Source organism: Rutidosis leptorrhynchoides, chromosome 2 (assembly GCF_046630445.1).
Source record: "Rutidosis leptorrhynchoides isolate AG116_Rl617_1_P2 chromosome 2, CSIRO_AGI_Rlap_v1, whole genome shotgun sequence".
Taxonomy (NCBI): Eukaryota; Viridiplantae; Streptophyta; class Magnoliopsida; order Asterales; family Asteraceae; genus Rutidosis; species Rutidosis leptorrhynchoides.
In genome coordinates, this window is record NC_092334.1 from 649,597,735 (window position 1) to 649,669,823 (window position 72,089).

General features: G+C 33.3%; 2 protein-coding genes and 1 non-coding gene across 3 annotated transcripts; 2 read left to right on the plus strand and 1 right to left on the minus strand.

Moving 5' to 3' along the window:
• The first annotated feature begins 25,311 nt into the window (after positions 1 to 25,311).
• LOC139890151 (lysine histidine transporter-like 8) lies at positions 25,312 to 44,284 on the plus strand. The gene is made up of 8 exons (XM_071873048.1): positions 25,312 to 25,526; positions 37,492 to 37,770; positions 37,891 to 38,053; positions 40,550 to 40,815; positions 41,260 to 41,393; positions 41,546 to 41,979; positions 43,575 to 43,706; positions 43,796 to 44,284. Exons 1-8 carry the CDS (start codon positions 25,312 to 25,314, stop codon positions 44,282 to 44,284), a joined length of 2,112 nt encoding a protein of 703 aa, XP_071729149.1.
• Positions 44,285 to 48,175: 3,891 nt separating this feature from the next.
• LOC139890152 (uncharacterized) lies at positions 48,176 to 50,176 on the plus strand. The gene is made up of 2 exons (XM_071873049.1): positions 48,176 to 48,873; positions 49,225 to 50,176. The coding sequence occupies exons 1-2, from the start codon at positions 48,176 to 48,178 to the stop codon at positions 50,174 to 50,176; spliced, it is 1,650 nt and encodes a 549-aa protein (XP_071729150.1).
• A 15,466-nt stretch (positions 50,177 to 65,642) lies between these two features.
• On the minus strand, positions 65,643 to 65,749 carry LOC139895244 (small nucleolar RNA R71). The gene has a single exon (XR_011775705.1). It is a non-coding gene; the product is annotated as a small nucleolar RNA R71 (small nucleolar RNA).
• Positions 65,750 to 72,089: the final 6,340 nt, after the last annotated feature.

A 72,089-nucleotide genomic window follows, 5' to 3' on the forward strand; every position in this document is an offset into this window, starting at 1 on the left:
AAGTGGGGGAGAGTTGTAAGACCCAAATATTTATTGTACGTAATGTATTTATGGTGTACGATGCGTGTAAAGAGTGTACGTGTTGCTTGCTCGAACGCCGAAGGAAACTGGACGTTGTCTGAAGTGATAAGGTGTGTACGTATCTTTTCAACCCCAAATAAAGTTTGTGTTGATGTTTCAAAGCCTTACCATTGGAAAGGAAATATTATTACGTTTCCAACGATATTTGATTCATCGAAAACGGAGCTACGGTCAAAAAGTTATGGCCAAAACAAGTTTCTGAAAACTGACCTGCAGGTTGGAGCGGCGCTCCACCATTTGGCGCGGCGCGCCGATTGCTGCTGATTTAATTTTCAGCCTTTTTAAAAGGTTTAAATGAGGGGTACTTTGGTCTTTTCATTTAAGGTCGGTTTAGGGTCACCAAAACTGATCTAGAACTCCATTGGAGCTCATTTCTCACCCACACAAACACTCTCATCCATACCTAGAGAGAGAGGAAGAGTTCTAGAGTGAGAGAGCTTGAATTGGAGAAGAAGGACTTGGATTCTCACCAAAGCTCGGGTTTTAAAGTTGTTCTACTCATCAACGGCATCATTTTGGTGGTATTGGTAAGTTCAAACTCCGAATTTCATTTGTTAGATTTGATATTCAAGTTAGGGTTTGAGATTGTTAGTTGTAAAACCCATTTGGTTGATGAAGAGGGTTTATGGAAACTTGCTATTTTGATATTTGGCGGGTTTTGGGTTGGTTAATGATTTAACCATGTTTAAGACTTGTAAATGGTGTATAATCACTAGTGTTAGTGATTATTGGTGTTTTGGAAACTATTAGGGTTCTTATGGTTGACTAATTTTGACTAGAGTCAAAATTAGGGTTTGTTGATGATTATGACTCAATTGCCGATTTAATAAGGTTTATAAAGTTAAAATGGATTAAGTTGAAGCATAGAACCGAGTTAAATATGTTTTGGTGTCAAAACATGCTAATGGCGTGATATTGACTTCTTATGGTTCAAATTAGGGTTTAAGTGTCATTTTGGACAAGATAGGTGTTTAACACCTATGATTGGGTTTGATTGGCATACTAGGATCATTCTCACTTGTGTTAGTGATTATTGGTTAGTTTGGGCGCGATTTGTGCTTGAAAGTGCATTTGGGTCGAAATTGCACTAGTTGTCAATTTGGGTTGATTTGTATATCCACCCTAATTGTGTTACTTGTTATGTGATAAATGGATTAGGTACATTCCATCGGTGATTGCGGATTATTCGGTAGCATTCTTCAAGGCGACAAGGTGAGTGTTAATATCCTATATGCATATGTATGTGTAGGATGGGTGCGGGTCGGGTGAAGGGGTTCTCGCTTATAGAACTCGCTTCTCGTATAGGTGGAATTGTTAGACTAGTGTATAGGTCCAATTGGCACAGTTGTGTGTTTTGGTTGACCACTTTGGCGAGGTGCACACTTTTTGTGTACGTTATCACATGGGCGTGTGAGGTGGACTTATATAACCCCAATGACGAAGGGTTAATATAGTGAGTGGAATAATTATATGTGTAGGTATATAATGTATCTATTTGTTGTGGCGTGAAATGTGTAGTGTCGAGGTGCTAAGACACCACGTTTCACGTAATGAGTGAAGCATCGAGGTGTTAAGATGCCACTCGGGGTGAAGCATCGAGGTGTTAAGATGCCACCTAGGGGTGTAGTGTCGAGGTGTTAAGACACCACTCCGTAAAATAATGAGTGAAGCATCGAGGTGTTAAGATGCCACTCGGGGTGAAGTGCCGAGGTGTTAAGGTGCCACCCTAGGGGTTAGTGATACGAGGTGTTAAGTTCCCTAACGGATGTTATGAACACCGATGGCGTTTTCACGAGCGCCATTCCCTTGTGCTATTGGTTAACCATGGTTATTATGTTGTAAGCGTAAGCAAATTATGTGATTCGAGATATATATATATATATATATATATATATATATATATATATATATATATATATATATATATATATATATATATATATATATATATATATATATTGTATACATATAATGTTGTATTGTCGTGATGTAGCTAATCCTCCGGGTGTAGCTTATTGGCATTGTTCACATCGTTGTTGGTGAACTTATATTTTGTTGATGTATCTTTAGCTCGTTGCTTAGTGATCTTACGGTATGCTTAGACTAGCTTGCCTTTATGCTTGGATGCTCCGGTATGCGGTATTTAGTTTTGTGTGGCGTGTCCATTTTATGCATATATATGTATGTAGTATATTCTCACTCACTAAGCGTTAGCTTACCCTCTCGTTGTTTACCTTTTTATAGATTTGCATGGGTGCGGTGGCTCGGGTAAGCGTGGGACTAGTGGACTCGCGTAGTTGCTTTAGAAGGCTTGCTTTTGGATTGATTAGGATTGGGTAGCGTATCCCCAATCGCCATGCTCGGTTTTATTTTGTGTTACGAATCATGTGATTGAGAACTTGTATTTTCGTATGAAAGTCGTAAAAAGGCCGATGTGGGCCCGGCCTCGTAAAACTTATTTTATGAATGGAACGTGTTAGTTTTTCATATATGAATAGGTTGTGAAAAGCGTTTTGTCTAAATACGTCGGGAAGTGGTCAAACATTTTCGCATTTCATGACTTTTTGGACAGGCCAGTTTGGCGCGCCGCGCCATATGCTGTTCCAGCAAAAAAAAAATTATTCTGCGTTATTGGTTGGTTAACGGGTTGGGTTGTTACACATGGACCGTGAGGTTAAGACTTTGAAGCACAATAAGATTCCAATTGTCCGAGTCCGATGGAATGCCAAACTGGGACCTGAGTTTACCTGGGAATGAGAGGATCAAATGATGCAGAAGTATCCTCACCTTTTCCCGACTCCAACACCTGCCTCACCTTAAATTTCGGGACAAAATTTCCATTAACAGGTGGGTAATGTAACGACCCGACTTTTTCGACTTGTTTTTGTGCCTTGTGACTTTTGCGAAACTGCGTATTTGTGCGTACTGTGCTACTTTATACTCTGGAATCTTTATACACATGGCTACTTTCATTTATGTGTTAAAACGTGCCTTTAAGTACATAGGATGCTTAACTTGATCACCGGAAGCCTTTATGACCGTTAGTGTCACTTGACGTTACGAACAAAATGCGTACTGCGTACACGTCTAACTTTTGTCGTAATCGGAATATTATGACTACGAAATCTTAATTATTATTTCATAATAATAATTACTTGGGTTTTTGGATGATTAATTACGCGTAGTAATTTACTTATGCTTACTAGTTAGTCTTGTTGGACTTTCTACCTTGTTGGGCCTTAGCCCACCCTACACTAGTTAGTGGACTCTTTAATTAGCCCAATTATTAATAGCTAGTGACCCATTAATATGTAAGACAAATGCCCATTTATTAGAGGGAACATGCTAGCATTTTTGTCAAGTATTATCCTTAATGTTGCATGGAATTCTAACATAAGCACCAACTTTAGACAACCATTAACCAAAAAGCAAAAGTTGGTCTCCCTTGTCCCCCCATGAAAATCACGGCCAAACCCCCCTCCCCTCACCTCATTCACCTATAAATACAAGCCTTATTCCATCCATTTTACACTTGCTTTCATTTGTAATTCACACACACTTACTCACTCTCTAATTCTTTCTCTAGTTCTTTCTCTCTCTAAAAAGTGTAAGTATTGATTTTTCTTCCTCTTCTTCTTCCTCTCTCTCTCACGAATTCATCATCATCATCATCATGGGTCTAGCTTTTTAGCTTTGATCTTGATTACATCTTGTAGATTCAAACTTGGATTTGAATCTTTCAAGAACATGAAAGATTCAAGCTTTCTAGCTTTGAATCTTCACCTACTTTGTAGATCTATATCTTTTAACTTTAATCTTGTTATTTTGTTATAAAGATTCAAACTTGTGTTTGTAATCTTCATGTAACTTAAAGATCCAAGCTTTATGCTTCAAGATCTTCAAGAATAACCAAGATGCAAGCTTTCTAGCTTGAATCTTCATATCTTTTGTTGGATCTAAGTTTCCTAACTTATGATCTCATTATCTTGTTATAAAGATCTAAACTTGTGTTTATGGTCTTCATATAACTTAAAGATCTAAGCTTTATGCTTCAAGTTCTTCAAGAACACTAAAGGTTCAAGCTTTCTAGCTTTGTGACCTTATAACTTATGTGAAAAGGATCCAAGCTCTCTAGCTTAGGGTTCCATCACTTTATTTGACTTAGATTATGTTCATACTTGCTTGATTGAAGTAAAGTTTGTAGCTTTAGTTGTAAATGTAACTTGTAATTCTGTTAAGACTAAGGATATGATGTAACCTTGGTTCATCATCCATCTAAGACTCTTAAATGAGTTGTTTTCTTACTTTGTCTTAACATATTGTGTGTTGATGGTAGAATCTTGGTCAAGGTGATTCTAACCCATCAACGAGTGTACAAGTATCAAGGATGAGAACCGTGATGAGCATCAAGCACTAAAAACCCCACCGGAGCACCATGCTTACTGTTTTCGGGATCTGATCAGACCACCTGGGCTATTGGAAAGTTAATTTTCAGTTAGTTCGGTTCGATTATATGATTTTTCGTTTAGACCTCGTTTTAATCCGAGTTACGGTTTAGGATTTATGGCCTTCCGAAAGTCACTACGCCGTTGTAACGTTGTGCTGAAATTTCTGACCTTCTCGCACTTAAACTGTCTCCACGGTCAAACGAAGACTAGTTAGGTTCTGAAAATTGGTCAGCTGTTTGGGGACTCATATACGGAGCCATAGCCACTGACTACGCGTCTTTTCGTTTTGTATAGAGGTCGTAGCAGCTGACCGAAGTCAGCCTATTGTTTTGATCTCTATTCTTGTCAAACTTACTTAGCTTTTATTATGGTTAATGATGATGATGATGACACTTAAACTTAATTTATTCACTTTTAAGCCTTTTTGGGCCAACATACTGACCTAGTAACCTTTGACTTATGTTGACGACCTTTCATACCGACTTACTACTTGCATACTTTCATTATCGACTTTACCGCTCTTATCACTGTGAGTTATAGCATCCCTTTTTACTTTAATTATTTTGGGACTGAGAATACATGCGCTTTTTAAGTTTTACATACTAGGCACGAGTACTTAAACTTTATATATGTGTGGGTTATACAACGGCATAAACTTTCCCCTTAGCTCGGTAACGTTTAGTCATTGGTTTTTGAACCGGTGAACGCGAATCTTAGATATGGATCCATAGGGTTTGACATCCCCACTCGGGCTAGTCGCGCTAGCATTTAACGGGTGTTTAATACTTCGTAAACATACGCACTCGCCAAGTGTACTTTTAGGGGGTTATAAACGTTAAGTTAGTTACCAAGTGCCTACGGTCAAACATATACTTTTCATACTGTTTTGGAACACTGAAATCTCGTGGCCTATCTTACATTACTGTTACAACTTAAACTATAGCTCACCAACATTATTGTTGACGTTTTTAAGCATGTTTTTCTCAGGTGTTTAGAGGTTTGTTGCTTCCACTGTTTAGACTTGATGTCTTGGTGTTTAAACTTGCTGTTAAGGACCTGCTGTGCTAGAATTCCGCTGCATTACTTAGAGATGTCTCAATCATGGAACTTTTCTTTTGCATTCGTAGTTTATGTTATTTTCAAATAATGACTTTGTAACGACCTTTGTATCACGTTATCTTTTGTAAACGCTATCTTTTATGAATGCAAAACTGGTTTTCAAACAGCATATAGTATTTGACCGTGTAAAGATCCTGTTGATGACGAATCGTACACGATGGTTTTGTACGGGGCGTCACAACTATATCATCAGATTAAACAAAGCGTTTATCATATAAAAACGAGGTCTTTACCGTTACAAATGTTAACATTCCCTAGATGTATCCTACTCCTAGTACAATCTTTGACGTTCGCCTTTAAGTGCATTTCCTGCTAGAGGTGAGAAGGCCTCGAAAGTATCCATCTTTTTAGTGAGTAAAAACTATAGGGATAAACTAATCATTGTAGGAGAAGTGAGTGTGAATTGGGAAGTGTTGAAATGGGAAACAAGTGAGCCTATTTATAGAGTTTTTCTGATGTGGGTGAGCCGTTTGAATTAGGCGCCTGGGGTGATCCACCCGATTTGACTTCTAATTTGGCTTGTTCTCAGGATCATAACTTGGTTTTCCGAGGTCATGAGTTGATTTTCACCGTTTTAGGTTTAGATTATTCATTTTATGTCCATTTTCTTCGATTCTTCGTGCACTATTTTCATAATCACTTGATCTAATAAATAAGCAAATAAATACGTAAATCTTCGATAAAGTTAATTAATTAATTATTTTAGCGGTCAATATTGGGGGTAAAAAACGTGACATTTGGACGATATCTAGCAGAGAATCTGTCTCATTAATACAAAAATTTATATGTGAGATATAATAAATTTACCTTATAAACCACTACTGCACAAATGAGAATATGAACCCCCAAAAGAAACGTTTTATAGAGAAACATGGAAAAACATGTTCCTAAAGTGAATGAGAAACGATTTTAAAAAAGAAGGAAACTAGGAACCGATTTTGCCAAGATATCGATCTCTATGTGGACTTTAGAAACCTCTTTTGACCAAAAAACGGTTCCAAGGTTTAGAAACCTCCCTTTACGTTAAACCGTTTTCCTTAATATAAATTCGAATTTTTTCTAGAGGACGGGAGATGATGAAAAATGTAAAAGATTCTCATATTTATCGATTATGCATAATGCTTACATTGGCTTAATTCTAATTTTTTATTGTCTTTATGCAGTTAGTGTGAGCAAAGTTGAATTATTGTTCGAGTTATACAAGGGCATAATTCGTCTTGTGATTGACGATGGCCTAATCAACAAGGTATTCCATTATTACACATTCATCCATGAGTTAACTAATTTAAGTTTATTACAGTTTATTGATATCTTGTTGTTTTGTTATCTACAAACTATAACACATGAATGTAGTATTCAGTTTGTTAGTTGACAAAATTAAACGGATAGTCCTTGTGATTTGAAAAAAAAAAGAAATAGATAGTCATAACTTGATTTTTTCAACATTTTTAGTCCTTTACTTTGCACTTTCTTCAGGGATAGTCCAAAAACTTACATGCTTTATTTTTTTCCGTTAAGTCATGTCATATAGTTGACACATGAGGGTAAAATCGTAATAGTCCACTCACTCCCATCTTTTTATCCAGATCGGAACTAGTTCATTTCAAACCCTAAAATCAACATTCTAAAACCAAATCATGACATATATACATTCAAGATATAATTCATAAATCACACACATTCTAAAATCAAGCAGCAGATTAACTACAAATAAATTGTTAGCTTTTTTGCAACATATACATCTTCAACATCAACTTCCACCATCTCTGTCGCTTTCCACCCTCCAACACCTTTGCAATCAACCGGCACCAAAATCAACCACCATTTTTAGGCTGAATACAAACATAGTGACTCTAAAATCGTTCAGATTGTGCAAAGAAGAAAAGGAATAGAGTGACAAAAAGCTTAGAAATTCGTAAATCGAAAGCCACCGACGGCAGCGATCGATGGTGGTGGTTGTAAAAGACAGTCGATGATGGTGAGTTTGAATTGATGATGAAGAAGCACAAATAAACTTATCCAACACAACCACTAATTTCTCATCTTGTTCATCACCTACAAATGGTAACCAAAAACCCTAATCTTGAATCTAAAAGCATTCTGGTGTTTTGATGGAAAATCGAAGACGAAGAATATGTAAACACACCTGCAAATTCGTGACTGTGTTGCTGCTACTGTTGTGTCATCGATGGTGGTGGTGAAAGTAGAAACGGTATCGACGGTAGCGACGATGGAAACGTAGGTGGTGACAGCAGCGGCTAAAATCTATATATTTGTACCAAGAAGCAGATGACGTTTTGGGTTGTGTTTATGTGAGGATGAGAGAGATGTAAATAACTGGAAAAAATTGATTTGAAAAAGAGGCGGCTAAAGAAGAATTCTAAGGTGAGTTTTAACTAGGTTATATAGATGAATCATTTTTGCATTCGATATAGTTTCTTTTAGTTTTGCTTCTATCATGTATTACGAGTTTTTGCTTGATTGCTAATGGAATGGAATTGATTTCGTTGTTGTTTCTTATTAATTTACACTTGAGCATCTTTATCTGCGCTTAACCTCTGGTTTTGAAGTGGGTTTTAATGATTTATGGAAGCAAAACTTTAACTTGTTTATCCGTGTTGTGTATGTATAAAAATAAAAATAAATGCAGATGAAGAAGATAAGGATGAAGATGAAGAAATGGAGATGAAGTTAATGAACAAATGTGCATGGATAGTCCAAACTTGTATAACATGACAAAAATACCATTGTGTGCATGGCACATGCCTAAGTTAACGGAATCAATTTAACGTCAGTGAGCAAATTGAATATCCGTGAAGAAAGTGCATAGTAAAGGAATAAAAATGTTTAAAAAAAATCAAGTATGAACTATCTGTGTATTCTTTTGCAAACCATGAGGAACATCCGTGTAATTTTATCTTGTTAGTTTGTTAATCTTTAAGCTAAAATAGACTACTATATTTTTTTATGCATTATTGTACATTAAATATTCCTAGTTCCTTTGTATATGTAGGAATAATTTCAACTTGCTTTCTTTGATACCTGAAAGAAAGATAACATATTTGCAAACAGTGTATGTTTTACATAAAAAAATATGTAAAACACTATATTTATATTTGCAAACAGGGTGGGTATGTTTTACATAAAATAGACTACTACATTTTTTATGCATTATTGCACATTAAATTTTTCATTGATAGTTGGAGTAAATACTAAAAAAAATCTTATTTTTTAATAAAAAATATTTTTAGTGTAAATTTTTTATTTTTTATTTCAAAATTCAGCTGGAGCGAATGTCCCGCCATGTCTTACATACGATTAATCCTCCCCTGATGGTGCATAACCATGCAAAAGATTAATGTGATGTAACTTGTTTGTTAAATGAATTTTGTGATTTGATTAGGAGATCCTTTAAAAAATTTCGGATCATGTTCGATTATTCACTTTGTATATGTTTAAAGACGCATTTGTTTCTTAAATAACTTTTTTTTTTTATAAAATACAATATGTACTCCCTATATAATGAGCACGTAACGGCTTTAAAGTTCTATACAAATATTAATTAGTCGTTACCACTATTGACAATCTTCCGCGACAGTGCTAATTTTGGCCACATTTGGAGCCGCGCACTTGGGTGTTCAGTTCCATGTTATTATTAATCATTTTAAATTTTAATGGACTCTAGCTCGACTGTGCTTTTGCTTGAAGAGAGCACAAAAAAACAATATAATTAGCCTTTTGATGAAATATATATATTACTGTATGTTTTTCCTCTCCAATATAAGATGCAAGTGGAAGGTTTGATATTACTCTATCCGTTTCATAATAAGTGTCATGTTTTGACTTTTTAAAATTTTTCTTTATCAATTTTAACTTTAAATATAATTGTTCGTGTTATATGATATTTGAAGAAAAATTATATGAGTGAAATGGATTTTAAATGTACTTTTTATTGGTATAAGTTTTATCAACTATTATATAACACAAGTAAATATATTTGAAGTCAAAGTTGCGAAAAAAAAAGACTTTGAAAAGTCAAAACATGACACTAAATATATCATTAAAACATTACCCATGATGCATTTTATCATTTATTTCTTCCGGTGTTTATCCGTCAAAATAATAACATTCATCACAAAGTGGCTTTTTAAATGTTTATATTTTCACGTGATCAAATATTTAAAAAACAAATTTAAAATAAAAATAAAAAAAACTTACTTCTCCCGAAAAAAATTCTCTTGATGATGACTATATATATATATATATGTGTGTGTGTTTTTTTTTTTTTTTTTTTTTTTTGTGTTATGTCTTTCTTTTTATTTTTAGTTTTAATTTAATTTAATTTAATTTAATAGTTCCATGGGGAAAAAAAAAAAAAAAAAAAAAAAAGAGCAGCCGATGGGGTCAGTCAAAGACAAACTTTATAGGCGATGCAACCCTTTTATATATGTGATGTAATTTAATATAAAGTCGATTTAATCTTTTAAAACCATAAAAACTAAAATTAACATAACATGCGGATCTAGAAAAAAGGTCAAGTATTAAGGGTACGTAGATATCCACTAATTTGCGGTATAAAGGGTAGCTATCCTTCTCGTATATAAATTCCTAATTTCGTCCCTAACGAATTTTGTAATTAGATCTAGCTAGTTAATTTGCGAAAAATATAATTGATGCCTAAAATTACACGTACACTAGCTAGTTAAATACTGTCCTGAAAATAGAATTAACATTAACATAATCATTTAAAACCGTCATACTTTATTGTTATAAGTTTTCCTATATTAATGTTCTACTAGCTTTTAAACCCGCGAGACTCAGAATGTTTTAAAAAAAAGATAGAGTAATAACTTTTATTAATTAATACAAAATGATGAAATATATCACGTATAAATCTTAATTAATGTATGAACTAATTTTTAGTTAGCATATCATATACAAAATCACATTTTCTTTGCAACATTCTGTCTTCGTGTTCGATTGATCACAGGAGTGTAGATAAATGGAAGTGGTCCAAGACATCTAATGGGATTTTTAAAGTCAGTGTCCTTGCCTCAGAAATTGATGAACATATTCTTACTTCAAATCCTTCGACCCAATGTACGCTTCGGAATAATCTAGTCCCAAAGAAAGTCGAGATTTTTGTGTGGCGTGCATTAAGGAAAAGGTTACCGGTAAGAATAGAACTTGACAAACGGGGCTTGGATCTTAATAGTGTACGGTGCCCGCTGTGTGACGATGGAATGGAAACGGTTGAGCACACTTTCATCTTTTGTAAACAAACTTTAGATATTTGGGATAGAGTATTTAAATGGTGGAATATTGGCCCCTTCTCAAGCTTCTCGCTCCAAGAAATTTTCGAAGGTAAGGGTCCAACAACTTCATCGAGTCTCGGCTTGAAAATATGGCAAGCCGTGGAATGGACCTGCGCTAACTTGATTTGGGAAAACCGAAACCATATGGCGTTTCAAGGAAAAGGTTGGAACGGTCCTATGGCGCTTAACGAGATTCAACTCAAATCGTTCGAGTGGATAGCAAATAGATCGAAAGGAAAAATGTTCGAGTGGCACAAGTGGTTGCACAATCCAAGCGACTATTTTCATACAATCTAGGTTCTTCTCGTGTTGCGGATGCATCCTTTGCATCTCTAGTTCATAGCAATCTCCTGTTATATGTATAGTTCGTGCTTTTTAGTCTAGGTTTCCTTCGTGTTTTTGTTCCTCTCCTTGTTGCTGCATAGATGCTGCTATGTAAAATGTATCTTGGTTTGGTTCTTTAATAAAAGCTTGTTTTTCAAAAAAAAAAAAAAAAAAAAAAAAAAACAATCTGTAAAACCTTAGACTCTTATTCATATTTTATATTTTAATTTTCTTAATATATATATATATATATATATATATATATATATATATATATATATATATATATATATATATATATAGTGTATAATTTATATATTATGATGCTCAATTAAAATTCTACTTTCAAATTTTAAAAATAAAGTATATGAGTTGTAATCCTTAAATCCAATAATTTGTTTGAAATTTAACGGACCGGAAAGAGCGCGACATGTGGCGCGACAATCACATGTGATAGAAAAAAAAATTTAAATTTTTTTTTTTGAAATTTTTTTTTTTAAAAAATTTAACATTTCAAATCCAATCACATGTGATTGTAAAACCCAATCATATGTGATTGTAAAACACAATCACATGTGATTCTGCATGTCAAATCCAATCACATGTGATTGGAAAGAAAAAATTCAAATTTTTTTTTACAAAAATTTTTTTCAACCGGAAACAGACTTTAATTCGGTGATTTGATCAAGTTTGTCATCGTTTCGTGATCATATCTTCAAACTTTTCAGACTTTAATTTCGGTGATTTAATCAAGTTTTGATCAAAAACTTGGTGTTTAAAGGTTTTAGCACAAATTTACTGAAATTTGTCATTTTTACTAAAAAAAATTTCAATCACATGTAATTGGGTTTTACAATCACATGTCATTGGCATACAGAATCACATGTGATTAACTGCATGTCAAATTCAATCACATGTGATTAAAAAAAAATTTAAAAAAGATTTATATATATATATATATATATATATATATATATATATATATATATATATATATATATATATATATATATATATATATATATATATAGGGGCAGGATCATTGGGGAAGTAACCAATCGGGGGGAAGCGGGGGAAGCAAAAAAAAATCATTTTTTTGAAAAAAAATTTCCCGGCATCAAGATCACACAAAAATATGAACATTTAGAATAGACACTTCGTGATGAATGTTATTATTTAGGCGGGAAAATGATCGACGAAAATAACATTCAAGATAATATTGTTCGTGAAGAATATAAACGTTTTTTTTTTTCATGTTTTGTGAAGTAAAATTTAGCCCGATTTAGAGTTTAGGGTTTAGGGTTTAGGATTTAGGGTTTTGGGTTTATTCCATAAACCCAAAACACCAAACCCTAAACCCTAAACTCTAAACCGTTCGTTTTAAAAACTCAATCTAAATCCTAAATCTAAACCCTCAATCTAAACCCTAAACCCTAAATTTCTAAACCCTAATATCTAAACCCTATAAACCCTAATATCTAAACCCCAATAGCTAAAACCTCAAAATACGCTCGAAAAACACGATAATTGTTATATATTACTTCTTCGAGCGTTTTCCCGCCAAAATAAAAACATTTATCACAAAGTGTCTCTACTAAATGTTCATATTTTCATCTCATCTATAATGTTCGTGAACAAAGTTTTTTCAAAAAACGAAAAGAAAAAAAAAAGTTTTTGCTTCCCCCCGAATCGTTACTTCCCTCTTGATCCTACCACTATATATATATATATATATATATATATATATATATATATATATATATATACCAAACCCTAAACTCTAAACCGTTCGTGTTAAAAACTCAATCTAAATCCTAAATCTAAACCCTCAATCTAAACCCTAAACCCTAAATTTCTAAACCCTAATATCTAAACCCTATAAACCCTAATATCTAAACCCTAATATATAAACCCCAATAGCTAAAACCTCAAAATACGCTCGAAAAACACGATAATTGTTATATATTACTTCTTCGAGCGTTTTCCCGCCAAAATAAAAACATTTATCACAAAGTGTCTCTACTAAATGTTCATATTTTCATCTCATCTATAATGTTCGTGAACAAAGTTTTTTCAAAAAATGAAAAGAAAAAAAAAGTTTTTGCTTCCCCCCGAATGGTTACTTCCCTCTTGATCCTACCACTATATATATATATATATATATATATATATATATATATATATATATATATATATATATATATATATATATATATATATATATATATATATATATATATATATATATATATAAACCCTAAACCCTAAACCCTAAACTCTAAATCGTTCGTGTTAAAAACTCAATCTAAATCCTAAATCTAAACCCTCAATCTAAACCCTAAATTTCTAAACCCTAATATCTAAATGTAACGACCCGTCAAAATCGCTATTGACGCGGCACGTTAATCATTGATTCCACAGTGAGGTTTTGACCTCTATATGATACGTTTTGATAAAATATTGCATTCATTAAAATAAGTGACTTTCTAAACATAGAAAGTTATAAACATGTAGGCGAGTGCTTAGGTATAAGCAAAACCCCGAAATACATAAGTCTTTAATTTACAGGTTGACATCACAGTCCAATTATTTATTACACAACGCAGTTTTATTTTGAATGCAATAAACTTTGTACAAAGCATGAGAGACTCCATGCAGGCAACAAGCACATCACAGCGGAAGCATTCTAAGGACCTGAGAATAAAACATGCTAAAAAGTCAACACGAATGTTGGTGAGTTATAGGTTTAATTGCTCGAGTCATAAACATATATAAAGATAGACCACAAGATTTCATCAAAAGTTTATCAATAGATTCTACGTAACAGAGCACCCTGGTAACTAAACTTAACACTATAGTGATAATTACCCCATTCGTTTTAATACACGCAAACCAACGTGTCTTAAACTCAAATAACATACGTCCGTTAAAAGGCTAGTGCTCTAGCTCGGACGGGGATGTCAAGCCCTATGGATCCACATACAATTATTCGCGCCCACCAGTCCATATCCTATGTACTGGCAGCTACTAGTTACCAAAGCTAAGGAATTTTCGGTTTAACTCAGTGTAGAATTTAGTATGTACTTGTGTCTTATCGCGTTTAAAATAAATTGCATATATTCTCAGCCCAAAAATATTTAAAGTATTTAAAAAGGGAGACTATAAACTCACAGTTCAATATTGAGACTCAATATTGTAGGCAAATTGCGTAGACGTAATGATGGTAGACGACTGTATGGTTGGCCTTGGATTCAAGAACAATACCCCGAACAATACTCAATATTTCCTTAGCTTAAAGTGGTTTAAAACCCGAATTAAAACACCCTCGAATATACCTTATTATTATTAAACTTAAATTTAAAATTATAATTATAATTTAAATATAAATTTTTATTACTGAAGAAAAAAATATGTGATAATTCGTCGAGCAAAACAGGCGTATTTATATTACTTTTCCGTTTACTGTAGCTCATGCGATCGCATGAGTTTTCGGTGTTTTTGCCATGCGATCGCATGGCCGCCTTTTCTGTTTTTGTTTGCTAGTTCGTCGACATCAAATAGTGTACTGTAGCAAATAGTGTTTTACTGTAGCAAATAGTGTTTTACTGTAGTAAATAGTGTTCACTGTAGCAAATAGTGTTTACTGTAGCAAATAGTGTTTTACTGTAGCAAATAGGGTTTTACTGTAGAAAAGTCGTTTTTACTTGTACATATATATATACATACATATAATTGTTCATGAATCGTCGAGAGTAATCAAAGGTAATTGTATATATGAAACAGTTCTAAAATTTTGAAACTCAATCTAACAGACTTTGTTTAGCGTGTTAAAATAATAAATCGTATAGAGAATTGGTTTAAATAAGTCAAAAATTTTCGGGTCATCACACTAAACCCTATAAACCCTAATATCTAAACCCTAATATCTAAACCCCAATAGCTAAAACCTCAAAATACGTTCGAAAAACACGATAATTGTTATATATTACTTCTTCGAGCGTTTTTCCGCCAAAATAAAAACATTTATCACAAAGTGTCTCTACTAAATGTTCATATTTTCATCTCATCTATAATGTTCGTGAACAAAGTTTTTTCAAAAAACGAAAAGAAAAAAAAAAGTTTTTGCTTCCCCCCGCTTCCCCCCAAATGGTTACTTCCCTCTTGATCCTACCACTATATATATATATATATATATATATATATATATATATATATATATATATATATATATATATATATATATATATATATATATATATATATATATATATATAAATTTTTGTTTTCAATCACATGTGATTATTTCGCCACGTGTCGCATTCTTATTGGCATAGACGGATCTTGAACGATTTTAGTGGGAGGGTCAAAATTATTTCAAAATTTTATATAAGAAAGATTCTAAAATCTTCGAGGGGCTATTATTTAAAATATTTATATTTTAGATCTCAGAAAATAAAATTTATACTAAGAGAACAAATTTTTGAAGGGGCCACTGCCCACCCCTGCCACCCCAAAGATCCGTCCCTGCTGATTGGTCTCTTGGATCTCAACTTAAAAGTTGGTTTCATTTGAATATTCCTCTAAAGTATATACATAATGTAGTACTATAGTGTGAAGGGTGTTTATTCCTAAATATAAATAAACAATGATAGTAAGTTTTCAAAAAAAAAAAAAAAAGAAAAAAAACAATTACATTCAAGATAAAGTTGAAAATGTGGTACCTCATACACACACACACACACACACGTAATTTTAAAATATCTATATATCTATATAAAAAAGAGTGTGTTGAAATATTATTTATATAAGTTAATTTTGTAGAAATATGAGGAGATGTATTATTTAAAATAAAAATATGAATATGAATGAATATATATTCAATTAATTTAAATATTTAAAATTGATTGGTCAATTGAATATCAATTTTAAAATTGAAGCTCGAAAACCCACTTCTTATATATAATAAAAAAAAATCATTGGAAAGATTTTGTCGGTTGAATTAGAATTAGAATTAGAACTAAAAAAACATTCTAAACAACATCGATGGATGTTGTTTACTTTCTTTTCGGTCCACTAAGAGAGAATGATGAGTCGGAAAAGGGTTGTCTACTTTGCATCTGTTTTCATTTGCCTCTTATTCTGCAAGGGTGTTTGATTCCATGTCTCCAGAAAACAGACTAATTTTCAGATTAAGTGACAAAGAAAAAATAATTTTACTTACTGAATTAAGAGCTGTATTACACAGACCATTAAGTGATAAGTAAGCATGCCCAAAGAGTATGATTAGCAAATGATATTCGCTAATGTAACTTATGGTTCACATTGCTCAAAATTAGCTTTTAGCTTTTACCTTTTGGTTGGTAGCTTGTAGCTTTTAGCTTTTAACTTTTAGATGGTAGCTGGTAGCGGGTAGCTATTAGCTTTTTAGATAAATTTTGGTGTTTGATAAAATAGCTGAATCTGTTAAATAAAGAGTAAACCGACAAAAAGGTAGAAGCTAAAAGTTAAACGCTTGTTCTAGTAGCTTTTAATTTTTTTCCTCTGTCAAAAAACTTTAAGCTCCTTTAATCAAACACAATTTTTTTTATTAAATATGAGTTTTTTTTCTTTATAAAAGCTTAAAGCTTTAAATGCTCTGCGTCAAATATGCCCTAGATCTTTACCAGTGAATATCGTTATTAATGGTGTCATACGTTTGTGACATTGTACAACAATATTTCCTCCACTCCCATGAAATTTCATCAACGATATTACGAGAAGTATCTCCATGCAATGTTAAGTTACTCCATGAAATTTCATCAACGACATTACGAGAAGTGTCTCCAAGCAATGTTATGTTATCGGGAGATGCTACATCTTACTTTTTTTTTTTATTTTATACTTCATCTGTCCCAATTTAAATAGTCATGCTTTGACTTTTCCTCTCCACTTTGACTTTAAGTAAATATTTGCGTTATATAACACTTGATGAAATTTATATGAATAAACTGAGTTTTATATGTGCTTTCATTTGGTATAATTTTATCAAGTATTATATAATATAAAAAAGTTATTTAAAGTCAAAGTAAAAAAGAAAAGTCAAAGCAAGACTATTAAATTGAGACGAATGAAGTAATAGATATGAGAATGAGAATATGAGATATTAAAACTAATATCAATAATGTATTATTTTAATTCATTATGGCACTCTTTGAACACTATTACACTCTACAATTTTCAATATAATTCTTTACGAGAGACACTGTCATTAAATCTGTTGTCACCACTCTCACAATTCATAAGTAAACCCATGGTATCACAATAATAATAAATATATTCGTGTATATTAAAGCATTTGTGAAAGAATATTCATGTTATTGATATGTCAACAAATCAACTTAAAGTTTAGGGGTTGTTTGGTAACATTCTAATACTTGGATGGCCAAAAAGTGAAGAACTGATTATTCTGCTTAAATTTATGTTATTTATGTTATTGCTATATAAAGTGTATTTGATGTTCATAATTAGTCACTTAATTCTTTCAATATTGTAAGCAATTAGTTTCATGAAGTAATAATAAAAAATTTATGTTATTGCTATATAACGTGTATTTGATGTTCATAATTAGTCACTTAATTCTTTCAATATTGTAAGCAATTAGTTTCATGAAGTAATAATAACAAACAAGCGTTCATAATCTTTTCTTTTTCTTATGTGTAATTAATTTCTACATATGGTATCAGAGCCTAGTTTAGGGTTCATCGAAGTAAAATGAGGGTAATTCTTCAGTTATCGATTGAAGGTGAAATTGATTAGATAATCGTGACTGGATCGAAGTTTGATCTTAAAAATTTTGATGGCAAGAACCACTCTGGGTTATGGAGGTTAAATAGGAGAACATTTCCTATGCACCAAGGAGTTGCAGGTGCATCAACAGATTGTTTATTGAAATTGAAATTGGCCAAATTAAGAAATTTAATTGATTCTGATTTCATCGATTACTCAACAAAATACGGTAAGCTAGCTAATGATTGAAGCTGAATTCTATCTATCATGTGAACCAAATTAGTTGTAACTGTTGGAAAATTTGGTTGAAAAAGTGTGTTCCACCAATGTTTGGACATAAATTAATATATAATAAAGTGATACTGTATATATTAATGATTATTTAGTGGGTTTTGTCGCTACTAATGAGAGCTTTAAAATGAACTAAAGCGTGTCCAAAACGGGTTAATGGTTAATGAGATATTGCGTCTCAAAGTTACTAGTTTAAGTGCAAAGTAGAAGCTTTTTGAAATAAAATGGATCTTGTCCCACATAGGAGTCGGAAAGAACTTTTATGTAGTATATAAGTGGATGGATATAAGCTATGTCAAGATCTTATGACATATTTTACTGTCTTACAATGTCACGACCCTACTTTTTCCGTTATCTTTTACTGTTTATTATTTAACGTTCGTTAATCGTTATCCGTGCCACGTCATTTCTATGATCTATATTATTATTTTAGTAATAATATATTAATTATTATGTGTTATATGAATATTTGAATTCGTATTTAAATTTGTACGTTTCTACGTGTCGTGGATTTCTATCTGGCGAATCTTTTCAGTTTTCAAACCAACGGTCAGACTTTTAAGATTTTCGAATCCCAATTATTTTAAATATGATACTTTTATATCATATGATTATATATATATATAGTGTTTATATATTTTATTTATCGCATGTGCGATATCTCTCCGAAGATTTAATCGCGTAGCGGTGATTTCGCGTTTCGGGATTCGATCGGGCGTTCGGGCTAAAAGTAATTTATCAAATATCAAAAATGGCCCACTAAGGGGCCCACCCCTTGCTAAAATCCTCCGAACCTGGGCCTTGCTCCCATTCATTTTTCATTTTGTTATTTTCATTCTCATTTTGTTACTTCCCATTTCAAAAATCAAAAGCCTAGCATTTTATTTCTCTCCTCTCTTTTTCCTCTACCCTAGCCGTCGCCTATCATCATCATTATCATCACCATCTTCAATCAAAATCAAGCTTGGATCAAAGGGCTTTACCCATAATCGGATTGCTCTCTTCATCCTCTACGCGTTCATACCTTTCATTTCTTGATTAGGGTATAAACCCTAATCCTAGATTTTTCATTTTTATTTATTTTTAATGATTTTGACATTATTATGATAGTATAGCACTTGTGTATTGTTGTATTGATGATTGTATGCGTAGAATTGCTCGTCTGTGTATGTTTTCGGTTTGATTAAATTGGGACAGCAGACTTTTTGATGAAATCGGTAAACTTAACTGTTGTTTATGAGAAAATAAAGTGTTTAGATGAGTTCCTCTCATCAAGAGAATAATTTTAGGCTTTGAATTCATGTTATTTCGAGTCCCGGATCAAAAGTTATGCTTAATTTGGTGTTTTGATGAGATTAAAATATAAAAACGAATATGATCAGTTGGGGTCCGACTTTGTGACCATTTTTGAAGGCTCTAGGGTGTACTAGTAGGTTAGGATTGATGATTAGATGAACATTCATGTTCGGGTCATCGAAATCCGAGCCACGGATCACCCAAAATGGTTAAAACAAGATTTTAAGCGGATTAATGTTCTAAGTTGGTTCATGGCTGTAGGTCATGACTTTAGAACTGATTTTAGGGTGTTCTTGAGTACACTAAGGTGTCGGGTGGTTTGGTTAGACGAGGATATATATAAAATTCGTCGAAAACCGACACTCGGGGCTCAAGTTATGACCCGACGAACTTTTAATTAAACTTATGGTTATAAAATTTGAACTTATGATATAAATAATGATTTTCATTATTATTAAATTACTTACGATATAAAAGTAATTAAATTTAATTAAAACTTATGATATATATTTATTATATCATTTAATGATTACTTTTGATTTAATTATTAATTTAATTAAACTTATGATTAATAATACTTTTATTATTAATGAAAAATACTTATGGTAAGTATTAAACTTATGTTATGAGATTATTACATTAAGACTTATAATAAATATTAATTAATTATTAATTATTTAATTATTATAGGGCTTAATTATTATTTAATTATAATTTAATTATTTAATACTTATGGTTTAATAATTATAATTAAATACTTATGAAATGATTAATAATTCATTATTAATTAACAATACTTATGATATGATTAAAAATCTATTATTAATTAATAATACTGATGTTATGATTAATATTTAATTAATTAATTAAATACTTATGTTATATTAATTATATCATTTAAACTTATGTTAACTTATTAATTCAATTTAATTTAATCAAACTTATGATATGATATGATTATACATATATGACTTTAAATAACATTATAACTTATATTATTAATATAATATACACTTTAAAATTCAAGGTTGACTTTTGAGTTGACTTTCAGTTGACTTTTGTTGACTTTCTAATTAAGAAAACTTTCCTAAGTTAGAAACTTTCCAAAAATAAAAACTTTTCAAATATAAAAACTTTTCAAAAATAGAAACTTTCCAAAAAAAATAGAAACTTTCTAAAAATAGAAAGTATGTGTTATACGCTGTCTTAATCATACCGAAACATACTGAGTGTTGTTCTATGTCTATTTGCAACAAGTATTATAGCTATCATACTAAGACTTGACCTAAGTTAGTTATTTATATCGAACTGCTTTATTTATAGGTCGGCGTTGTGATCATTCTTGATCACTTTATCTTTTGCTGCTCTCGTTTCTGTGTTAACACTTCGTTTACGTTAAGGTGAGTTATAGTCCCGTTTTTCATACTATTTAAAGTATTTTTGGGATGTGATTACATGCATTTTGTTTTACGTTTAGACACAAGTGGCAATTAAATTTAAATTATTCATTATGATTTGAACGAAAATATTCCTTAGCCTGGTAACTGTAATCACCGGTTTCTACTGGTAAATGCGAATCCTATGGATAGATCTATCGGGCTTGACAGCCCCATTTCAAGCTAGTCGCGCTAGCAATTTATAATCGGAATGTATTAGTACTTCGTTATTATTTAAAGATACACCTGTTCAGTGTATATTGTGTTTGGTAAGGGTATAGAAATGGTTAAGTGGTTACCAGGTAGCTCATGGATTAATGGAATAATGGTTTAATGTTTTCTAACATTTTAAATCTTGTGGTCTAAAGTTTATTAGTTATTTTAAAACCTGTAATTCACTCAACATTTTTGTTGACAGTTTACTCGCATGTTTTCACAGGTACTTGATTGTTTGGGCTTCCGCTGTGTTAGAGAGTTTGCATGCATTTCGGCAGATTTTGTTAAACATTAAACTTTGCATTCTCTTTTTGGTTTGTTAAATTGTGGATGTTTGGTTGACAATGTTTTGGTCAACTTTGGATATTTTAATAAGTTGAGTTTGTTTAAACTACTTATTTTGATAAATTTCCTTTATAGGAAATTATTTTAAATAAAGAATGCACCGTTGTTTAATAAATTCATTTAGAGTTTCGATCAAGCTGTGGGACCAAGCGACGGAGTCGTTAAGGGCACTTGACGGGCTATCACATACAATCCCTCGCGCAGGGGGGGTGCAAAAACTCTAGATTTGGGCTTGGGATTCAATGCGTTGCCGCGCGACTTGCGAACACGAATGCAACTCCGAAAATCCGGGCCCGTGCGAGCCAGATTTTGACTAGCTTTAGCCGATTTTCTTGTCCACCAAGGAAGAGGAAACTAGCTTTAGCCGATTTTCTTGTCCACCAAGGAAGACGATTTTTCTTGTTGATCAAGAACAATCGTTTCCTTTTTTGGTTGATTCTGTAAATCGTTTCCTCTTATATATGATTGCGTTTGCACTATAAATACCACGTTTTGGTACTGGAAAAAAGACACACAAAAAACGAATTTGTTCGTACAAAATCTCATGTTTGTTTATAAAACATGATACTTATTTCAGATTTAGCTGCTGCAATACTGTTGTCGATCACATGATACGTTTTTTTTATAAAAAAACCTTTAATGTATGTTGTAATATGTTCTACTGTGCTCATGATATGATCTGCTCTGCTGATATAAATAATATTACCACATGCTTTAAGTTGTTGATGATATAAGTATGTTTTAGAATTTATTTATGGATCATGATCAGATCTGTTTAAAATATGTCTATTATGATATCTATTTGTGATTATCATGATTTCTATCTATCTTAGAATTTTATTCTTTCATAATTATAAGTTATAACTTACTGAATAAATGTGGATATATATTTGTATTTATGAATCGTATTGTCTTTGTTCCTATGTTATAAATTGATTATCTATGATCATGTGAATTCAATATTTCTATATTATATGATTCGTATGTTATACATAGATTATATTAATCTATATGAATATCTTAGTGGAACATATGTATTGAAAATAACATGTTTATCTGCCTAGTATTTGCTATTTCATGTTAGTCTTAACAAGCTTCTGTATGCATGTGGAATTTGTATTATTACATGATTTTTGATCCATATTAATTTCTTATTTGCATGATATATTCAATATATATTATAACATGTACTGATCATATATATTTATATATATGAGATTTGATTTACGATCTATATTATATTTGCTACACCACCGTTAATTCGTGATTACTAATTGTATTTTGAATTTCGTTTTTCGAAATGTCTCAGTCGGATGCTACCGCCATGAATAATGCTAAGAATGATGGTGGAATTGTTGCACCGCTGCCTAATGCGGTTGTTTCTCATGCTGAGAAACCTGAAAAGTTCACTGGTGTGGAATTTAAACGTTGGCAGAAAAAAATGCGTTTTTATCTGACCACGTTGAACCTTGCGAGGGTCTTAACTGGAACCGCTCCCCAACTTGTTGAAGGGGATGCTCAAACTGTGAGCGCGGTTGAGGCGTAAAAACATTCAGATTATCTATGCCACAATTATGTCTTGAATGGTTTGGAGAATTCTCTCTATAACGTGTACTGCACAACAGAGACTGCCAAAGAATTATGGGAGTCTTTGGAGAAAAAGCACAAGACTGAAGATGTTGATACCAAGAAATGGGTAGTAGCTGAATTCTTGGATTTTAAAATGGTTGACTCAAAGACTGTTATGAGTCAAGTCCAAGAATTGCAAGTCATTATTCATGACATACATGCTGAAAAAATGGTAAACAGTGAGAGTTTCCAAGTTGCAGCAATAATTGAGAAGTTACCACCAAGCTGGCTTGATTTCAAGAATTATTTGAAACATAAGCGAAAGGAGATGACTGTTGAGTACCTTGTGGTCTGTCTTCTCATTGAGGAAGACAACAAAGTTGCTCTTAAAAGAGCATTACCCCTAGTTCAGCAAAGGTTAATATTATTGAACATGGTCACTCCTCAAAAGGTAGCAAGAGTAAAGGAAAGACTGAGAAAAGTAACAAGGGGAAAGGGTTCAAGCTTGGACCTAAAGGTGGTGTTTCCAAAAAGAAAAGTTTCTCTGGCAAATGCATTAATTGTAACCAGCCGAGTCATCGTGCTGATGAGTGCAAGAAGCCAAAGAAAGAGACTACACGAGAAGCTAACATGGTTAATGATGCTGACAACCTGGTTGCAATGGTTTTTGACCTCGCTATTATGATTTTCGAAGTTAATCTGGTTGGTTCTAATACCAGAGAGTGGTGGGTTGATACTGGGGGCTACCCTTCATGTGTGTGTTGATAAGAGTCTCTTTAACACTTTCAAAGAAATTACTAGTGAAGATAGGCTGTTTATGGGAAACTCTGCTACAGTTGATATCAAGGGTGAAGGAAATGTGATCCTGAAGATGACTTCTGGAAAGGAACTTACTTTGACTAATGTGTTGTATGTTCCTGAGATTCGTAAGAATCTTGTGTCTGGGTGGTTATTGAATAAGTTTGGCTTTAAACTAGTGTTTGAGTCTGATAAGGTCGTGTTGACCAAAAGTGGTGTTTATGTTGGTAACGGTTATGCCCTTAATGGCATGTTTAAGCTAAATGTAATGGTTGTTAACTGTGAAGCTAATAAAACAAGTACTAGTTCTGTTTATTTGCTTGAGTCTTCTAATGTGAGGCATGGTAGACTAGGTCATGTTAATTTTAATTCCATTCGTCGCTTAATTAAATTGAATTGCATACCAACTTTCCACATTGACTCAAACTATAAATGTAAAACATGTGTTAAAGCCAAATTAACAAGATCATCCTTCAAATCGGTTGAATGAATAACCGAACCCCTTGATATGATCCACACTGATGTGTGTGATTTAAAATCCATTCCAACGAGGAATGGTAACAAGTACTTCATTACTTTTATCGATGATAGCATGAAGTACTGTTACGTTTACTCATTAAAAAGTAAAGATGAAGCAATTGAGAAATTTATTGCTTATAAAAATGAAGTTGAGAATCAACTTGAACGAAAAATCAAGGTTGTCCGCAGTGATAGAGGTGGTGAATATGTAGCACCTTTTGCAGAATTTTGTGCGTAAAATGGCATTAGACATGAATTCACTGCACCTTACTCACCCCAATCAAATGACACTGCTGAATGAAAGAATAGAACCTTGAAAGAAATGGTGAATGCCATGTTGGTGAGTTCTGGTGTAAGCCAGTCAATGTGGGGGGATGCCATCTTATCGGCAAACTATCTTTTAAATAAGATACCTCAAAAGAAAAGGGATGAAACCCCATACGAGTTATGGTGGAAAAGATAGGGTCAAAGACTGTTGACTGCATATTTATCAGATATGTTGAACACAGTACATCTTATCATTTTCTTGTGCATGAACTCAAGATTTCGGATATACACAAAGGTTCGATCATGAAATCGAGAAATGCTTCGTTCTTTAAAAATGTATTTTCGTGCATTACAAATGAACATGGAAGTTCGTCTAGAATAGACGATAAAGGTGTTGAAGATGAGACACCTCATGAGCGAGTTCAAGAAGAACTAGTAGAATCTGAGGAAGAAGAGCTTGAGCTGAGATGAAGCAAAAGAGCAAGGACTGAAAAATCATTCGGTCCTGATTTTCACACTTACATGGTTGAAAATGAACCTGCAACTTACCGTGAAGCGGTATCTTCCTCTGAAGGACCTCAATGGAAGGAGGCCGTTAAAAGTGAAATAGATTTTATTTTACAAAACCATACTTTGGAGTTAGTGGATCTTCCTCCGGGATGCAAGCCACTAGGTTATCGATGGATCTTCAAGAAGAAGTTAAAGCCAGATGGTACCATTGATAAGTACAAGGCAAGGTTGGTGATCAAAGGTTATAGACAACGAGAAGGTCTAGATTACTTTGATACATATTCGCCGGTAACGCGAATAACCTCCATCAGGTTGGTACTTGCCATTGCCGCCATTAGAAACTTGGAAGTACATCACATGTGTGATGACCCGGAGATTTCCGACCAAATTTAAAATTTAATCTTTATATGTTTCCGACACGATAAGCAAAAATCTGTAATATTGAGTCTTAAAATTTTTTGAACTGTTTCATTTATTCAATTGACCATCGACCATTCTCGACGATTCACGAACAACTATTTGTAAATAGATATGTATATATATTTAAATAAATATATATAATTTGAAATATAATTTATGATGTAATTGTTAGAAATTAATTATGTAAAAATAATATTTATTATTTAAAACATATGTATATACAAATAAAGTATATTAAAAAATAAGTATTAAATAACTGTAATACTCGTTGATTTTCTGATTGATACTAAGCAAGTTAAATTCGAACTTATATGATTTTAAAATAAATGGTGATCCGAAAATGAGTTCTATAAATTTTAGGCTTACTAAAAATGTATTTAGGATCTAGTTATTAAATTTTAACACTTTTTATATTTTACCCAGAATTGAGAGGGACAGTTGATGTAATTTTTATTTAGTAATTAATAATCAAATTTTGTACCATAATGATTAAAATAAATAAATATAATTATTGTAAAAACTTAGGATTTATCTGAATACTTTTTATCCGCCACTGAAGTAACAACGGGGTACGAAATAATAGTCCATGAAAACTGTCGGTAGCTAAATATCAATTTACATGGCTGCTATACTATGTTTAATTGAATCCCTAATTGAATTATTATTACTGTACGGTTTTGTATTCATTCAAAAGGGCCCGAGTTTATATTTATGTATATACATTAAACGTGAAAATTGAGTAAATATATCAATCAATCGACTGTATATGATTTAATTAGGATTACTGTGCACTTTTTGAATTCATTCATCATTTGCATATTCTTATTCCATTCTGTTTTCAATCCTTTTCATACTTTAAGATATTTAACGTATCCATATATCTCTATATACAATACTATATGATATATGATCACACAAAAACCTACAACTTCTACTTGTGCTTACTACTTATATTTTTGTTTAGAGTTCGACAACTACAAAGACCACCACCATTAAGTGTGGCTACTTTCTATCTTCATATTTTGTTCGATCAACAAAACAATCAATCACCACCTTTCATTAACCAAGAGCTAGCAATCAGGAGCCAAAAATTTTTTTTACTTCTGCTCGTCATCCATACTAACCACATGTTCGATCATTGTTGCTGCTATGTTACTATTTCTGTTCGAAGTGAAACCCACAATCACACATAAGCAACCACCTATAATCTAAGTTATATATACTTGCATATGCAATGAAACATAATCACCATAAACCCACTTCTTTTTGTGTTGTTCGAATCACTATCTCAAACCACCCACCACACACAACACACCACAACCCACCTTCTAACACCACCTTTCTCTTAACCCTCGCAAACCGCTACCTTTCGATATCCACCAAACTTTTAATGTTCTAGTTCGACCATCGACACCAACTGCTACGCTACTGGTTTATCTTTTTCTTTTTTTTCTGTTTTGGTCGAGTAAAGCAACAACCGATACCGCCACTACCACACCCATACCAACCCCATGTGAATAACCACCACCCCTGAGTTTAATACTTTTCTTTCTTCGACAACCAACAGCAAACGGTCTGTTTTTTTTTATCATCTTTCATGTCCCTGGTCGACAGGCTAGTGAATCCGAGATTTGTTTTCTGCTTTCCTAAGTTGAAAGAGATATTTGATAAACTATAAGTAAAGTAGCTTTATGGTAAAATATTTTGGAGTGTTTAGGCATATTGACCCCATCCCAAAATGATTTAAATGCCCCACACTCAATAAACATTTCAGAACATGGAATACAATGTTTTCTTTTCTTTTCTTTTTACGGATTAGGAAATGGAAATGGGTTCCATGGACTACATCAAAAGGAGCCCAAAAATCTTTGTTATTTGTATGGAAAGGCCCAACAATTGTTTGTTCCTTTATTTAGTCCATTTACGTTTATGATGATGAGGTTATAAGGATCACGATGAGATAATTATGGTGACTATGGGATGCTGACGTTTAGATTAGTGGATGAGGGTAACGAGAATGAATATGTTAATGATAATAATGTGTGATAATATGAACAAGATCAAGGTGATTATGGATTAAAAAGATGACGATTAAGTTAGAGCAACGTGAAGTTGATTAGAATTATGACATATAATGGGGTTATGTTGATAAGGATAGTATGATAATGATGATGACGATTAAATGGAAAAAAAAATAGATGAAAGTGTTAGCGCGAGAGATTGTGATCAAAAACTTAAACGGGTTAAAAGAAATAATGTACCAATTAATTTAGAAAAGTAACAAGTGGTGTAATGATTTGGGTGTATGCTTGATGAACGGGAGGTTGCGGGTTCGAGTCTCGGTTGTGGCATTTTTTTTTAGAAAAGAAGATAGAAACAAACAGATATATTAGATATATAGATATAGATTGGGTATTAATTCAGAAAAGTAGTAGGTGGTTCAATGGTTAAGGATATTATTGGGTTAGCGGGATGTCACGGGTTCAAACCCGGACTTGGGCATTTTTTTTAAGGATTACTTCTTTGTGGTAGAATTTCTATTTACTTATTATTATTACTTTTATTAATATTATTATTATTGTTAATATTATTATTGATATTATTATTATTACATCATTATTACGATTAAAGATAAATATTATTATCACCATTAATATTATTATCATTATTATTATTATTATTATTATTATTATTATTATTATTATTATTATTATTATTATTATTATCTAAGAAATATAAGATACATAAAAATATATTTGATACATAATATATTAGTATTACATAAAAATTATAAAATAAAGATATTAACACTAATTATATAAATATTCACATATAACAAATTATTAATTTTCAACATAATACTAATCACATATATATATATATATATATATATATATATATATATATATACATACATATATATATATATATATATATATATATATATATATATATATATATATATATATAAACTATCTAAATAGTAATTATTTTAAATGAATATACAAACTAAAAATATAAGATATATAATTTAAGATATAATATATAAATTTGTTCGACTACAATTATGTGTGTTAATATATACATAAATGCTATAGGTTCGTGAATCCGAGGCCAACCCTGCATTGTTCAGTTGTTCAATGTCATTATATGTATTTTTACTACAAAATACAGTATGGTGAGTTCATTTGCTCCCTTTTACTCTTTACATTTTTAGAACTGAGAATACATGCGCTATTTTTACAACTGCTTTATTAAATGCTTTTGAAATATATTTTGAACTGCGAATACATGAAATGCTTTTATAAATGTTTGACGAGATAGACACAAGCAAAACTTTCCTCGAATGAATTACTACGCAGACAAAAGTTCTGCGGATTATTATTGAATTATGTGGACATGATAATTGCCACCATTGAATTATGTGGACATGATAATTGCCACCATTGAATTATGTGGACATGATAATTGCCACCAATTGATGTGAATGTTATGTATCGAGAGAATGATTTTTATACACAGGTTATGTGTATTATATTTTGTACACGAGATATGTGTACGGTTACTAAGATTTATGAAAAATGGTTTCGTACACGAGAAAGGTGTACTGTATTTAAAAGATATCGCATGTACATTACAGGTGGATATGGGATTCGGGCCCATTTGTACCATGCCGCATGTAAATCTTCTGGTCTATCAAAAGTACTGAATTTTATTGGTTACGATAAACCTATGAACTCACCAACCTTTTGGTTGACACTTTTAAAACATGTTTATTCTCAGGTCTGAAAGAAACCTTCCGCTGTGAAATTGATCATTTTAAAGATATTACATGGAGTCGTTCATGGCATATAGAGGTCCGTTCATCGCAATGGTACCAAATGTTATTGTATTCGTCCAGGAAGATTTTGGACGGGGTATGACATGTGGTATCAGAGCGGTGGTCTTAGCGAACCAGGTCTGCATTAGTGTGTCTAACAGGTAGTTGTTAGGATGCATTAGTGAAGTCTGGACTTCGACCTAGTAGTTGTTAGGTTATATTAATGAGTCTGGACTTGAACCTGGTCTGCATGTCAAAAGTTTTGCTTATCATTTCTTGTCGAAAATTACCTGCTTATCATTCTTAGTCTAGACACATCTTACTGCATTGACTGTATGAATAGTGTATAGACAAAATTCATATCTTAGCGTATCTGCTAATTCATATCTTAGTGTATCTGTCACTATAAACTTTGCCTGATATATTTCGTAAATTCCTCCGTAATCTACGAAATCTTTTGTTCTATATATATATAGATATTCTATGTAATTAGAATATCATCCGATATCCGAAAATCATTTCATATCGAAAAATCCTTTATTCAATCGTACGCAATGGAACTCACAACTAGTTCAAGTCCCTAGGATTCCGATATGGAGTCCCACTCCAGCTCCGAAAGCAGTGTCACCAGAATGAATCAATCAATCATTCATCCCCAATTCATCTGATGGGTTCGTAGTCGACTTAATCAATGGAGACGCAAAGAAGGTGATCCTTTCCATCAACCGAATTCACCTCTTGGCGATGAACCTGAAGCACTTACCGGTGAACCTATTAGAAACACCATTTTCACCCTCATTACCCGAATACCTCGCCATGATAATATGCTATCTCAAATTCAAAACCTTATTCACTCACTCGTTCCAACCGTCAATCATCCCGGAGTAATCAAAGAAGTCAACGAGCTTCGCGCCTGAGTAATCAACTTGAAAAATATGGTGCAAAATGTACCAGCTTCAGCAACATTACCGGCATCAACAGTACCACCAACAACAACATCCACATCCCGAGCCTCAATTTCACAATCTGTCCCACGAACATCAACATCATACGCACCATAGATACCAAGGAGTACCAACAGCAATGAACAATGAAGTATTGATCCATAACTTCATTACTATTCTGCGAAGAATATGTGGATCCTAATAACTAACGATGAAGTATTGATCCATAACTTCATTAATATTCTGCGAAGAATATGTAGATCCTAATAGTTTTAGAGATTACTTATTCTATCTCAAACCGAAAAGCAAATGAGATTAATATCATATTAACTCATTGAATCCATGATTACATCCGAAGAAAATATATATGTATATATGTTTTCATAAAGATTGTGATTAAAATTCTTTCGTGCAAACTGTTAATGGTGAAAATATTTTAACTGATAGGTAATACCCGATGAATACTTAAGATTTCACATTAATAAGTTACACTGTACAATCTTCAAATCTGATTCAACAGTCATTTCCTATCCTACTTACATCCACGGATATATGAATCCGATCACCACAGAATAACCATTTCCATTCAACTTTCATAATTGGATTTTGACCTATCAGAATCCAACAAGTGGCATAATGAAGAAAACATTTGATGGAATAAAATTTGTTAGAAACAAACAAATTAACTATGAGAAATTTTGTTAAGAATTCACGCTAACAAAAATCCTAGCTAACTGTTCCTAGCTAACTGTGGACTAATCAACTTAAGATTACCAACAGTGGACAATTAAAATGAATTAAAATATTGATTATAACATATGAAACTAAACAATACTTCAAGTTTGCAACTTGATTTCATCTTAAACCTCATTTGAATCTTGACGATTACAATCTGCGTTCAAACCTTTCATGATCCTTGAAAACACCTCAATCGAGAGGATGAACCAACCGCACTTCATCTACGTAGGAAGAGATTGATGCATATAGTTATGCACTTGAAAACACTCGAAACCTGAGTAAACGTTTAACATGTGGTTGTGCTAATTCCTTAAGTGTTATTGCTACCCAAAATAACTTTGCAGATCTTTTTCAAATAGCCAATTTTGTCACAGCTCCAGCAAGTCAACTTCGTCTTTTCATTTGAAACAACCTTATTATAACCTCGATATATATGCGTGCTCTTTTATTGCTACCGGGGAACCTTTTATATTCCACCATATTACCATCAGCGTTTAATCATCTAAACACACAATTCTTCTGAAACCACCTCGGATTGATAACCGATGATTCAGATATTGTAGCATTAAATGCAGAGGAAATAGAAAAATTGTAGACGGTCTAAACGGCCAAAAGTTGATGATAAAGAAAGGAGTGTTAGGAACGCTCGATAGAAAATTTGGTACTGAAAAACAGATTGAGCTAACCATGAAGGAGACCAAGGACAAATACAAGGACCAAACCCTATATTCAAAGAATCCATGTAATTTTGGGTCCGATGAAATCTTTAGAGAATATCTTGCTCCGAGGTCATGTTAAAATCTTGTGAAAATTTTTTCTTCATCATCCTTTGATATTAGAAATTCTAAGATATCATCGAATCTTTCATTATAAATATCCTCGATATTTTTGAAGATATTTTCATAACTATTCTTATCTGAAATCAATTATCTCTTCACAATACCTGTGATACAACAATAAAGAAACTGTGTTAGTTTCTAAATTCTGAAAAATTCAAATTTAAAATATGAATGATTTTGAAGTAGCATTGGGAACTGATGCATGAGTTAGTATAATATAATGACACTTGATCAACGTGATTATATTACAGTAATTCATGCTGAGTTTCTAATGAAACGTGATGATTCACAGTACCATCATCATGTGTCATTTACACGACTCTTACATTCTACCAAACAGATCGAGAACATATCTTTCTGATAGTTCTATCTTTTCTTTTGAATTTTGGTAATTTAACCAATTGAGATCGTGCCATTACAATTTCCTTCTTAGAACATTAACTATATTCATTTCAAAATCCATACCTACGAATTCTGGACCATTATTCACTTGACTTGAAGTCGGGAAGAGGAGACAAAAGTATGGAACTCTTGAATATAAAAGAAAATATAAAGCTCGACAACAACACATAAATTATAAACCGTATGTATCGATGCATATAGCAACATAAAGACACAGGAGAACTAAAAACACTATAAACCCAAGGGTATAGTAGAAGTAAATAGATTCTTCCGGTGGCAGATAAAAAAAATGACAGATATGAAAGTTAAGAGGATAGCAAGGATCAGAACGGGATGGAGCATATTAACAAATACTATAAAGTATAAATTGAGAAGAAAGAATGGAAGATGTGAGCTGTAGATATAAGGAAACGAAGGGGTGTATTTATAGTAAAATATCCGACAGAGCAATCAAAACAGATGATCGTATTTAAAGCGGATCCTAATTTTCTTAATCGCCGAAGAACCAAATCTTATTACGAAGATTTTCTTTAAATCCCTTAAATTTCGGAAACCAATCATAACTACGGCATCGTTTAAAACGAATCTACATTTACTCATTTCACTCTCTTACGATAGCTTCACTTATACTCTTGGTGTAATCAACTTGTTTTATCTATATTACTCAATGATGATAAAACACTATCGATCAACTCATATTCGTCATGAAAACATTTTTATTGTTAGCCATGACAACCACATTCAAATTTCGGGACGAAATTTCTTTAACGGGTAGGTACTGTGATGACCCGGAGATTTCCGACCAAATTTAAAATTTAATCTTTTTATGTTTCCGACACGATAAGCAAAAATCTGTAATATTGAGTCTTAAAATTTTTTGAACTGTTTCATTTATTCAATTGACCATCGACCATTCTCGACGATTCACGAACAACTATTTGTAAATAGATATGTATATATATATTTAAATAAATATATATAATTTGAAATATAATTTATGATGTAATTATTAGAAATTAATTATGTAAAAATAAGATTTATTATTTAAAACATATGTATATACAAATAAAGTATATTAAAAAATAAGTATTAAATAATTGTAATACTCGTTGATTTTCCGATTGATACTAAGCAAGTTAAATTCGAACTTATATGATTTTAAAATAAATGGCGATCCGAAAATGAGTTCTATAAATTTTAGGCTTACTAAAAATGTATTTAGGATCTAGTTATTAAATTTTAACACTTTTTATATTTTACCCAGAATTGAGAGGGACAGTTGATGTAATTTTTATTTAGTAATTAATAATCAAATTTTATACCATAATGACTAAAATAAATAAATATAATTATTGTAAAAACTTAGGATTTATCTGAATACTTTTTATCCGCCACTGAAGTAACAACGGGGTACGAAATAATAGTCCATGAAAACTGTCGGTAGCTAAATGTCAATTTACATGGCTGTTATACTATGTTTAATTGAATCCCTAATTGAATTATTATTACTGTACGGTTTTGTTTTCATTCAAAAGGGCCCGAGTTTATATTTATGTATATACATTAAACGTGCAAATGGAGTAAATATGTCAATCAATCGACTGTATATGATTTAATTAGGATTACTGTGCACTTTTTGAATTCATTCATCATTTGCATATTCTTATTCCATTCTGTTTTCAATCCTTTTCATACTTTAAGATATTTAACGTATCCATATATCTCTATATACAATACTATATGATATATGATCACACAAAAACCTACAACTTCTACTTGTGCTTACTACTTATATTTTTGTTTAGAGTTCGACAACTACAAAGTCCACCACCATTAAGTGTGGCTACTTTCTATCTTCATATTTCGTTCGATCAACAAAACAATCAATCACCACCTTTCATTAACCAAGAGCTAGCAATCAGGAGCCAAAAAATTTTTTTACTTCTGCTCGTCATCCATACTAACCACATGTTCGATCATTGTTGCTGCTATGTTACTATTTCTGTTCGAAGTGAAACCCACAATCACACATAAGCAACCACCTTTAATCTAAGTTATATATACTTGCATATGCAATGAAACATAATCACCATAAACCCACTTCTTTTTGTGTTGTTCGAATCACTATCTCAAACCACCCACCACACACAACACACCACAACCCACCTTCTAACACCACCTTTCTCTTTAACCCTCGCAAACCGCTACCTTTCGATATCCACCAAACTTTTAATGTTCTAGTTCGACCATCGACACCAACTGCTACGCTACTGGTTTATCTTTTTCTTTTTTTCTGTTTTGGTCGAGTAAAGCAACAACCCATACCGCCACTACCACACCCATACCAACCCCATGTCAACAACCACCACCCCTGAGTTTAATACTTTTCTTTCTTCGACAACCAACAGCAAACGGGCTATTTTTTTTATCTTCTTTCATGTCCCTGGTCGACAGGCTAGTGAATCCGAAATTTGTTTTCTGCTTTCCTAAGTTGAAAGAGATATTTGATAAACTATAAGTAAAGTAGCTTTATGGTAAAATATTTTGGAGTGTTTAGGCATATTGACCCCATCCCAAAATGATTTAAATGCCCCACACTCAATAAACATTTCAGAACATGGAATACAATGTTTTCTTTTCTTTTCTTTTTACGGATTAGGAAATGGAAATGGGTTCCATGGACTACATCAAAAGGAGCCCAAAAATCTTTGTTATTTGTATGGAAAGGCCCAACAATTGTTTGTTCCTTTATTTAGTCAATTTACGTTTATGATGATGAGGTTATAAGGATCACGATGAGATAATTATGGTGACTACGGGATGCTGACGTTTAGATTAGTGGATGAGGGTAACGAGAATGAATATGTTAATGATAATAATGTGTGATAATATGAACAAGATCAAGGTGATTATGGATTAAAAAGATGACGATTAAGTTAGAGCAACGTGAAGTTGATTAGAATTATGACATATAATGGGGTTATGTTGATAAGGATAGTATGATAATGATGATGACGATTAAATGGAAAAAAAAATAGATGAAAGTGTTAGCGCGAGAGATTGTGATCAAAAACTTAAACGGGTTAAAAGAAATAATGTACCAATTAATTCAGAAAAGTAACAAGTGGTGTAATGATTTGGGTGTATGCTTGATAAACGGGAGGTTGCGGGTTCGAGTCTCGGTTGTGACAATTTTTTTTTTAGAAAAGAAGATGGAAACAGACAGATATATTAGATATATAGATATAGATTGGGTATTAATTCAGAAAAGTAGTAGGTGGTTCAATGGTTAAGGATATTATTGGGTTAGCGGGACGTCACGGGTTCAAACCCGGACTTGGGCATTTTTTTTAAGGATTACTTCTTTGAGGTAGAATTTCTATTTACTTATTATTATTACTTTTATTAATATTATTATTATTATTAATATTATTATTTATATTATTATTATTACATCATTATTACGATTAAAGATAAATATTATTATCACCATTAATATTATTATTATCATTATCATTATTATTATTATTATTATTATTATTATTATTATTATTATTATTATTATTATTATTATTATTATTATTATTATTATTATTATTCTTATTATCTAAGAAATATTAGATACATAAAAATATATTTGATACATAATATATTAGTATTACATAAAAATTATAAAATAAAGATATTAACACTAATTATATAAATATTCACATATAACAAATTATTAATTTTCAACATAATACTAATCACATATATATATATATATATATATATATATATATATATATATATATATATATATATATATATATATATATATATATATATATATATATATATATATATATATATATATATATATATATATATATATATATAAAACTATCTAAATAGTAATTATTTTAAATGAATATACAAACTAAAAATATAAGATATATAATTTAAGATATAATATATAAATTTGTTCGACTACAATTATGTGTGTTAATATATACATAAATGCTATAGGTTCGTGAATCCGAGGCCAACCCTGCATTGTTCAGTTGTTCAATGTCATTATATGTATTTTTACTACAAAATACAGTATGGTGAGTTCATTTGCTCCCTTTTACTCTTTACATTTGTAGAACTGAGAATACATGCGCTATTTTTACAACTGATTTATTAAATGCTTTTGAAATATATTTTGAACTGCGAATACATGAAATGCTTTTATAAATGTTTGACGAGATAGACACAAGCAAAACATTCCTCGAATGAATTATTATGCAGACAGAAGTTCTGCGGATTATTATTGAATTATGTGGACATGATAATTGCCACCATTGAATTATGTGGACATGATAATTGCCACCATTGAATTATGTGAACATGATAATTGCCACCAATTGATGTGAATGTTATGTATCGAGAGAATGATTTTTATACACAGGTTATGTGTATTATATTTTGTACACGAGATATGTGTACGGTTACTAAGATTTATGAAAAATAGTTTCGTACACGAGAAAGGTGTACTGTATTTAAAAGATATCGCATGTACATTACAGGTGGATATGGGATTCGGGCCCATTTGTACCATGCCGCATGTAAATCTTCTGGTCTATCAAAAGTACTGAATTTTATTGGTTACGATAAACCTATGAACTCACCAACCTTTTGGTTGACACTTTTAAAACATGTTTATTCTCAGGTCTAAAAGAAACCTTCTGCTGTGAAATTGCTCATTTTAAAATATTACATGGAGTCGTTCATGGCATATAGAGGTCCGTTCATCGCAATGGTACCAAATGTTATTGTATTCGTCCAGGAAGATTTTGGACGGGGTATGACAACATGGATGTGAAAACCGCTTTCCTAAATGGAAATCTCGAAGAAGAGATTTACATGGAACAACCCGAGGGGTTTCTAGCGCATGGACAAGAAAGGAAAGTGTGTAAACTTGTTAAATCTTTATATGGATTAAAACAAGCTCCTAAACAATGGCACCAGAAGTTTGATAATGTCATGATATGCTCATTGCTGGCAGTAATGAGAAGATGATTAAATCTACAAAAGACATGTTGAAATCGAAGTTTGACATGAATGACATGGGTTTAGCGGATGTGATATTGGGAGTAAAAATCACACGAACCAAAAGTGGACTTATTCTAAGTCAAACCCATTATGTAGATAAGATTCCTGAGAAGTTCAATGCTAATGACTCTAATATAGCTAGAACTCCCATTGACCCAAGTCAACATCTAGTTAAGAACAGAGGAGAACCTGTTAACCAGTTAGAGTACTCAAGAATTATTGGCAGCTTAATGTATCTAATGAGTTGTACTCGACCAGACTTAGCATATGCTGTAAGCAAGCTAAGTAGATACACGAGTAATCCAGGAACGTTTCACTGGAATTGTATTACTAAGTTACTTTGGTACTTAAGATATACTCGAGAGTACGAGCTGCATTATAACAGATATCCGGTAGTGATTGAAGGTCACTGTGATGCAAACTGGATATCTGGTATAAATGATTCCAGAGCAACAAGTGGGTACATACTCACACTTGGAGGTTCTGCTATATCGTGGAAATCGTCTAAACAAACGGTTATTGCTAGATCCACGATGGAATCAGAATTCATCGCTTTAGACAAAGCTGGTGAAGAGGCAGAATGGCTACGTCAATTCGTTGAAGATATACCAAGATGGCCTAAACCGGTGTCGGCCATAAGTATACATTGTGATAGCCAATCGACGATTGGTAGAGCTTATAGCGCAATGTATAATGGTAAGAATAGACATATACGACGTAGACACAATACAGTACGTCAACTAATCTCTACAGGAATTATCACTATTGACTATGTGAAGTCAAAGGATAATATTGCGGATCCACTGACAAAAGGCTTAAGCAGAGAGTTAGTGTATAGGTCGTGCGTGGGAATGGGGCTGAAGCTCCTGAAAGGCTAAGTTTATATAAAGAAAAACCTAACTCAGTTGACTGGAGATCCCAAGATCCGAGTTCAATAGGACAACCTACTTGTATGAACTAGTGAAGTCACTATGGGGGAGTTAATTACTAAACTAGCAACTCCTACACCTTTTAAAGGGAGTTTACTAATTATGAGTAGACTTCCTAGTTCATTCCTAAAAGTGACATGTAAGAGGATAAACCCATGGCTTTTAATGATTCAACTGAAATAACCATGTGTGGTTAATCAGTAGCCATTCGGTGGTGAATCACCTATGTGAGAGGAAGTGGGGTCGCTTCAAAGGGTATTGCTGGGGCACAATACTTGATAAGTTCTCGCAGAACTAGGCTAATGTTCATGACCATAACGAACATAACTATGAGGACTTGAGATTGTCAGGAAGAGTCTTGTGTGAAGCGTATTGTCTCCTACACAAACGGCAGACGAGTTCAAAGACATCGCCGTCTACTCAGAGCCAGTAGACTAAGTGCGTTTTCACAAGCGAAAGTTCAAAGGGTAACACCTACTTATCGTATGCAAGATTCAACCGCTGAAAATTAATCGGAAGATAGTTGTTACTAAGAAGCGATCTTCATTCATGTGGGGGATTGTTGGAAATTTTGGTTGAAAAAGTGTGTTCCACCAATGTTTGTACACAAATTAATATATAATAAAGTGATATATATTAACGATTATTTAGTGGGTTTTGTAGCTACTAATGAGAGCTTTAAGAGGAACTAAAGCGTGTCCAAAATGGGTTAATGGTGAATGAGATATCGGGTCTCAAAGTTGCTAGCTTACGTGCAAAATAGAAGCTTTTTGAAATAAAATGGATCTTGTCCCACATAGGAGTGGGAAAGAACTTTTATGTAGTATATAAGTGGATGGATATAAGATATGTCAAGATCTTATGACATATATTACTCTCTTACAATCCCTCGCGCAGGGTCGTGCAAAAACTCTGGATTTGGGCTTGGGATTCAATGCGTGCTCGCGCGACCTGCGGACACGAATGCAGCTCCGATAATTCGGGCCCGTGCGAGCCAGTTTTTGACTAGCTTTAGGCGATTTTCTTGTCCACGTTTGATTCTGTAAATCGTTTCCCTCGCGCGACCTGCGGACACGAATGCAGCTCCGATAATTCGGGCCCGTGCGAGCCAGTTTTTGACTAGCTTTAGGCGATTTTCTTGTCCACGTTTGATTCTGTAAATCGTTTCCTCTTATATATGATTGCGTTTGCACTGTAAATACCACGTTTTGGTATTGGAAAAAAGACACAAAAACGTATTCGTTCGTACAACAACTTCTTTCTCTAGCAATCTCAGTTTCCTTCTTCTCTCGTAACAGCTTCAGTCTCCCTGCTTCTGGTCGTTTTTTCAGGCAAGTGTTCTCGTCCGGCAGTACGCTGCTTCGAACCGGTATACCCTGGGAACAGACGTCGAATCTGTTTAAGGAAATTGTGTCAAACAGAAGTCCGGTTCAATCCGTCAATTCGGTTTGATCTATTTAATTTTCAGTTTATATACTTCGCATGTTGTTTATATGAATTTTATGCTTATTTTAAAATCTGTTTTTTCAGTTTCATATACATATATTCTACAATAACCTTATTGTTAACACTTTCTAGCATGTGGACTTGATATACATTGATCAAGAGTCTTACGGTTCATGTATGTAATCTTGTGTTTTAAAACTTTCAAACTAGGAATTGATCTAAAAATCATTTTATTTTTATGATTGTATTTCTTTTTACTTTTTAAAGTGAAGAAAATAAAATCAATCAAATTAAAGGAGCTGAATGCATGGTGAAATTAAAGCTTTACGTGAAAGTAACTAAGGACAAAGGCTAACAGCAGTGAGCAGCCATGTATCAGTCAAAAGGCTACCAATTGTTTATAGTCCTTGCTTTAAAATCATTGTATTCTACAAGAAAATATAAAAAAAAATTAAGTCAATTTCCATACACGTACCACTACAAAATAAAGCATGCACTTTATGCTTCACACTACTCTTTTTAGCTCTATAAATATGAGATTCCTTCAACAACTTAACTAAAACTTTATACAAATTAAGAGAAGAAGATACATTTAGACCAAAAATGATCTCAATTCTACCTCCATCCGAATTGCAGTCGCCTTCTCCGGCCAATTCCATTCCAATGACCCCGAAAAGTCCGTTTATCACACGTGTTATGACCCCATTGGCTAGCCCCATGAAAAAGGCCATTTCAAACTTGCAAGGGTACTTGGAGTTCACTAAACTCAACCCACAAGATGAATGGCTTCCCATCACAGAATCGAGAAATGGAAACGCGTTTTACGCAGCATTTCATACCCTTAGCTCCGGAATTGGAGTTCAAGCTCTTGTCCTTCCTCTTGCTTTCACTGTACTTGGCTGGTCAGTCATGTCTCAATTCAAAATTTATTAACCTTATACTCACTATGTTATAAATCTATTGTCCAGACAAAAAACACACCGTTTAAGAAAAAGTAACTGACACGTGTATTTTTTCTTTTTGTTAACTTTTAAGTTTTACTTACATTTATAAAAAAATAGGGGCATAAAACAACTTTATCACATTCTTCTTTTTCATTGGAGTGGTTAAAAGCTGAATAATCAATCTTCTTTGATAGATTGGAGTTGTCATGCAGATTCAATCATTGAATCATATATATTCAAAGCTTAGCATTTGGTTCATCTTTTATTTACAGTCCACTGGCTAGTTGCAAATACAAATTGGCGCAAGCATGATTGAAAACAAAAATCAAAAAATTACATGCTAGTAAACAACAATAAATTTACAAATGCTCAGGCTAATCAAATACTTCTGATTTCATGTAGGGTTTGGGGGATCATGAGTTTGTCAATATGTTTTGTCTGGCAAATGTATACACTTTGGCTTCTTATTCAACTTCATGAATCGCCTTTTGGGACTCGATACAGCCGATACCTATGGCTTTCCATGGCTACTTTTGGTACGCTTACTTTCACTATTTTAGTTATCAAACACCTAAAGAAGCTATAGCTAGTATAACTAAATAAATACTCCGTAAAATGTTATTTTTAGACGTACAGTTAATATGAGCACAGAACTACTAATGTGTGAATTTGATATTGTATAATGTAGGTGAGAAATTAGGGAAGTTAATGACATTGTTACCAACAATTTACCTCTCTAGTGGAACATGCATAACTCTAATCATGATTGGAGGATCCACTTTGAAACTTCTTTACAATACAATTGTTGACAATACATGGGATGAAAACAACTCCTCGTTATCAATGATCGAGTGGTACCTTGTTTTCACATGTTTGGCAGTTGTGTTAGCACAGCTGCCGAACTTGAATTCCATAGCTGGAGTTTCATTGATTGGGTCCATTGCTTCAGTCTCATATTGCACTATCATATGGACTGTGTCGGTAGTTGAAGGGAGGCCGTCTAGCATATCGTACGAGGAGACAAAGGAAATTTCACAAGTTGCTAGAGTTTGCGATGTCCTAAATGCTCTTGGCATCGTTGCATTTGCATTTCGAGGCCATAATTTGGTGCTTGAAATACAGGTTTGTTGATACTTTTTATAGACAAAGTATTCATGATTTTATATGTTCATATTCAAGGATATATAAGTGCATTTAAAATTTGTGAATTTATAGTAATACTAGTGATTTATCTAAATATGTCTAAACAATGAACTAAACGTTCTTTTTGAAGAATGAGTTTTTCTTTTTTAAAGTAAGAACATGCATGGTGCATGGCCTACGTGTATCCAATGAACTAAACGTCAAAACAACCGTATTTGATGACGTATTATGTTCTACGGGGGCCCCATCGGATGCCTTTTTATTCATTTCAATTATTTTAAGGTTAAATGGTGAATATGATCATGATCATGATCATGATCATGATTAGAGTTTACGATAAACATTATTTTATATGTTATTGTGTAATCTTTTTTAACTGCCCCGACTACCTTTACATGATTACATGTTTGGTTATACTATTTACGAGCATAGTGTAAGCACTGGAATAACATAATTAAAGTGTCCGTTTATAGAGTTCAAATTTTATTAGTATACTCAGTATCCTTGTAACCTACGAGTCTATGACAAGAACAATTTAGGTCCATTACGACGTGTTTTCTATCAACAGTTTCTTCCCAGAAGTTTCACTATGCTAATGTTTGACGACGAGCTTCCTTTTTGAATCTTTTTGAAGTTTTTAGCTTTTAGATTTTATGAAAAAGTTCATATTTAATAAAAAGTTTCGTTTGTTTAGAGGAGCTTAAAGTTTTTAGAGAAGTGAAAAAAGCTAAAAGCTACTTGCGTTTAGCTTTTAGCTTCATACTTTTTTGTCATTTTACTCTTTATTTAACAGATTCATTCAGCTAATCTGTCAAACACTAAAATATATTTAAAAAGCTAAAAGTTAACAGCTATCAGCTAAAAGCTACCAGTGAACAACTATTTTTGCCAAACATACCCTAACACCACTTGTAATAGGCATGTTTGGCAAAAAAAATCACCAACACGCCCTAGCGCGGCATTTTGATGGCCTCCATCGTCAGTATGCTAGACTCTGGTACGAGAGGGATTTTTTTTACGTATAAATGACGTGGACGATTTTTTTTTTTTTTTTCCAAATCAAATTCTAACCAATTAAATAAAATAATATAAAAGTAGATAGGTAACAGATAGTTTCAAAGGATAATGTTAATAACTTTCTCATCTATATCAACACAATCTACACATTTTTAACACAACAAATTTATATTCTTCTCTCAACTTCTTATTTATTCTCTATTTATTTTATAAATCTCACCCATAAATGTCTAACTCGCCCCCACCCACTAACACCTCAAAAACAACCTACACCACTAAAAGTGGTCTAAAATAAAACATAAACGTCGTTCCTGCTCCTTTTTTAGTCATGATTAATCATTAGCATGTTTTGTATCTCGGCTTGTTAATCTTTCCTATGAACAATCTCATCCCACTGATTTTTTATTTAATACTCTGTTTTTTGACAAAAAAAAAAATAAAAAATAAAAAAAGTAAATAAAAAATTACCACGATTAATTTGATATGTTAGTGATCAGAAAATAAAGTTATTGTTCGAATACAGCATATGACCATACGTATTATCTTTATTTTTGTAGGGTACAATGCCTTCGACCCAAAAGAAGCCATCACGAGTGCCAATGTGGAAAGGGGTCAAGTACTCGTATTTCATCATCGCAATGTGCCTATTTCCTCTTGCAATTGGTGGCTACTCTGCCTATGGTAACTTGGTAAGTAAGTTGAATTGTACAACCAATAAATGCACACACCTTACATAGATGCGCCATGTACAAGTACTTAATGCACAAAATCAATGCAGATGCCAACCACCGGAGGTATGTTAACCGCATTGTACAAGTACCACGGACAATCTACTTCAAAGGCGATCCTAGGGTCAACAAGTACGCTCGTCATTATCAACAGTCTCACCTCTTTCCAAATCTACGCAATGCCCGTTTTCGACAACCTCGAGTTGAGATACATAACAAAAACGAATGGACCGTGTCCATGGTGGGTCAGAGCCGGGTCTCGTGTTTTCTTTGGGGCCCTAGCATTCTTTGTAGCAGTTGCTCTCCCATTCTTGCCAAGCCTAGCGGGTTTGATAGGAGGGATCGCATTACCTGTCACTTTAGCGTACCCCTGTTTTATGTGGATAGTTATGAAGAAACCCGAAAAATATAGCAAAATGTGGTGGTTAAATTGGATCCTCGGGTGCTTAGGAATGACCTTAAGTATTCTGCTTGTTTTTGGAGCAGTATGGACCATAGTTACCCGAGGAATCGAGGTCCATTTCTTCAAGCCGAAGTGAAAAAAATAAAATAAAATACTTTCCTAATGGCTAATGCATTAACAGACATTTAATACAAGCTCTTTATGATTTTTCAGCTGATCTAACTGTCAAAGCTAATTAGTCTCTATAGTATTTGTTTTCCAGTTGAATGATTTGTTCATTCTGCATACATATAAAAAGAAGTCCACATATAAATATAAAATATAAAAAGCTATTAAAAAGCAACAGAAAATAAGAAAGGTTAAACAATTAAACATAAGATTCTAATTGCAAACTGTCAGTTTATTATATGTATCATATTTGATCTCAAATGAGCTAAACAAAAAAGATTAGTTAACACAGAAGAAATCCAATGGGTCAAAAGGTCACCTAGTTACAATCTCCTAAAATGTTTGTATTAAAAGATTTAGAACTAAGGTAATTATACTATTTCTGTCATCATAACTCCAATTAGCTACTAATAAAAAAAAAAAAAAAATTCAAACTTATCTAAAAACGATTGTTACTGGTAAGCACAACCACCCCACCGGCCCATCCAGTTCACCCAGATACTTTTGACCTAACCAACCAATCCAGTTACCACTAGTAATGTTAAATCAGCATACCTGGAAAGCCATGAAAATGTGTCCTCTTGAATGATACCTGACAGAAAAATCTATCGAGAATCAAATTTATCTCAAGAATGAAAATTATTTATCGTCGTTTGCTTTCAGCTGCAAATCTACAACATAATAAACCAAAAAAGTGGAATATCGTCGACATGGTAAAAAATTGTTGTAATTTACTAAAATAGAAGTTTGGGTGACCTCATATTCTAAGGGGATTCTGATATGTTCAATCTACATCTAATGATCGTAATAGTGATTAAACCTAGAAGCTATGAAATAGAAAAACTTCGCAGTAGAATCACCAAACTTATTTGATGTACAAAATTGATACAGAGAAAAGGGAGAAAACTTTGTTATAAGTTACAACTGAAAACCTAACAACTACTTCACTACTACTACTATTAGCTATTTATCACTACAACTGAAACAGAAAATGAACGGAAATCCCATTGAATGCTAGCAGTCTGCCTGTGTTCTTCATGTGATGCCTTTTTAACTCCACACGTGCCATGCACGTGTTTATTCATATCAATCCCCTCCGCTTAAGAAAATGCTTGCCCTCAAGCATCCACTAGAAATGAACAATCTGGAAATCGTTGAATGAGTTCCTCAAGCGGTTCCCATGTTGCATCATCGGTATTACCCTGTTGCCATTGAATAAACCATAAACCACCGGTCGATTGTTGCATTTCATTAAACATAAGACGGGTGATTGTTGCATTTGTTGCTTTAAATTGTTGAAAGCAACCGTAGCTTCATCACTCCAAATAAAGGCATCTTGTCGTAGTAACTTGGTAAGAGGATGGCTAATAATAGCATAACCACGAATGAAACGTCTATAGTAACCTGTCAAGCCTAAAAAACCACGTAATTGTTTAAGCGTTTTTGGTTGTGGCCAATTTGCAATCGTCAACGGTTTAATTGGTTTAATTGTTGCAATTGCATCTTTTTGTGTTGGTGGAAGTCGATAAGGTCTGATGTTCACCGGTCGAGCACCATCTTTGAGAAGAATTCGATGATCACAACTACGCCTAGGTGGTAAAGTTTTTGGGACATCAAATATTTCTTGGAATTCATCTAATAACTGTTGAAGCTTGGGATACAATTCTTGAACTTCCTTTTCTGTTGGCTTTTGTGAAGTCACATTCATATTGCAATTCGACATTGGGTACACACAAGCACATGGCATGTAATTGCACATGTGGTTGTTCCATTGGCTTCACAAATTTCTTTCCATCAACCATTACAACCGATGACCTTTGCCCATTTAATTCAACCTTAACACCTTTGTACATAAAAGTCATTCTCAACTTTTCGAAATTCCACACAATATCTCCAAGCGTTTCTGACCATTGAATTCCGAGTACCATATCACAACCCCAAATTGATAACACAAGCATGTCACTATTAAAACTTTTCCCATCAATTTTCCATTGAATTGTAGCACATTGATTGACACTCAACAAATTGTTTCCACCCAGTACATAAACGTTCAAAGGTGTATTTTTTGAACATCACAACCTAAACGCTTTGCAAATTCAAGATCTAAAAAATTGTGTTTGCTACCCGAATCAATCAACATGTGTACATTGCACTTGTTTATTTGCCCTTTAACTCGCATAGTTTGAAACGCAGTTTTTCCCGTCAATGCGTTTAAAGATATGTGTGGAATACCATCGGTTGACCAATCTTGTACATTTGCACTATACTCTTGACTGTCAATAAATTCTTCCAACCCTTGTTCCCCTCCATCATCACTAGCTATCCCCTCTAATGAATATAATTGACCCGAACACTTATGCCCCGGTGTATATTTGTGATCACAATAAAAACATTGACCTCTAGCACGTTTTTCTTCGATTTCCTTTTGAGTTAAACGTCTACTTTACCAAGTTTGGTTAACCTTTTGTGTAATCGATTGAGTTACAGTGTATTTGTTAAAGCTAACTGGTTACTAGTTGTGGGTAAAACATTTGATCTTTCCATGTAGCCCCTAAAGTTACTGTTTCGTGGTGTAAAACTAGTCGAATTAACATGCGGTGTAAGAAGAATTGGGTTATACACTTATACCTTTTCTTGACTGCAATTGACATGTCCTCCTGTAATTTTGGTAAATTGAACGCATCTACTAATGTGCACAGCTTGAACATTCGAACACCTAATTCGATTTCTTTGTTTAATCCTCCCAAGAAAAGGCTAACAGCATGTCGTTCGCTAATATCCAATTTGTTTAGCAGACGCTCGAATTCGTCATGTTATTCAACCACCGTAGTCATTTGTTTCAAGTTCTTTAATTCGGAAAGTGGATCGTCGATTGTAGATCCAAAACGCTTTTCAATCGCTGCTTCGTAAACCTCCCAATCGACCTCTTCACCTTGCAATTTTACGAATTGTTGATGCCAGTCAGCGCTTTGCCTTGCATATGAATCGACGCAACCCTGATCTTCTTCAATATTATCGACGGCGAAAAAATGTCTACTACGATAGATCCATCCTTTGACATCGGTACCTTTAAATTTAAAGAATTTGAGCCTAGAAAACCTTGTTAATTGCGGATTATTTCTTTGATTACCGCCTTCATTACCCTTCATTCGTTGTAATTCCGTCTGAAAATGTTGATGTTGTAAAAACAGAGTAGAAATCCGATCATTCATCTCTGCTTGTGCCATCACCATGTTCCTGTTCAATTCTTCGATCGCCTTCTTCATTGAATCCATGGAATTTTCCTCCGAATTGCCATTTCTTGTTGAAGTTACCATCTTTTTTTTCGTATTGATCTTGATGCGTCTCCAGAACCGATTGGAATCTGATACCACTGATATGTTCAATCTAGATCTAATGATCGTAATCGAACCAGTGATTAAACCTAGAAGCTATATTATAGAAAAACTTCACAGTAAAATCACCAAACTTATTTGATATACAAAATTGATACAGAGAAAAGGGAGCAAACTTTGTGACAAGTCACAACTGAAAACCTAACTGCTTCACTACTACTACTATTAGCTATTTATCACTACAACTGAAACAGATAATGAACGGAAATCCCATTGAATGCTAGCAGTCTGCCCGTGTTCTTCATGTGATGCCTTTTAACTCCACACGTGCTATGCACGTGTTCATTCATATCATATTCAAAAAAAATTATTTACATTGATAAAGGAAGAAGCACCCTTCGTTTCTTTTTATGGGCAGGTTATTTGATTTGTTAGCTTCACAGATAATACATGTAATAAACTGACGGTTGCTAAAACGAATCCATGTCTCAAGTTCCTAAAATACAACAAAACTACATAAGAAAATGAAAAAAAAGCACGGCCTAATTTTTGATGGTGCGTTAGTTGCTAATGAAGTGGTCGAAGATCTTAAACGAAACAAAAAGCACGGCCTAATTTTTAAGGTAGACTTCGAGAAAGCCTTTGATTCGCTTAATTGGGATTATCTTTTTGTAGTGATGAAATGTATGGGGTTCGGTAACAAATGGTGCAAGTGGATTTCCGCGTGTCTTAAATCGGCTACAATCTCCATTCTCATAAACGGGTCTCCGACAAGTGAATTTAATCTTAAAAGGGGGGTTCGCCAAGGTGATCCTTTATCGCCTTTTCTTTTTATTATTGCAGCGGAGGGACTTAATATCCTAACGAAAGTGGCGGTTGAGAGAGGAATGTATAAAGGGGTGGAGGTGGGTAAAGATAAAGTCGTCATCTCCCATTTGCAATATGCGGATGATACGATTTTTTTTGGCGAATGGAGTAGACGTAATGCGCGAAATTTAATGTACTTGTTGGAATGTTTTGAACTGGCTTCGGGGTTGAAGGTTAATTATAATAAAAGTCAATTATTTGGGATAGGCATTAGTAATGATAACGTGGAAGCTCTGGCGTCTTGGTGTTCGTGTCTCGGCGGTCGATTGTCTTTCATGTATTTGGGTATTTCCGTGGGTAATAGGATGAAGAAATTGAATGATTGGTCCCCGGTGATCGAGAAATTTAACAAAAGGTTAGCGGATTGGAGAGCAAAAATGATTTCTTTCGGTGGACGGTTAACTTTAGTTAAGACGGTTCTCTCTAGCCTACCTCTCTATTACTTCTCGCTCTTTCGTGCCCCTACTTGTGTGCTTAATTCTCTCGAGAGTGTGAGACGAAATTTTTTTTGGGGCGGGACGGGTTCTAATTCTAAAATGTCATGGGTTAAGTGGGAAAAAATCCTTCTTCCTCACGAAGAAGGAGGTTTAAATATCATGTCCTTAAAAAGTAAAAATTTGGCTCTTCTTTGTAAGTGGTGGTGGAAGTTTAAAACCGAAACTAACACTTTGTGGGTCACCGTTATTCGTAGCATTTATGGTTCTAGTGGAGGTCTGGTGCTTGGTAACGAGCGTGCTCAGAATCCAAACGCTAGCCTTTGGAATTCTATTTGTGAGGCAGGAAAACATGTGGACGGGTTAGGGATTTCTTTCTCTAATTCTTTCATACGCTCAATCGGGGACGGGAAAAGCACTTCTTTTTGGGATGACATTTGGGTGGGGAACGCAAGGTTTAAGGACAGATTCAAAAGACTACACAGGCTAGAGATTGACAAAGATATCAACATCAGTAGTAAAATCGAAGAATTTAAGGGAGATGGGCTCGGCAATTGGGCCTATCCACCGATGGGCCGAACGAATAGTGAACTAAATGAGTTGCGTGATACTGTTCGGAACTTGCAGCTGACCGAAGGTAAAAAAGACTGTTCGGTCAAGGACATTCTTTATACGGTCAAGGACTGTTCGGTTCTTGTCGACAAAGTTATTTTACCACGTGCGGTTAATTCTATTGAGTCGTTGCGAAATGGTTTGGTTCCAAAAAAAGTGGAGGTGTTTATTTGGCGGGCGAGATTAGGACGTATACCGGTAAGATTCGAGTTAGATAAACGGGGCATCGACTTGAATAGTGTGAGATGCCCGATTTGTGATGGTGACATTGAGACGGTGGAGCATATACTTTTTTCCTGTCAAGTGGCAAAAGACATTTGGGCTAAAGTTCTTAAATGGTGGGGGTATAATTCGGTTATATTCGGGTTTGAGGATATTTTTAATGGTACTTTCGGTGGTGTAGCACAGGATCATAAAAAGAATCAATGGCAAGCGGTTTGTTGGGTGGTTTGTTACATTCTATGGAAGAATCGAAATGCAAAGGTGTTCAAGAATAAGCTCGAGACGGGCCCATCTTTATTTAGCGAGGTTCAAGTTCTTTCATATGATTGGATTTCACGACGTTGCAAGGGTCATATTATGGATTGGCTACAATGGTTCTCACACCCTTAGTTTTAACTCCTTTTGTTAGTTGCAATCTTTGCAATTAGCTTAGGGCGATGTAATTTGTTTTCCTTATTTCTTTCGTGATGTATCGTGCTGTTAAGGGTGCCCAGTCAACCATGTACTATTCGTGATTGTTTAATATAAGTCTTTCTTGCTTTTCAAAAAAAAAAAAAAAAATGAAAAAAAAAAAAAAAATGCAAATTTGCAAGTTGCCTTGCTACAAACACCGCTACGTCCACCCTGCATATCCATGTAATAAAAAAGGGCACGCTTCAGACATAACTCTCTAACAAATGCATGCCTTTGATATCAAAAAATATGGATAAAGGTGCAGTCTCAAACAACTTGATTTCAACCTAAAACATTACTAGGTTTCAGTGAGATTTTGTATCACTTATATATACTTATTCCCTTGTATCAACCAAATATCAATTTGAAGACAGTTAATTGGCACCCATCTAAAGTTATATTAGTCTTGGCAGCATATCAAATTATCAATAAACAAACATTTTGTTAGATAAATTGCCCTAATTTAAAACACTGTCATATCTGTTGTGACTTTAATTGCCCTAATTCAAAACACTGTCATAGTAGGTCACAAGATCAAACCAACGCGAAGATAAATTGTAGGAGATTCAAAACTTCAAATTAATTTACTTATAGTACAACATTTCATCAACAAAAACCCTAACCGTACAAATGTAAAATATAAAATTTAATCACCTGGAAGAAGGTTGACAGGAAGTAGATGAAGAACGACCCGGAGGTCCGATCATGTTTGGATCGAATTTGATACTCTCGGAGCTGATCAACCACATTCGATCGCGTTACTTTTTAGCAATTGACGATTTTAACAGTTCGATTATCTCTATTACTATACGGAGTAATATTTGGCTGGTGCTTAGAGTGGAAATTAAAATTAAATATATACTTTTTATTTATTTATGAACATATGGATATAAACAAAGTTGCAAAATTCGCTATTCGATGATTAATAATAATCGGCAATTTATAGATTAATCGGAAATTAATCGGATTGTACTTTATACATTTAAATATTCAATTTTAAGAATTATACGTATAAATATAGAAGAAAACCATAAATATAAACATAAACTTTAAAATAATTAAAACTCTAAAGTTCTAGTTAAAATTCATGTTAAAATGGTGGTCAATTCTAACTTTGACTGAATTTGATTACCAAAATCGATTTTGATCCATCAATCGATATTGACCGATTAATTAAATGGATTTTGAAAAATCGGAACGGACTGCTATCAAAAATGAGTAATCGGGGATTAATCAGAGAATAATCGGGTTTTTTGCAATAGTGGATATAAATATAGCTTGGTTTACAAAACCGGTTTCAAAAATAAAGGGTGATAACATAACACAACTGGTTAAAAGAAATTTATATTAAATTCATTTGTCAATTGTGATTGCTTATCCGTCATGATCCATAAAATTCAAATCGTGAATGTATATTTATCGGTCATGAGCGATAATTTTTGATTCAGAAGGTCACAAGAATACAACTTGCATTGGCGATTAAGCAAAATTGTCTTTTATAGGTAAATTATTATATTTGGTTCGATAAAAACCGCTAGTAATAATTAATAATTAAGAATAATAATATAGTAATATAGAACTTGGCACGTAGTTCGGAGCGGATATAGCAATTGCGGGAGATGATAACGTGGGCACGGGCGCAGCCAAAGTGATGTAAATGGGTCAGATGACCCCGGTCCAAATTCAGGCCCAAATAGCAATTTATTATTTTTTTATAATATACGCCCAAAATTAGATTGATTGCCCACAGTCCAAATTCAACCATCCACTTATTTATACTATGTACTTTAAAACGTTAAAAAGTGGACCTTCACTTCTTTTATTTTTTAGGCTTGTCCTGTACGCGCCTATACATTATCTATTATTATTATCTATACATTCTAACTGCAACCCAATATTTCATCGTTCCCTTCCCAAAATCCCCCTAAAATTATCTATCTATACATCTATACATATACTAACTGCAACCCAATATTCCATCGTTCCTTTCCCAAAATCCCCCTAAAATTATCTATCTACACATACTAATTACACCCCGATATTTGATCGTTCCCTTCCCAAAATCCCCCTAAACGACATCTGCCTACCAATATAAAAAAAAAAAAAAAAAAACCCCCGCTTCATCGCCACTTGCTCCTCCCTTCCTCTCTCTGCTCTTCTTAAATCTAGGATTTTCGAATCTGCGAATTCACTCCGGGTTTGTTTGATTTTATGAGAGAACCTTCATTAGATTTGATGGTTTTGTTTGATTTTACGAGAGAACCTTCATTAGATTTGATGGTTTACTTTCCTGGTGGCAGTGGTTTCGAATTAACCCTAGGGTTTTCAATTTCGTGATTTTTTGTCTGTGTGATCATTATCCAACCTTAGGGGTTTCGATTTCCTGTTATCGATTGTGCTTGAACCCTTTTGTTTTGGATTACGTATGATCAGTCAAGTTTTCGACAACCGTCAGTCACTACCGCCGTACGTTTTGTTCCCGCCGTCAGTTCTAACGACGCTATTACAAGTAAGTTTTTTTCCTGCTTCGTTTTCCCTCTTTGTTTCTACATAGATTGTAATTTTTTTTCGCTGATTCTTGGATGTATAATGGTGTGTGTATTTGTGATTTCAGTTATGAATTGTTGGTTTCTCTGTCTTTTATGTGTTTTGAGTTTGTAGTTTTTTATAATTGTTAGTTGGTTTAGGTATTCATGTTGCAGAGTTGGTACTTCAAGTAGGATCTGGTCTTTATCAGCTTTATTTGTTTGACCACTAGATTTAACGTATATCCCATCTTGACCCATTGTATGTAAATGGGTAGAAATTGTCATCTAAATATGGAGCAGGGGTAAACTTTCTCTAAAAAATTTTAATTTCCGATTTTTACTTAATATGTACCAAGTACATGATGAAAATCTTATTTCTGTTAAATGCGTATTCAGGTATGTGATTACATTCATGTTAGCTAATGTGCATTTTAAAGGATACAATTATAAAGGAAGTTCATGGTGTGTTCGAAATACCAATGTTGAGCATAAACATGATATTTAAATGGTGTGCTAGGCCAACTGAGGCTTTCTAAAGTCATATGTTAAGCTGAGCTTATATTCAATACTGTACTTAAACTGTATTTCGAACATGAACTACCTTTATATTCAATAATGAGCCACAAGTCAGCAATAACTTAATATGAACTGCCTTTATAGCTGTATTTCGAACCCAACATGAACTGTTGATAATGCAGGTTTAGATATGTATTTTGAAGTAAAATTTGCACTTCCTGTAGATACAACGATTTGGTGATGACGGTTGCATTAGGTTTTTTCAGCTTCGATGGGGCAAATACTGGATATGATTTAAGGATTTGGTGAATTCAAGTAAGTGATACGATAAATGCATCCCTTTTTCATTCATTATTTTGTTACATTCTGTTCATTTGGATTATTAATTTGAAATTATGTGTTAAGGTTTTGAATATATAATTAAATAAATGAGTAAAGAAATATTTGGGACATATGCATTTTTTCAATTTAAACCGAGTCAATTTGTAGATTTATTGATGGCGTGAGTGTCTGACACTTGAAGTAAAGAACATGTTGAATACGAAGTTCTAAATTTAGGATATATGCATCCTCTTGAGAGATGGTATACACATATTTGTGTATAAGGGAACTATAAAACTGTTTGTATGCGATACTGGTTTTATTGTCTCTTTGACATAGATATTTTTAATGGAAGCAAAAAACAATCAAAGATGCAACATAAAAAGTTGAGGTATAATCGGGCATCGTAGACAATAGATGTAGGTATGAGCATCAATATTTGATGTTTAACTTGATCCAATTGACATTGACTGATATGGTTGTTATCGAGCAGATTGGCTACTATCTTCGGACATGGCAGCCACTCCCTCACTTTGGCTGCCATCCTAACACATATTCATAAATTATACTATAAATATTACACTAATAATATTTTTATATTTTAATACTCAAACAATTACCTTAAATCTCTTAAATATTGGTAACTAAATGTTGGAACCGTAAAAGACGATTTAGCTATTCAATATTAGCAATAATGCACCATTAATATAGGCTTGACTTAGAGACTGCTTTCAAACTTCTCATGTCAACGATAAGATTCGTTGAGTCGGGTAATGGGCTGAAACAACTATTAAGTTTTTTTGGACTAAATAGGTCAAGACCTGGGTTTAGTGGACCTAGAATACTTCTCTATGTTTTCATGTTATGTACTTTGAATCAATTGATTCAATTTGTTGAGTTACAATATTATCTTTTGAGCTTTAGTAACGGTTAGTAATATTTTTTTTTTGAAAAGCAAAAAGTATTATTATTATTAAATTGATTGTAACGTTACAAATCCCTATATTCATCTATACAATGGTATGGACATATCGAGATAATTGAAGAGATTGGAGTATAAAAAGAAAGAAAGTCGGGAGCGGCGAAGCCTATTTAACATTATGAGGGAACGAACTTGAAAAAACAAGCAGGGAAGGAGGAGACAACGGTACCGATCAAGCGGCGACAAAGTTGCCAAACAACCGACCTATTTAATCTACCCCACATAAACTAAATAAAAGCTACGAACACTACCCGATTTAAGTAATAACCCATTAACTGATTCCCATGCGATTTGGAGGCGGTGCTACATAAAAGGAAGAGTTAAGGAGCCATTGATGCCATTCAATAGGATTTTTCTTCCGAGATCTAGTTGAGATCCAGCTAAAACTTTGAGATTGAATCTCGGAGATAATCATGACGGGATTCCATATTTTATTTGAAAATACTTTTAGGTTGCGATGTTTTCATATAATATAGCATGCAATCCATTTAGTAGCTTGCCATAAGAAAGATCCAATGGAGTTGTGTGAAAAGCCTTGATCGGAGATGATGGCACCATTAATGTCGGAAATTGTTGTATTATTTTGGTTCCACCAATCTAGAAGTTGTGCCCAAATTGAAGACACATTGGGGCAGTTAATCAACGCATGGTCAATGGTTTCGATTTGATGGTCGCATAAGGGACACAAGATGGTATGAAGGTCGATTCCTTTTTTGTCAAGTTCGCTTCTAACCGGGATTTTCAGTTGAAAGACTCTCCATATGAATATGAAGACCTTTTGCGGAACGTATTTGTTGCGGGGGAGTGATAAATTTCGAGAGTGGACGCCGTACTTAAGTGTATTAATCAAATTTGACAAGGATGATGTAGTGAAGATGCTGGATGCGTCAAGGGTGAATTTCCATGAATCAGGGCGATCCGAAATACTTACGGTTGATATTAAGTTAGTGAGTTCCGTAAGTTCATCTAAAGCCCGACCGCTAGGTGCACGGGACCAATCCCAAATTTCCATTGAATTGGAATTAACATTCGAGATTCTTTCGGCAACAGTTGCGTCTTTTTGAGATTCCAACATGTATAATCTATGAATAGTAGTTTTGAGGGTTTCAGATCCGATCCATATGTCATGCCAGAAACTAATCGAAGTGCCATTGCCGATGCACTTTGAAATTGAAGATGTAAAGAAAGTGCCTAGTTTGTCTGCAACTTTTCCGGCTTTGATAATCTCTTTCCAAATGGTACGGCCTGAAATATTCCTGCATAAAACATTAGTATCCAACCCCCCTCCCGGCCCATAAATACTTTTTATAATTTTTACCCATAGTGCATTATGTTCATTTTTGAAACGCCACCACCATTTACAAAGTAGGGAAATGTTTTTAGCAAAGAGAGACCCTACATTTAAACCCCCTTTTTCGTATGGCAAAATAATCTGATCCCATTTAATCCAATTAATTTTATTATCATTTGAAGAACCTCCCCAGAAAAATTTCCATCTTTTGGATTCAAGTACCTTAAGGATAGTGGCAGGTGCATGGAATAAGGAGAAGTAGTATAATGGGGTACTACTTAAGATGGATTTGATGATCGTAAGACGACCCCCGAAGGAAACAGATTTGGCAGCCCAATCTGAAAGTCTTTTGTCGAACTTTTCAACGATTGGCTGCCAAGAGGAAGTGTGAGATGTGGGTACACCGATAGGGAGACCGAGATACGTAAACAGAGTAGAGCCTGCAGTGCAGTTAATGTAATTGGCCATTTGCTCGGTTTCAAAGGTGGATGTTCCGATACCATAAAGTTTACTTTTACGAAAGTTGACTTTGAGTCCAGATATGTTTTCGAAACATTTAAGTAATTTGGAGATATATTTGGCGTTTCTTTTGTTCCACTCACCGAAAAAGATTGTATCGTCCGCATATTGGAGATGTGTGATGACAAGATTATCATGACCAATTTTTAAACCTTGCAGGTGACCATTGGATAATGCTCTTTTGGTAAGTATATTAAGACCTTCGGCGACGATGATGAAGAGAAACGGCGATATGGGATCACCTTGTCGAATTCCTCTTTCAGGGACGAATTCACTGGTGGGTGAGCCGTTGATTAATATGGAAATGGATGAAGAGGAAAGACATGCTCGAATGAAGCTAATCCATTTTGGACCAAAGCCCATGTGATGCATGGTGTTAAATAGAAAGTCCCATTCGATGCAGTCAAATGCCTTTTCAAAATCAACTTTAAAAATTAGGCCTTTTTGTTTTTTACGTTTTAATTCATCAATTATTTCATTAGCGATTAAAACACTGTCTAGGATGTTTCGGCCTTTGAGAAAAGCGGTTTGTTCGGAGCCAATGACTTTATGAATGACTTTGGCGAGGCGGTTGGAAAGAATTTTTGTGAGAATTTTGTAGTAACTACCTATTAGGCAAATTGGACGGTATTCGTTAAGACCGATAGGATTAGATTTCTTCGGGATTAAGGTGAAGAATGAAGCGTTACATCCTTTGGATATTTCCGAATTGACCCAGAATCAATCGAGAGATTTTATGAGGTCGTATTTGATCAGTTCCCAGTGTTTTTTAAAAAATTTCATATTGAAACCGTCTGGGCCAGGTGCTTTTGAGCTATCACAGTTAGAAATGGCTTCCCATATTTCTTTTTCGCAGAATTTTGCTTCAAGGAGTTGATTGTCTAAAAGGGTGATGTAATCAAGGTGTGGAACGTTATCAAAAGGACATTTCTCGCGAAGATGTTTGGATTGGAAGAGATTGTTAAAATATGAGTATGCTTCCTGTTTTATAAGGATAGGATCTTCGGACCATGTGCCGTTTATTGACAAACCATGTATATTATTTTTACTTGTTCGACGCTTGATGTAATTATGGAAGTATTTTGAGTTTTCATCACCCTCAAGTGCCCATTTAATTCTTGATTTTTGTTTAAGCATATTTGTTTTCTTTTTTTCTTTAGTGATATATTGCATTTTTTCTTCAAGCCATTTTTGTTTTTCCGATTCAATTAATTGTCTGGTTTCAGCAATTTGTTCCCAATTATTACATTCAGATAGATGCCCGCGAATTTGTGAATCAATGTTATCGAGTTGGGTACTGTGTTTTTTAAGTTCTATTTTAACATTTTTTAGCTTATTACGGAAGATGCAATCAGGCCTATTACCAGTCATTGGGATCGACCAAGCCCTTTCTATGACGGTGTCGATGTCTTTAAGGTTAAGCCATGCGTCAAACACCCGTATAGGTTTAGGGCCAAAATCTAGGGAGTTATTCCTTAGGATGATAGGACAATGGTCAGAAAGATCACGATCGAGAGTTTTGGAGGATGTGTTAGGCCAAAGCGTAAAAACGCTGTCGGAGACCAGAAATCGATCTAATTTGCTAAATTTCATTGTTTTTTCGCATATCCTTGTAAATCTTTTACCACCTAAGGGGAGATCAATTAAGCCCGAGTTTTTAATGAAATTATTAAAGTTGTCACCCCAATGTTGATTATATTCAGAATTCATACGTTCAGTTTTATTACGGACTTCATTGAAATCACCGAAGATAATATGAGGAAAGGTGAGAGAATTAGTGAGAGATGAAAGTTCGTTCCAGAGTCTGTGTTTTTTGGAGCTGGAGTGAGGGCCATATACATTGATGAAAGCAATTTCAGAATCATATCCCGCCCATGATCCGCAGATTGCTAAGAAGAATTCACCTTCAATTGCATACTTAAATGTGAAGATGTTGGTGTTCCAAATAGTAATGATACCACCGGATGCACCCACCGAATCCTTTTGGACGAATTTAAAGTCAGAATTACCCCAGAAAGATTCAATGGTGTTGTCACTTGTTTGTCCGCATTTGGTTTCTTGGAGCCCTAAAATCGCAGGTTTTTCTTTATTACAAATTCGATTAAGCCAGCTTATTTTACCCGTTTGCCCAATGCCCCGAATATTTAAAGAAATCGTACACATGAGAGAAGACTTACAGATAAACGATGCAACGGAGAATGTAATCAATGGATGTTGCGACGGATCCCGATACTTTTGTCAAAATCGTTCGTGTTTAGACTGCTACTAGTAGAGGAACCTGTTTTGTTGTTATTTTTGCCACGCATCGATTCATTGTTGGTTCCTCTAGTAAGCTGTGATGTACTACCGCCAACAATATTTGTAGATTTATTTCGTTTTGCCAAGTGAGAGATTCTGAGTTTCTGTCCGCTTCTAGCAAGATATTTGATATATAGCATGTTGGATCTTGGTCTTACTTTTTCAGTAACGAATGAGGTGTCATGGTTTGGTTTAGTGGTGCCGTCTCTGCTAACCCTTTTAAAGGTGTTAGATGAATATTTTGGATTAGGGATAGGATTATTATCATTCTTGTTGCTTTTTTTCTTTTTTGCAATAATTTTTCCGGAAGAAAGTAGTGCATCTAGCTCGAATGGGTCGGAGTTAGTTTGATGTGAATCGTTTGGAGCAGGCATAAAGTTAATCGGCGAGTTGGATTGAGGGTTTGATATAGGATTAGAAGGTTCATCATTAGGTTCAAAGGAGGGAGTTGAATCGTGATCAGTAACATGGTTAACATTGCTGTCGCGATTTGTGGAGATATAAGGGGATTGTGGAGTGAGGTCGTGGGCTACTGAATGAGATCCCTTTTTTTCATTATTGTCTAGATCATGGATGGAAGTGCTCGAAGCATCGAAGGCAGGCTGTGTAGGCTCCACAGACTCGTAATTCACTGTTTCGGTATTAATGGGACAGGGGGTGTTGGTTGCAATTTCGTGACCAGAGAACTTGGGAATGGGGGGTGGTTCGTGTGATTCGTTTTCATTTGATGAGAGGTGATTATGTGCGGGGGTGGTGGTCTTGGGGGTAGATGCAGAGGTAGGGGGATTTTGTACATGTATATTTGTGGTGTCCTCAGAGTTAGTAGCAGATGAGATGTTGGGTGATTGTTGTGGTAAATTATCTACTTTTTGTTGGAGTCGAATTGTATCCATTCTTTTGGAAGAGTTGGAGGAGGTGTGATTGTCGGGTGAATTATGGTATGTTGCACGATTATGCATTGTATCCTTTCCTTCAACAAAATTATCACAATCAAGATGTGATTCTTCGTCCGATATTTGATCGTCCGAAAGACAATCCTCATCCCAATTTGATGAATCGTCGATGTCACCGTAAAGATTAAACATAGAAAAATTGTGTACTTCGGTGATATAGACCGTAGCTTGATTGATGTCACATGGATTAATAAAAGCTTTGCCATTTATCGGGGAGAATTCATTAGTTTTGACGATAACCGAACCATGTGATAAGTCTTGATTGTTCTCGTCGGTGATCGAACAATTAATCGTTTCAATAACATCACCCCAATTTTTGGCGATATCGGTAAAGGTAGTTTCTAACCAACAAGTGATAGGGACCCCAAAAATGTTAATGTAAGCTAATCTTCCCGGGGATTTATAAACTTCAGGGTCCCATGGATTAATATCCTCAAGCCATTTCCAAAGAGGGTGTTGCGAATTATTTATCAAGTCGAGGGCCGGATCAGACTCATCAAATATAAGCATAATATCATGACCACCTAAGTATTTGATTGTAAATCCACTAAGATTTTCACTTTCACAGATTTCACTAAAATATTCTAAATATTCAAGGTCTTTGACTTTGGCAATGATGGCTTGACCAAGGATTTGTATAAGATCGGCGTTAGATTTTACCTTAATCGAAGGGATGTTATTATTCGAAGCCTACCTATTGAGAATCACATCCTTAAAATTTCGATCATCAACTTTGGAGAAAGGAGCAGCAGGTGGTTTGAAATCAGCAGCATCCCTAGTGGATTTATGGTCATCAGCATGTTTCTTATCAACAAGATCATGAGCTTTGTAAACCTTTAACATATAATCACCAGCCACTATAAGATTAAGCCTTCTTGCGAGGGATTATGTGGTATTCGGGCACGTCAAGAAATCTAACGAATCCAAATTTCCTTCCACTTTTTAGTGTCTTTTTTTGGATATATACCTCATGAATGTTCCCATATTTTTTGAATATATCCCAAAAGTCGACGGATCGCCAATTATCGGGGAAATTATGAAAGAGATAGGAGGTGATTCTGGACTTGATAACCGGTACAGGGTTGAAATTGGTGCTAGGGTTCGATGAAACATGTTTAGGGTTGCCAAAACGTTTTATGAGATTAATGGAGGTTTCACGATGTTTAAAATTATTATAGATCTGATGGGATGATGAATTTAGCCTCGAAGTATTAGTTTTAGGGTTCTGATTGTTTCGGTGGCTGTAACAAGGTTTGTGGTCTTGCAGATTGTAGGAATTAGGGTTAGGGTTCTTTGATGAAGATTGTTGTTTATTCCGATCTACCGTAACCCAAATACCTTCATTGATCGGTTTGTATGTAATGTTATTGTTATCAGTGAAGAAAGTAGATTTCGATTGTGCCTGAGTGGTATGTGATTTGGGGGTGAAAGGTGAAACAGGAATGTGATACATGGTGGTTGCAGACAGAGAAGAAGAAATTAAAGAACAAACAGAAGTTAACGGTTAGTAATATGTTTTAATATTTAGGAACCGAATAAGGAAACATCTTTGTGTTATGCTAAAGAGGAAGCAAGTAACTTCTCAAGTGATAAAATTTGCTCAGCAATGCAGGTAACTATTTGATACTATACAAAATTCGATAGCATGTTCCATTTTGTAGAGTTGAGGTTAACTACTATTATTGTTTGAGTTTAGGTTAACTCTACTATTATTGTTTGAATTAGATGAACAAATATGTTATGAAATTTGAAATCAAGATGTGAAAATTAATCTATGATTCTGATGAAATGGCTACCATTATGGTAGAAGATAACTTATGTTAATCTTGACATGGTTGATTCTTGGAAACATAAGAGAATATGGAATTAACAAACAATTTTTAGGTCCATTAACACTCAAAAGCAAACATAGGAAGACACCCGTTCTTAACATCGGTGCACTCGAAAGAATTCGATCAGGTGACATCAAAGTTGTATCCGTGATCAAGGGATTTTATCGGGGTTCAGTCGAGTTCATTGATGGCGAGATTCTCAAAATCGATTCAGTTGTTGTAACTGGGTATAGTAGCAATGTACCTGACAATGCAAAAAATGAACATATATTTCATAGCATTATCCTTCAAGGAAGACAAACTTTTAGTTACAATTGTTCTAATTTCAAGTAATTATCGTTTAAATAATAAAAGGTGAAGACAAAAGACAGATTCGACGATTTGAAGACGCAAACGATCAAAAAGCTAAAAAGTACAAAGCACAATCCAAGTGGTTCAAATTATTGATGAGAAACGTCTAAAAATGACAAGAGTACAAGCCGCAAAAAGCAAAGTACAAGATATTAAATTATACAAAAAAGCGTTCGAAAATTCGAAACCGAGACATGAACCAACTATCAACGTACGACTCAACGGACCTGAAATTACAAGTTAACTATGCACAAGAATATAATATAATATATAATTAATTATATATATTATATTATAAAATAATCAGCAGCCCACGTTTAATTCATTTGGTGAGCTGGAATCTAAAGCTCCGCGACTGCGGAGCTGTGAGGAACAAAACTATAGCGATCGCGGAGCTACACAGTGCAAAATGGGCCGATAAAAGCCAACGCATTCGGACGATGAACACACCCCTTTTTCTTCTTTCCATCTACGAAATATATATATATATATATATATATATATATATATATATATATATATATATATATATATATATATATATATATATATATATATATATATTTTAATTTTAATTTAAGTTTAATAATAATAAGGTTATTGTAGCGAATGTTTTAAGGTTTTGTAAGTCGAAACTCTGTCAGTGTAATACTACGCGATAAATACTCATTGTAAGTTATGTTCAACCTTTTTAAATTAATGTCTCGTAGCTAAATTATTATTATGCTTATTTAATCCGAAGTAATCGTGATGTTGGACTAAATATTAAGGCCGGGTTATTGAGCTTTATACCATAATTGAGGTTTGGACAAAAGACCGACACTTGTGGAAATTGGACTATGGGCTATTAATGGGCTTTATATTTGTTTAACTGAATGATAGTTCGTTAATTTAATATAGAGAATTACAATTTGACGTATCTATAAATAACCAAATACACTCGATCGGACACGATGGGCTGGATATTTATAAATACTAATAATCGTTCATTTAACCAGACACGGAAATGGATTAATAGTCAATGGACTCATTAAAACAGGGATGGATTACATACAAGGACACTTGGTGTAATTGTTAACAACGTATTAAAACCTTGGGTTACACGCAGTCGATAACCTGGTGTATTCATTAAACAAAGTATTAAGACCTTGTAACAGTTTAAGTCCCCAATTAGTTGGAATATTTGACTTCGGGTATAAGGATAATTTGACGAGGACACTCGCACTTTATATTTATGACTGATGGACTATTATGGACAAAACCAGATGGACATATCGAATAATTCAGGACAAAGGACAATTAACCCATGGTAATAAATTAAAATCAACACGTCAAACATCATGATTACGGAAGTTTAAATAAGCATAATTCCTTTATTTTATATCTCATCACACTTTTAATTAGCGTCATTTTATTTATCGTACTTTAAATTATCGCACTTTTAATTATCGTACTTTTATCATCATTTACTTTACGCTTTAAATTAAGTCATATTTATATTTAATATTTTACATTAGGTTTCAATTATGATTTAAGTTCTAAAATCGACAAACCGGTCATTAAACGGTAAAACCCCTTTTTATAACAATAATAATATTACTTATATATATATTTTTATACAAATATAGTTTAAAATAAATATAGCGTTAAACTTAGCCAGCTCCCTGTGGAACGAACCGGACTTACTAAAAAATACACTACTCTACGATTAGGTACATTGCCTATAAGTGTTGTAGCAAGGTTTAGGTATATCCATTCAATAAATAAATAAATAACTTGTGTAAATTGTATCGTATTTAATAGTATTTCGTAGTAAAATATAATATATTTCGTACTACACCTAGCACACATCAAGTATTTTTGGCGCCGCTGCCGGGGACCCTAACGCCGAAACAAAACGCTATATAAAAAATATATATATATATATTTAAGTTTTAATCTATTTTTGTAAAAATATAATAAGTTTTAAACATAAAAATATAAAAAAAAAGAGAAATATATATCTATATTTTTAAGTGTTAAATAAAAGTTTTTTTTTTAAACTAATAAGTAATTTTTGTTAAAATATAAGTTATACTTAAATTATATTTTCTAAAAATTAAAATCAGAAAATTAAAAACAGAAAAAAAAATAATAATAATAAACTGAAACTGCAAACACGATTTTTGAACCTGCAATCATCTGAGACTGCATACCTCCGCAGTCGCGGAGCCACTTGGGTAGGAAAAAACCGCAGTCGCGGAGCTCTCTGACAGGTCAAACATTGGACTGCATTAATTACAGATTTAGGGTTAAATTTAATTATTATTATTATTAATTAATTAGATTAGGGTTTTAATTTAATATAGTTAGTTTAAGTGTAGTTTTAATTAATTATAAGTTTTAATTAGTTTTATTAATATATAAATTAATACTTTTATAAAATAATAATATAAAAATAATATTTTTATAAAAATAAGTAATTTTATCAATTTTTATATCTTTTTATAAATTGTATATTTTTAATCATTTAATTCGTAAATTGTATATTTTTTGTTCGTAACTAGTTTTAAACTTAGTTTTTGCCATAGTATTTTATACTTCTAGATTTTTAGGCTTTGCCGTAAAATCCCTTAAGTGCGTTTTCTTTAATAAAATCGCTTATCGCTTTAGTTTTATTAAATTTTAATGCCTTTTAAGTTATTACCGTTTTCCGTTTAGAATTCCTTTTAAGCCTTAATACCTTTAGACGCTAAGTTTTAGACGAAATATTTTAGTTTTAGATCTATTTTTCGACTTTTTGTTTTTCGACGCTTGTTTTTCGACTCCTTATTTTACGACGCTCTTTTTCTTTTTCATTTCTACGCTCTAGTTTTTAGGACATAGATTTTTATCTTCTTTAAATCTCAACGAAAAATTATTTTAAGCGGTTAAATTGATAGACATCCAAAATTTTCTGGTTTGTAGTAATAGTTGAATTTGTTAGTGGCAAGTTGTGGGCTTCCGATTTAAAGGGTCCTGGCTACCTACTGCATCTATTGGCTATTCGAAACGTGGGCAAAATCAAAAAAGTCTATTAATTTGATAACTTTAATAATTTTTATCTTTATAACTAATAGGATATTCAGTGAATGCATCGAGCAAAACGTTCACCACCTTTCATACGTTCACCACCTGTAACTCGATCAAGACATCTAGCCAATATCGCCGCCGTTGATTTTTCTTTAGAATCATCATCTAGGCGAACGAGTACTCCAATTCAAATTTCCGATAATCCATTTTTTGAACCCGACTTCACAATTGAGAACCCGGAGGATATTCAAGGACAATTCAGAGATCCTGAACCACTAATCATTCCTCATGAACCGCAAATCACTCATCCAGAGATTGTCGAGGAAGAAACCATTAAATCAGAATCCTCTAGTGATTCAGATTCAATAAATTCAATCATGAAAAATCAAGAACCTCTAAGTATGGAAGATCGAATGAGAGCTACACGTACTGGCCAAGGTCATGCCATTACTCAACCAGACATTAATGCGCCATATTATGAAATCAAAGGACAAATCCTACACATGGTAACTAATCAATGCCAATTTAGTGGTACGCCAAAAGAAGATCCAAACGAACATCTTCGTAGCTTTAATAGGATCTGTACTCTATTTAAAATCAGAGAAGTTGAGGATGAACAGATCTATCTCATGTTATTTCCTTGGACTTTAAAGGGAGAAGCCAAAGATTGGTTAGAATCGTTACCTGAAGGAGCGATTGACACATGGGATGTCTTAGTTGAAAATTTTCTTAAAAGATTCTTTCCGGCATCTAAAGCTGTGAGACTTCAAGGAGAAATTGTTACGTTCGCGCAAAAGTTGAATGAAACATTATATGAAGCGTGGACAAGATTCGGAAAGTTGTTGAGAGGATGTCCTCAACACGGTTTAGACACTTATCAAATAGTGCAAATATTCTACCAAGGATGCGATGTTGCTACACGAAAAGACATCGACACAGCAGCTGGTGGTTCCATTATGAAGAAAACCGCAACTGAAGCTCACAAAATTATTGATAATACAGCCTCTCACTCACATGAGTGGCATCAAGAAAAAGATATTCTTCGTTCATCTAAAGCGGCTAGAGCCAATTCTAGCCATGACTTTGATTTCATTTCCGCAAAGTTAGATGCTTTCGAGAGACGAATGGAAAAGATGACTAAAGATATTCACGCAATACGAATTAGTTGTGAGCAATGTGGAGGACCACATTTGACAAAAGATTGTCTCAGTATTGAACAAACAATGGAACAAAGAGATAATGTTTCATACATGAATCAAAGGCCTGGAAATAATTATCAAAATAATTATCAACCGCCAAGACCAAACTACAATCAAAATCAGAATTATAACCGAAATGTTCCATACAACAACCAACAAGGTCCTAGCAATCAACAAGTATCCAATAATACTTACAACCAGCAAAGACCTATTTTTCCAAATAAACCACCACAAATCGATGATAAAAAGCCAAATTTAGAAGATATGATGTCAAAGCTAGTTGAATCTCAAACTCAGTTTTTCACATCTCAGAAACAAACTAATGAACAAAATGATCAAGCATTTAGAAATCAACAAGCTTCTATACAAAATCTAGAACAAGAAGTGAGCAACCTAGCAAGGTTGATAGTTGAAAGAAAACCGGGGAGTCTACCTAGCAATACAAATGCTAACCCCAGGAATGAAACAGCTAAAGCCATTACCACAAGAAGTGGTATTACACTTAAACAACCGGAAATACCTGTAATTTCTGATGACGCTATTCCTACTACACAGGCACCAAAATCTGAGCAAGAGAAGGAAACAGAACCGGTAGTTGAAAAGGTTAATGAAGATAACACAGTTAAGGCAAAGCCTTATGTTAAACCATACCAACCACCGCTTCCTTACCAGAGTAAAATGAGAAAAGAAAGACTTGAAGTTGAACAAACCAAATTTTTGGATATGTTTAAACAAATAAATGTCAATCTTCCTTTCATTGATGTGATTTCAGGAATGCCAAGATATGCTAAATTCTTGAAAGATCTAATCACAAATAGAAAGAAAATGGAAGAACTCTCGGCTGTTACAATGAATGCTAATTATTCTGCAGTGCTGTTGAATAAGCTACCAGAAAAACTCTCTGATCCAGGAAGTTTCACAATTCCATGTTTTCTGGGTAGTCTTAGTTCAATAGAAGCATTGGCAGACTTAGGTGCTAGTATAAATTTAATGCCGTATTCACTATACGCTAAACTAGACCTCGGAGAATTGAAACCAACATGAATAAGCATACAACTAGCTGATCAATCAGAAAAATATCCTAGAGTGATAATGGAAAACATGCTAGTTAAAGTTGGTACTTTAGTATTTCCAGTAAATTTTGTTATTCTGGACATGGAAGAAGATTCTGGAGTTCCTCTTATATTAGGAAGACCATTCTTAAACACGGCTAAAGCAATAATAGACGTGTTTGGTAAAAAACTGACCCTAAGTATAGAGGACGAGAGTGTTACCTTTTCTGTTGATAGAGCCATGCAACAACCGCAATCTGCAGATGATACCTGTTATTATATTCAAACCATAGATTCACATGCAGAATTGTTACAAGAATTTTCAGAATTATAAGGAACAGGAGAATGTTCTTTAGGAGAAGGAACTGAACCAATTGATGAAGCTGAAATATTAGCTACACTCATGGCTAATGAATACGAACCAACAACAGAAGAACTTCAAATGCTGAAAGAGGAAGACAGATATCGATACAAATCATCGATAGAAGAACCACCGATATTAGAGTTAAAGCCACTTCCAACCCATTTGGAATACGCTTATTTACATGGTGAATCTGAATTACCTGTAATAATATCGTCTTCTCTTACGGAAAATGAAAAATCTCAACTCAATTCTTTGTTAAAAGCTCATAAACCAGATATTGCATGGAAGATTCATGACATTAAAGGTATAAGTCCTTCGTATTGCACACATAAAATCCTTATGGAAGAAGGTCATAAAACATATGCGCAACGCCAACGAAGACTAAATCCTAATATGCAAGATGTTAAAAAAGAAATTATTAAACTGCTAGATGCAGGTTTAATTTATCCAATGTGACACCGCTAAATTTTTTTTTTATATATACGTGGTGGAAGCATTATATTATTTAAATACGATATCAACATTTGTACAAATCGATGTCACGTGTCATTAAAACAAATTACATATTTAACTGGAAAAGACGTAAATACATTCTGCTTTCAAAAGTACACGGTTCATATCCTAAAAGACCACATCAGAGTTAACCCTGTCAAACATAACATCACCATGCCCGTCTTCTCCCAAAAAGCACTATCTACAAAAGCTATCAACCTGCAGGGAGGAGATGGAGGAGAATTAGCACGAAGCTAAGTGAGTACGACTAACTACAGGCCATAGCATACAGAAGTGTTATACTAATCATGTCACATAGTCTAACACACAAACATCACCCAAGTGCCATCTACAGAGACTCTGGCGGCTCGGCCAAACCATTAACCACCAGCTGATCGGACTGGGGCTTACCAGAAGTTCCTCCACCACCGTATGTATATATATAATCCACACGCGACGGACGCGTCATTCACATATATATACACCACGATTGTCTAGGCACCACATGAGGAACCCACAGAAGTTCCTCCACCACCTATATTAATTATATATATTTATATGTTGGTCAATATTTGTCTAACAATTTTTGGTCAAGTCATAGTGTACCACAATCCTAATACTCGAGACTAATATACAAAAGTCAACAAAAGTCAACTTGACCCAAAATGACTTCTAAAATTTATACGTGTTTATTATATAACTTAACTATAGTCGTTTTATATATTTAAATATATTTATTAGATTTTATAATAATAAAAGTCATTTATTAATAAAAATTTATATTAACATTTATATATGATAAAATATACTTTTATATATCTTAAGTAGTAAAATTTATAAAGTTCACTTAATATCGTAAAACTATAGTGGTAAGTATTATTAATGTAATTATATTACGCGTGGTGAAAAATATCTTTGTATCTCCTATTTATTTGATAAAATAATATTGATCATAATAATAATAAGTAAAAGTGTATTATTTTATAATAATAATTATTATTATTCTATAAAAAAATAACAATATTTATATTTACTAAAAATGTTATTATGATAAAATGGTAATACTAACATAATAGTAATAATGATATTTTATAATAACAATGATATTTCTATTAAAATAATAACGACGATAGTAATAATAATCATTTTAACAATAATACTAAAATTCAGTTGACTATAACTTCAAATCCGTTCATCGAAACCATTCGATATCTAAATGAAAAGTTCTTAATTTTTCGCTAGCTTTCCAATGACATGCATATCATATACCCTATCTCAGTAGCATATGTATCTAATTCGGGATTCAACAAACCTATCTAAGGACAATATCGAATGTACAAGCATGCATAATCCTATATACTCGAGCACTAGTCAGGGATACACTATTGATATATAAAAGTTAAGTTATGAGTGCTCACGTATCAATATTGAGATTCAATATTGCAGGAAAGTACGTAGACGCAACGGAGATGATAAACACTAGATTGACCTCACGAGCATACCCATGAACCATACCCATCACCTCCATAGTTATAACCCATAATTTCCTTAGCTTCGACTCATTCAAAAAACTATTTTGAAATCACTCGGACATCACTCCGTCGTAATATTTTATGTATACTAATAATATCTTGAAATAATACAGAGCAAATATATATATATATATATATATATATATATATATATATATATATATATATATATATATATATATATAATCGATTGAGAGAGTTTAGAGAAATATATTTTCAAGTTTCTATGAAATAATGAAACCTATTGAATTCTATTTATAATAGATTTTTGAATTATTAAAGTGAATTATTAAAGTATGAATTATTAAAGTAAATTATTAAAGTATGAATTATTAAAGTGAATTATTAAAGTATGAATTATTAAAGTGAATTATTAAAATTAAAGTAAAGTAAAAGTAAAGTAAAGGTAAAGTTAAAGTATAGTAAAAGTATAAAAACTATGTATGTATAATACGCGTATAAATATATATAATATTAATTTAAATCGTTATATATATTTAATGAAATAAAATATAAATATCGTTATATTTATTATACTGGTTAAGTAATGAGTTGTTAAAAGTGATTCTAGATATTTATAAAAGTTATATACGTTTTAATAATAAAGTTCTTTTTAAACTGAAAACGTTTTTGTACGTTTGAAAATAGATTAATAGAATATTATGGAAACCAATTCTCCACTAGCTTTTGTCTAACTTTCGTAAATGACACTTTTTATTTTTATTTATAAATAGCTTTACAAATTATTCCGAATATCGTTAAGAGGAATAGATTTTCTCAAATCATAGTAGACCTCTCAACAGAGACTTGTAATCATAATTCAATGTTTCTGATAATTCAATCATTTAATATATATTTTTTTAATTTCGTCGATAATCATATTGAAACAAATACGTTCATATAAAGCATTATACGTTTAAATACTTTGTTGACATTTTCAATTTATAACATATACACATACATACATATTCATATATGTTCATTTAATGGTTCGTGAATCATTGGAATTTGGTCGAGGTTTAAATGAATGTATAAACATAGTTTAAAATCCTTGAGATTTAACTTAACAAACATTGCTTATCGTGTCAGAATAATATAAAGATAAAGTTTAAATTTAGTCGAAAATTTCCGGGTCGTCACAGTACCTACCCGTTAAAGAAATTTCGTCCCCGAAATTTGATAGAGGTCGTTATGGCTAACAATGAGAATGTTATTATGACGATTATGAAGTTTTATCATGTCTAAGAAGTATGGATAAAATAATTCGATTACTCAAAGCGTATGAGGGAAGTTATCGTAAATGAAGGAAATAAGATTATAGTGATTCGTCATATATTTTGACGTCATCACAATTGATCTCCGAATTTAAAGAAAATCTTTGCAATCTATATTGGATTTGATGCTTCGGTGATTAAGGAGATTATGATTCTCTTCGAATTAATACGATAATCCATCTTGATTTCTCTGTCGGGTATTTCACTATAAATCCACTTCCTTCGTTTCCTTACAACTCACACCTTCTATTCTTTCTCCCTCAACTCATATTTTAAAGTATTTGTCAATATGATTCATCCAGTACTGATTCTCGATATACTCCTCACTTTCATATCTGTCGTTCTTCTTTTTCATCTGCCTCTGGAAGAATCTATTTACTTATACTATACTCTCGGTTTTATAGTGTTTTTAGTTCTTCCGTGTCTTTATATTGCTATATGCATCGATATAAACGGTTTATAATTTTTGGGTGGTTGTTGGGTTTTATATCTTCCCTAATATTTCAAAACCCCTGCTTTTGTCTTCTATAATCATTGACATCCACAGTTAATGCTCCCTTCTATTTGCTGCGATTTATACTCCAATTTTTATTTTGGAGTTTTGTCCTTTCGTTTCTTCTTCTTGCGATTAAGCAACGTTTGTAATGGTCCAGTATTTGCAGATATGAATTTCAGAATGAACATAGTTAATGTTCTAAGAAGGAAATGGTAATGGCACGATCTTGATTTGTTAATTTACCAGAATACCCTGAAAAGACCGAATCATCAAGAAAATATATTCTTGATATTTTTAGAGATTAAATAGAATACAAGAGTCGTGTAACATGGAACATGATGACGGCATGGTCTGTGAATCGTCATGTCCCATTAGAAACTCAGCATGACTTACTGTAATATAATCACGTTGATCAAGTGTCATTATATTATACTAACTCATGCTTCAGTTTCCAACACTACTTCAAAACATTCATAATTTAAACTCGAAAGTTTATAGAATATAGAAACTAATAGTTTCTTATATGATGTAACACTGATAGCGCAAAGAGATAAATGACTTCAGATAAGATTAGTTGTGAAAATATCTTCAGAAATATCGCGGATATTTATAATGAAAGATATGATAATATCTTAGAATTTCTAATATTGATGGATGATGATGAAGATTTGTCTGTAAAGGTTTAGAATAAAGAGTAAGGTATTCGTTAATGACTTTAGCAGGCACTGAATTATTTGGATTCTTTGAAGGCAGGTTTAGTCTTTGTGATTTGTCCACAGCCTCCTTCATAGTCTGTTCA

Bases quoted from the DNA above. Each gene is read 5' to 3' on its own strand.
- LOC139890151 (XM_071873048.1), top strand. From the start codon at position 25,312: ATGGTTGAAAATGAACCTGCAACTTACCGTGAAGCGGTATCTTCCTCT. The intron at 38,054-40,549 runs GTTATTGCTAGA...TCCGAATTGCAG, and splicing joins GGAAATCGTCTAAACAAACG to TCGCCTTCTCCGGCCAATTC. The intron at 41,394-41,545 runs GTACGCTTACTT...TGTATAATGTAG, and splicing joins GCTTTCCATGGCTACTTTTG to GTGAGAAATTAGGGAAGTTA.
- LOC139890152 (XM_071873049.1), top strand. From the start codon at position 48,176: ATGAAAAAAAAGCACGGCCTAATTTTTGATGGTGCGTTAGTTGCTAAT. The intron at 48,874-49,224 runs GTTAGCGGATTG...TTATGGTTCTAG, and splicing joins ATCGAGAAATTTAACAAAAG to TGGAGGTCTGGTGCTTGGTA.